Genomic DNA, 68735 nt, shown 5'->3' with positions numbered 1-68735 from the left:
ATAAATTTCCATGGTGAGGAAATATTATTTATGAATCATGTTCTACATTCAAGGCAAAATTAAATACATAAACTAGATACTAGTAAAATTCTTTCAAAATTTACCATGAACTACCAGTAACTAGTAGAGATCGTGGTAAAAAGATCAGAATAATAAAGCAAAAGGAAAAGGATTAAATAAAATAACAATTGCATATACTAGAAATAAACAAAGCACATGAAATAACAAGAAAAATTAAATAATTTGGGCCACAAATTTTATACAAGACTATACATGTCAAAAGGATGCTAGATTCCAAAAATCAAGCATAACAAAGCTATGGTTAAAAAGATATAAATAAATTACTTATTTTCTAACAATTAAACTAGAGCACACAATATAAAGTTTCATACAAAATTTAGTAGCCAAAGTTATAGATCTAGTTGAGAGGAACACAACAAAATTAGTTTGACATTTGTCTGATTTTTCTACAATTTTCTAGGATTTTTCCAAGTTCACAGCATAAAATAGAAAAAGCTCTAGCCTTTTTGCAGAAAGAACCTTGGAAAGAAAGAATTCACTGCAATCAGGTCCCTGGCCATGGCCGGCGGCAGAGAAGCTTGGTTCCGGCCAAATTCCGGCGAGATGGCTTGTCGGCGGGGAGGGGAAAAGTGACTAGGGGGCACGAGGGGGTCGAGGGCAACCTATAGGTGGTGGTTTGGGGGCTCGGGGTGGTCGGTGGTGGGCTTGCCGCAGAAGCAGGTAGCCTGCGGCGGCGCTTCGCCGTGGCAGCGGCGCTCTAGTGAGGCAAATAGAGGGTCGAGCTGGGAAGCTTCAGGGAGTTGAGAGGAAGGTGGCTATGCTCGTTATTTGTGTCGGGATGGGGTGGAGAGGGGGCTCCGCGTGCGGGCCAGCGAACGGCGGCGCACATGGTGGCCGGCGGCAGTGGATGCCGGAAAGGGGGCTCGGCCAGGCTATTTATAGGCCGTAGAGGAGCAAAGATTAGCAAGCAGAAGAGGATATAGACTTCTCCAGGCTGGAGGGCGAGTTCCAGCGGCGAGGCTAACTTCCCAGCGGTGGCCGGCGGCGTGGCGTGCGCGAAGAGGGCCAGGTAGAGGCGGTGGAGTGGAGGCGGGGTCTTGCTCGCGATGCGTGGAGCGGTGCAGGCAGCTGGCGCCTGCTGGTCGGCGGTGGCGAAACCACGGCGAAGGGGGTGACGGCGCCCCTGTCTTGGACAGAGGAGGAAGAAAGAGGGCAGGGTTGTTTTTGTAATTTTCCAAAATTCCAGGGGTTAAATTGAAAAGTAAAATTTTTCGTTGATCTAGGACTCATATGAAAAAGTGTTCAATATGAAAGTTGTGTAACTTTTCAAGATCTACAACTTTCATGTTGTGCAAATTTTTACTAGATCAAAAGATTTTGAAATCTTTTCAAATCTTTTAAAATGCAAAAGAACACAATTTAAGTTTTAAAATTGCAAGGGTAGACTTAAGCATTAATATATCTTTATGAGGGTAAAAGTGAAAAAAAAATATGCATTTTAACCCCTCATAATTTTTAAAATTTTGCCTTTTGCAAAACTATTTTGTAAAAAGGACTTTGCACTTTTTCAAAATAATAAAAATACCCTTGCTATAGAAATCATGGTTTAAATTTTTTTAATCAACATAAAAATTATATTTTTAACCCCTAAAACCTGGATTGTCACACCTTCCTTTTTTTAAATTTGCAAGTAAGTGGAACCAGCCTTTTGGTCATTAGTCTATGCATGATAGCCACTGAAAGTTCAAATGTTTGCAAAGGAAAAGTGGGAAAAGAGCAAAAGACCAATAAGATGAGTAAAGAAAATAAAGATTCTCAGGTTCACGTCACAGGGATAAAAAAAATTTAAAGAGTGCCTATCCAAATTAATGCGCACAAGATCGTGGTCTGGAGAAACATAGTAGTAGTGAATATGACAACTCATGGAGATTTTGTAGGGAAAAGCTCTTGTTAGAAAATAACTCTAGAGATTCAGTTGTGATGGAATTACATATACAGTACTGCTACCAGCCCTTCGGACAAAGAACATTTCCAGTGCTGGCTGCCACAAGCAAAACCCTTCCTGCTTGGAATATATTGTTATAAATTTTCCACGTAAAATGTTGGTAACAAATATATCAGTGGACGTATATTGTGAGAAATAATTAAGAAAGACAAAAATTTAAGTACAACTTAGATCTTAGTAGTAGTAAGATCACCACTAATTACTAGAGGACCAAGTTGCTGAAAAATAACAACAGATCGCTAAAGAACGGTGGTGAACTCTGAGACAAAAAGTTTCTTTTTTCTGTGACCGTGTGATGAACTATGCATGTTAGTCGCTCAACCAGAATATTCGCTCCCTGTCAGCATCAGAACAATCTGCCCACGAAGCATCTGCTGCTCGAAACCCTCCAATGATGAATTAAGCAGGTTAGACTTCTTTTGCTTTTGAAGTGAAGATTCTTTGAGCTATGATCACTCCTATTAATCAACCTAGCCAGCTAGTGAATCTATACATGCTTTGTATCATCATTATATATATACAATTGACAAAAAAGAAGAAAAGTTTTGTGGCCTTTGGCACGCATGGCTTGTTTGACTACGTGCTTAGACACTAACGGAGAGCCACAGCCATCTCAGCCATACACAGACTTGGACGGTGTATGTTGGTCTACGTATATATAGCCTTTTTGACTGCACGCATTGATAAACAATTCCATGGTCCTAGTAATATATGTAATATATTTATCCATCTTTGGAAAAAAAAAGGAATGACAGTTGGATGCACCATTTGCGGTTAGCGTGAACCGGTTTTGGGTCCACATCATCATCACATACAGGCTAGGTTACCTAGCGTTTATGTAAGAAATTTGACACATGGTTTCCATTGATAGAAATTGAATAGAACCATTTCTATTGCAAAGACAAAGAATCTTAATTGTGTAAACAAAAATAAGCAATTTGATGGAATTAGCCGAAATTTTGGCTAGCTTGAGGTAATAAAATCATCAAAGTTTAAAAGAATGCTACAATGGAAATTATAACTCACACTAAAGTCAGTTACTACTAACAAAAATGGAAGCCTTATTTATTTTAAAAACCCATCCACGGTAAGAGGTAAAAGCCTGCTGAGTATAAATGCATCCTATACATCTTCCTTGTTGTTATTCATATGTGCCTTACAGTATGATACCTTTGTGTCGTATTTTTTTCATGTGCAGACTTTGGCTATAGTTGAGGGTAGTATTTAGACTTTTTCCTTGTTAGATTATAGCACTAACAGTGGAAAAAATCGTTTCGACCCTAGTGCCGGTGCACTAGGCACCATCAATGTGGCTTTGCCCCTGTTCATGTCTATTATAGTTTTGTCAGATGTCAGTGTCAGAAATTTGTTGGTAACCAATCTTTTTTATCTTAAAAATGCACAATAAAATTATATTCACTTACATGATCAAAATGAGGCAAAGGAGAACAATAATCATTATACCATCATAAAGAGCTAGAGCCTTTAGGAAATATTGCTACCAGCACTGGGAGACCCTTGTTAAACCCAGGCCCTGGAAACACATGACCTAGTTTGAATGTTATGCTCAATTTTCCAATACCTTAGTTTCATGGAAATTTCAAAAAAAATACAAACAAGTACACATACCAAGAAAAAACTACAAAGGGAGAATCTATTTTGTACTATAGGTACTAATATCTAGTTAATACTAACATCATGAGATACACACATGGGAGTAGCTACAAGGAATTTTAGAAAGGATTTTTTTCATATATATAAAAGTCGTTTAGGACATCCACATTGTCTACTATATGAAACTTGCAATAATGGTATTTGGTACTAAATGAAGTGTTGGATATTTTTAGCACGTCCCAAAGAGATAGAACACACAAATAAATAAACAATAAACCATGTGCAACATAAAAAGAACTAGTGGCCAAATTAAAGGGCGGGGCGCGGGGGGGTTACGTGTAGGATCAATCAAGCTTTTGGTCCCCATTTATGTCATCCGTGAAGGACACGTATGCAAACAGCATACATTACCATGATGTATGTGTCTGCCAAAGGAGATCAAATTTCAGTGGTCCAGATCCCATGGCGATCAGCTTTAAGAGTGCCATTTGATTGAAGCCGTTCTTTGCAACCTCAGGGCCCATTTTAAACCAACCACTTTGGTTTGCCTCCAATAAGGGATAAAACAGTCTCCTCATGTTCATCTGAGGCTACTGTGAAATAACTTGGCAAAACATATACTATTTCGATTCTTCTTAGACAAATTTTAATTCTTCTTAAACATACTATTTTGAACATTTTGTACAAAATCATGTTTTTAGAAAAAAAAATGGTGAAGCAAAAAAGTTTAGGTAGACACATTTTTAGCTGACCTAGAATGGGATCGAAGGAGGATGATAATTTCATTTGCATGTCATCGTAAGTAATTAGCATAGCGTATTTTGAACAGGTATTAGTTAGGAGCACATGGAATCCTTAATATGTTAAGAATGCCTACAAAAGCTATTCCTAGTGTTCTAATGATTGAGTTGATTGGAAACCAAGCAATATATAAAAAGAAAAGCTGGTGGAAAGCTATATATCCCCACTAAGCGTATAGACGTGATAAAAGGAGAATTAAAAGAAGCGAAGACGACGTTCCAAAATTTGTACATGCTGACACATGCAGAGTTACTGTAGTTGAATCACAGTTATAAAGTCTAGTGCAAACATACATATATTACAACATGATGCTTTTATTCAAAATGAAACAAAACAAACAAGAGTAACTGAACATGTTATACACGTAGCAAAATCGTACATAAACTTTTAATTCATGGAAAAGTTTAACCCAGCCGTCATTAGAACCACCTTTTTCGTATTTATATAATATTTATTTCCAGATCAAGTAATATTCATAATTATTAAAAATAGGATATTACTCAGGAGTAAAGTCATAATCAAATTAAGCAAAGCTGTCTCCAGAGTCCAGTGGTTGGGAAAATCTCATATGATTTGCTCGTGTGCGGCGGCTCTTACGGTCTTACGACCACTCCAAAGAGAGTCCAAAGCAAGTTGGAGAGATCCCCCAGGCAGTACAAAACAATTTGGAGTGTACAACTCTGGCACTGACCCATGTATTATTGAATAAAGCATGCAAAAGGCTCCTGCTTTTTGGAACGGAAGAATTATCTCAATTAATATGTGAAAATTTATATATTATACATGGCCAGCAACATGTCCTATAAAGCTATCGAAAAAGAAGTTTTGCATAATTCCAATAAAGATTGTTTTGCTACATATGGTTTTGGGGAGCCTGTACACATACACGATAACACAACTGAACACCAAGGCATGCGTGCCACCTTGTGCCTATATAAAGCCCCCCACAGCCTGCCTATGATTGCAAGAGTTTCAGCCAACACAGAGAACTCTTCCTCAGAACTCTCCCTTCCCTCCTGCAGGGGCCAGGGTTAGAGAAGAAGAGAAGTAGTTCCAAAGGCCAAACAAACAACACAGCTCATCACCTCAATTCCAGCAACTGATCATTCAGTTGTATAGCTTGTGTTGGGAAGCTCTTTTAGCTATATTATTTGTAGTTCCTTTGTATCGCAATGGCAGGTCTATCTCTGCAGCACCCCTGGGCATTCGCCTTCGGCCTCCTAGGTATATATTACCCTTTTCCAAAACAAGGTCCGCAAGCCCACGAGTCGCGCACATATATTCATCTTCTCGATTCTGTTCTACGATTTTGCACTTTACAAATTGCTATAATTGTGTTTTCAGCAACATCTTATCGATCGTTCCTAGTTGCTAGTGCATGATTGTACATAGAAGCGACTTATTAGTGGGATCTTCACTTCGGTGATCATTGGATCAGTTGTAGTGGAGCTTGTGCTATAGCTTCCAAACATTTTCCAAAAATGAGACGTTTCTTGTGGTCATAATCACATAATTATTTGCACCGTACGTACCTGCAGATTAAGCATAATCACCTATGGCATGCTGCTTGTTCGATGCTTTTACTATCATATAGACATTTCTCATCGTGCACTACTCGTCGAGCAGTAGGACAAGTATAGTAGTACATGCTACTTAGCATTGGTGACGTCATAGTGCACCATAACACAAAGAGCTCGTCTAGACAAAAAAAAAAGCCTCAGCCTATCTTTGCTCACAAAAGAAGGCAAAATTAGACCAGAGATGTAACGTCTCAGCTTATCGCAACTTATCCCAGCTTTTGGGCTCTTTGCCAACTTTTGCAAACGGCTGATCTTGGCGCCCTTTTTTTTCCTTCTTTGCAGGCAACGTCATCTCCTTCACGACCTTCCTGGCTCCAATGTAAGTGACTCCCTAATAAATTCTCACTTCTTATGTTCACTAAACATTGCTGTATATTCATTTGAAACAGATATTTAAAATCAAATTAAATTTATCAATAATTTGTATAATCAGCCCGACATTCTACCGCATCTACAAGAGCAAGTCGACCGAGGGTTTCCAGTCGGTGCCCTACGTGGTGGCGCTGTTCAGCGCGATGCTGTGGATCTTCTACGCGCTGATCAAGTCCAACGAGTTCCTCCTCATCACCATCAACGCAGCCGGCATCGTTATTGAGAGCATCTACGTAGTCATGTACTTCGTCTACGCGGACAAGAAAGCCAAGTGGTTCACTGCGAAGATCATGCTCGGCCTCAACGTCGGCTTCTTCGGGGCCATCCTCCTCGTCACCCTGCTCCTCTTCAAGGGCGACAAGCGCATCGTCACGCTCGGCTGGATCTGCGTCGCCTTCTCCGTCAGCGTCTTCGTCGCACCGCTCAGCATCATCGTGAGTTATTAATTTGTGTGCCCTAGATATACTTTTGACACCATGTTGTGCCATAGTGATGACTCTACTAGCTAGCTCGTCGTGCTAATGGCCATTGCGCATGCGTTTGTGCTCGTGCAGAAGCGTGTGATTCAGACGAGGAGCGTGGAGTACATGCCCTTCTCCCTCTCGCTCTCGCTCACCCTCAGCGCCGTCGTCTGGTTCCTCTACGGCCTCCTCATCAAGGACAAATACGTCGCGGTAACAATAGTCTCGCTGTTTGGTCTTTTTTAGTTGTTGAATTTGGTGAAGTGATCACGAGATATGCATCAAATTATATTACTGATGATGCTGATCGAGGAAAAAATTGATGTGATCCCTCTGCAGCTCCCGAACGTCCTCGGGTTCAGCTTCGGCGTGGTCCAGATGATCCTGTACGTGGTCTACATGAACAAGACGCCGGTGGTCGCCGAGGGCATGGACGCCGCCGGCGGCAAGCTGCCGACGGCGGCGGCGGCCGCGGACGAGCACGTCCTCGTCAACATCGCCAAGCTCAGCCCCGCCATCCCGGAGAAGAGCTCCGAGGTGCACCCCGTGTTCGAGATGGGGGCTCCCAGGCGCTGCGCCACCGAGGCGGCCAAGGCGGCGGCGGCGGCGAACCGCGACGTGGTCGACGTCTTCGTCAGCCGCCACAGCCCCGCCGTCGGGGTGGCCTAGACGACGTGCGTACAACGACGACGCGCTTCGATTAATATTCGCGCGACTTGGAGCTATCTGATGGTCATGAGCAGGGACGGCGAGTGGTTTAAGTATACTAATTACCAGTAATTAACTGCTCATGATGGAAAACTAGGTAATGGAGAAGAGAGATGCACATGAGAGCCACGGAGATGGTGGGAAGATTTATATGTATACATGTATATGCATGGGGTGTGTGTAGTGTTCGTCCTGTGCTGTGCTGCTATTGTTGTGTTTATTTTCCGTCGACGATCTATTATTTCTTTGTACATGTAACGTGGATACTATTGACACCTAAAATTGGCACGACTAAGGTTTTCTGGGCAATCTGGATAGACCGGTCAGACCTCTCATATGAACCGGTCAGACCAGTCTAAACAAGTTTGTCAAATTGCAAATTGGACTGCACCATTGTGTAGATCTCGTCGAGAGGATCGAAATGCATATATAGAACGTCCAATTCAGAGTCCGGATGAGGGAGTTATGCCTCCCGGAAGACCTGCACCCGGTCCAGGGCGGTCAGACCGATCCAGAGACCAGTCAGACCGGTCCAGAACGCCCAGTCCGAGTTAGGAGTTGTATTTTGACACGGGATTTAATAGAATTCCGACTCCTAATGGGTACAGACCTCACCACCCTATATATATGAAGAGTCACGGCCGATTGAGGAAAATCCCAATCGATTCACACATTTATCCTTTACTTTTTCCTCCAAACCCTAATTTTTCCAATCTCATCTGCTGTTCTTTGCTCGTCTCGATGGCGTTCTGAGTGGCCTGTCGACCTCAGAGCAACTCTAGATCCACAAGCTCCGACGGGGTCCCTCCCGAGCCCGAGGTTTTAGGTTTTCGCGGATCTCCCTGGAGTACCGGCCTGACCGGTCGCTACAACTGGTCTGACCGGTCTGTGCGCAGGGAGCCCGTTGGTGAAGATCGTGTCGACGATCAACACGCGTTCTAGCGCATTCGAGTGTGTTGGCGCAAATTAGTGTCAACAGATACCTAATTAATAAACTGTATAATCGATATCTCACTGCTGTTAGCTACATACTAGTATCTCGTCCCATAAGAATGGCTCTAATTAATTAATGTGTGTTAGACTGCTATGGTGTCCTTTTTCAAAAAAAAAAAAGACTGCTATGGTGTCAGAATCTGCGTGATGACGTGTGCATGCACATACCACAACGAGAAGAGAAAATTGCATGGCTCGGGCATGTATGCGTCATCCATGGACAGGACAGGTGTTTCACATGTGTGGTCAAATCATGTCCACGCGTGTTCAGATGTAAATTGTTGTCATTACTGCATATATTGAGGCCTTTATGCAAAGTGATGTGGTGCCGTGTCGTGTGTGTAGGTTCACTTGCTTTTTCTTCTTTAGTTAATATCGGATGTTTGATTATAATGTTTGCTTTAATATTAAATGGAGTGTGTTAATAACGTTGTACAAATTCCTTTACCCGTTACATGCAAAGAAGAGTTTTTTTATAAAAAATAATCGCCAATTAAGTTGCTCAACGGTGGCAATTATTGTGTAAATCCCAAATTATTAGTCATGTTTCTAGTTTCATAGTGTTTGCTATGCATCTACATTTATATTATGTCTAGGTGCATGTCTAAAAACTTAGAAAAGCCAAAACGATTAATAATTTGTAGCGGAGTATTGGACGAAGTATGTAGCTATCAACATCTCACATGAGCCGTCTATCTAACTTGATCCAAGAGGATGTTTGGCAGGCAAGCTGTATGGCATATATATGTGCAGCTCTGAAATAGATGTGGATACATATTAATACTACTTATTGTCAGGATATTTCAACCTACCAAGCACTTTTTTTTGCAATAAGTTTCCCGTGAATACATAATGTTAGAAAAAACCCAAGTGCGCTGCGTTAAATACCTCCTGACGTACAAGGAAGAGTATTACAACCTAAGCACGTAGTTATTAGCACCAGACCGTAGATTAAACCGATGAGACTGTTGGTTTGCTGGTTCACTAATCCAACAATAAAGAACCAATTGAACCGATGGTTCGATAGTTTCAGACTAGATGAATTTGAACCGCCCACAAATACTTCAAACCGGTGCAATAATATCGTAATATATAATAGATAATACCACATGTACAAATAAACTGTTACATAACATAATTATATAAACACATTCCAACTAATCTAGCCACAAGTCCAAAAAGATACTCCAAAATTATCATTTTGTGTGTGTGTGTGGTTGTTAACTCAAATAATACGATGGCCAAAATATAATAAAATAACAATGTTTCATAATGCATCATAGCAAGATTGTTTTAGGGGACATACCAAAATAAATATACATGAAAAGATAGTATATCTAGCATTTATGAATTAAAAAATAATTTAAATATGTACCATTGTAAAACAACATCAAATGCTAAAATGAAGTGAAGAACCATTGTAAAGAGCTTGTCGCAACAATCAAAATGGACATATCATTTGTCTGATTTGGAGCCAACATTAAAAGAAAAACTGACTAGTTCAATTAAAACTGATTGGTTCACCGGTTCTATAAAAAAACTGGCCGGTTTGATTTACGGGTCCAATTGCATGGACGGTCCGTGAAGTGAACCAAAGCGCTATAATCTTTGGTTGGGTCTTTCACAGGTAGGATTGCCAGTCTGGTCCCATTCTAATACCCAGCACTGACCCAATTTCAGTAAAGGCTTGATGTGTATTGTGCCTTACTTTAGGTTTTGGGCCTCCAATAGTCCATTCCGGACTGGGCTACAATGGGCTACAACTACCCGCCAAGAAGCCACGACACGTTTTGGGCTACATTGTTTTATTTACTTCTGTTGTGACTTTATTTTTCCATCAACTTTTACGTATACTTGAGGTTATTAGGTAACAAGTCCGCAAACGATATTCAGCAGCAAATAGCATATCTAAAACGCAGATGCTTACAATACAATATTAAGACTCTCTCAATTGAAAATTGAAAAGCGATAAAATAAATAATTAACTAGCTCATAGCCTCCACATGCCCTCCTCCGCAGCAATACTTTATCCTTAATCCGATATACTCCACCTGGATAGTATCCATAAGTTTTCTCCAAAATACACACCGATCCGATATAAATACGGTTTTCGGTGCTAGTTATCTAGTTGCAGAAATGACCTTCACATGCTTGTACTTTCGTGTCTCTCTAAAATTGCTGCCATAATAAGATCTTAGTTTATTCTAATTGCAAGGATTCTCACCACCACTCCACGCTGGCGCACCTGCGGTCTGCCCCGTGGAAAATGCAAGCCCACAGCCGAAGCGGAAGCGGAGCCCACCGTCTGCCAGAAGCAAGTGCCTTCCCCTCGGCGGACTCCCCCTCTCCCCGCCGTATCCGGCGGCCCGGCGCCCGATCTGTCCTTGCGAGGCAGACGCGCGTGGCGGCGGTGGAGACCACGCTCGTGCCGCCAGGGAAAATGCCGGGAACAACGGGGCCCCTTCTTCCGCCGGCGCTGCTGCCCGGCACCCCTCCCCTGTCTCCCCTCTTGGACTCCTTCCCCGCCGGTACGCAGTCATGCACGATATGCCCGGCCGTCCCCACGAAGCCAACCTGTTCGACGCATTACCTCTGTCATCCCCGTCACGGATTGCTGCATTTTTTTTTTGCTGAACTCTGCATTGCCTGATTCGAGTTGGTGTTGCAACGGATCATAGATGCTCTAATTTACTCACCATCCGAGCTCCTCTGCTCGCGTCAACACCTATTCATATAAATATCTCCTTTTTTCCAATAAATGTTGATGGAAAGCAAATACTTGACATACAGGTATTTGAAAGGCTGCTGTGAAAGTTAAAAGTAGTTTCCTGCTCATGAAACTGCATATGTTGAAGAGTAAAAGTAGGTGATACCCAGCAAAAACGAAATCTTGTCCCTATAGGTGAGTGAATTTTCTATCATGTTCAGAATATTGCCGAATAAAAGGAAAATAGGAAGTTTCCTTGAATTACATAAGGAGAAAGAAAAAGCATATATAAAAAGGAAAACAGCAGAACTCAGTATTGAAGAATTGATAGAAATTCACTGTAAATAGTTCTTGATAATGGTCAATGCTATTTAACTCTATGAGTTACACATGTTGCAGCAAGGACATTATTTTAACCAGATTAAGCAATGCTTCTTTAGGTCATCCTTCAAACAGTTCTGCCAGCAAATCCTCCAAATCTTTTGCCGTCATCTGTATTGACCTGCTATCCTTTCGATGTTTATTCAGGTACTCAGAGTATGAGGGAACTATTTTCTTTGATATAGATGCTCTCAGCTTTTCCCGAAGATGCGGATCTGGGACCTTCCAATGCCTCTGAATATCATAAACTGATTGGAAGGCTGTGGTGAACTGTTGCACACACGAAGGCTTCCAGAAACTGAATTGCTTTGCACTCTTATCTGCCACGTGAGAGGATACAGGAGCCCAGGAGGTCTGAATGTATTCCTCCAGGTTATGCTCAATTTGCTTCTGGTACCGCACCACCCAGTCATATCCAGTAGGCTCTTTCAACCCTGAGTTCTCAGCTTGCTGTAGAATGAACTGCAAATTGTTCATCAAGAATATGTATTGCAACTCTTTGTGCACCAGGAGCTTGCTGTTCTGCTCCGGAACACGTTCCAGATGCATAGTCAGATTGGATATCAAGCAAGGAAACGACTTTATGCTCTGTATACCATCAAGTTCTTGACAACGGTTGCGATCAAGAATTAAATTAAGTGTCACTCTGTGCTGAAACAACAACCCTATGCCTTTTGCAACAGCTCTGGTAACAGGGTGAATGTCACTTCCTTCAGTTTCTGGCAGAGCGCCGCATGAGATCACATTTGTTAGAGTATCAAGCATTCTGTTCACTATATCCTGAACTCTCTCTTGTACTGCTTCAACCTTTCTGGAGATAGGTCCTCTACATTCCGGTGATACTAACTCCAATATTGTTGGGGCAGCATCTGCAATGGTCTTGTGTGTAGTGAGGGCATGACCGGTCCTCAGGAAGATGGATGATAAGCTTTCGATCAATCCAGGAGGCAACTCCTCCAACAGTCTGTCAAGAGCAGCTGACATGGAATCAACATCCAGTAACTTCCGAACTGGCTGCTCTACAACCTTGGCAAAGTAATCCTCCTTGAGCTCATCAAAGGCACCAAAACTCTGCTCATTTAGCTGTCGCCGCATCTCTACAAACTCTTGTGATCAACTGTGATGCTGAATTCCAGTATTGTAGTGATATATCCTCTCCATGCCAGGAGTCGCCTTCATCAACCCTCAAACGGCATTGAAAATTCCAGTCAAAGTCAAGAACGTGGAAATCCCTGCTTCATTTGAAAACGAAAACCCGTGGAGGCCATAAGTTTCAAAATGGAAAATTTGCAAATGTTCTATAACATTCTAGATAAATGAGCAATGTTTTCGAATACAACTCCAAGAGTCAATGGCATATTGTTAATGAGATAAATATAATGTCTGCAAAAGTTAATCAGCTTATCTGCTAGGTGATCACCTGATCAACTCTTGGGATAAATGAGTGAATGTCTCTCTTAGTCTCTCCTTGTATCCTGCTTGGATCATTCGGCTAGCTATGCTCGCGATAACATTGACAGATTTTGGGTTGATCAGATCAAACTTCTTCTCCTCCAAGCGAAATATGACACCTTGCAATGTTAAGAAGTCCTCTGCAGGCATTAAATCACTGTCTCTGCTTGAAACACCGGTGCTATTGGAGCTCGATGAAGCTGGCTCACTACTGGTTGAGGAGAGACAAGGTCCATCTAAGGGCAATGGACTGTTTAACTTAGTGACCGTGGTTGGAGGATGCGTTGAGCTATAGTTCCTCAAAATGGTTGGTGTTCCTTAACTTGAGGCCATAGAATGTTCTTGCAAGATTTGACATTTCAATGTCAAGAGCTGCTTGTGCCTGCTTGCGAACATTATGAGCTGCAGCAGAAATGCCAGAAACAGATGAACCTATCGAGAGGTCAATAAGGTCATCGACAGCAGAGAGGTATGTCTTGTTCTCAACAATGGAATGCGATTCCTGCATCATGGCGTCATCATGATAAAACTGAAGAACTTTTTTGGCTTTGTTCAGACAGGCTTCTGCCTTTTTGCTCTTGTGATCTCTCTGCAAACCTCTTTGACCACGGGGTCTTTTTGTTTCAATGTCTGGAAGAATGTGAACTGGAGATCTCTTTTTTAACTCTATTTCCCAAGGAGAAATTCGAGTTTCAATTGGTGAGTTTTTGTCCCATTTCACCTGAATTTTGCATTGAATATTCATCAGCTAAATAAGAACCAGTAGGGTCATCGTGTTTCAACTTTCAACTGTTATTGACCATTGCTTATAATGAAGAACTACCTTTAGGCATCTCCATTTTGAACCAGGCTATGCTAAATCAAAATCCTCAATTCCTGATATAATACCTGAAACCCTGTGATATTATAGTAGATAAAAGGTTGTCACAAATGAAGTTCTTCCAATAAAAAATCAGCAGTCCAAAAACTAACAGAAAAATACATAAACATGAACATACCTGTCCTCCGTGGCAGCTTCCCTTGAGGAAATCATTCTAAATCTCGTCCCCGTGTGGCAGCTTTTGATGGAATCAACATATTGATTAAATGACACAACAAATTGTTCTGTACCAGTCCTGATAAATTATTTGCCAGCTGATATTTTAGTAACACATCATGAAAATCACAAGGTTCACTGCTGATAGGAGAAAGTCACTATGAACTTACATTAGAAGAAATAAATAAAAGGTGCATATGACCCTTGTGTTTATACATGGATTAGTAATGATTGTCTTTTGAGACGAAATGCAGGAGAGTCGTACCATAAAGTGGCTGTTCTGTAGACACTGGATGCATGTTCAGTGAGTATTCATTGGTGTGCTAGAATAAGATGTCCAAAATTTCCAGTGGCAGGACCAGCCTTGTCGTTTGGGAGGCTTTAGGGAGAGATGTAAGGGGAGGTCCTTTATATATAGAAAATATTGAATATATATCCTTATATTTTATTTTCAGTATGAAAGGTAATGATCGAATGATGTTCAAAGAATTGTATTGTTGTCCAGTCTCCAGATCAAACCTTTGTCACAGAAAACACAAAATACTAACTGATGAAAAGTAGGATAACAAAACGAAGCTTACTAGAGGGAAACATACCTAGGCTTATATAAGACAGTAAACTTGGATCTTGTGGTCACAGCATGACTTATACTTTCAAGAATACTAACACCTTTTTCACTGCCTTTATCATTAAGCATTTCCGGTGCAGGTACATTCCTAAGTTGCCTCATTGATCGTCTAACCCCAACGCGTAGCTCACCATCTTGTCCTCTGCATGGTACACTACCACAAATCCAGTATGACTCTTACATGAACCTCAAATTGATCTGAGCTAAAATGGCTAGATAAGGAACATAAATGATGCAAATGTTGTTTTTATGGCAGTCTTAATCAGGGAAGCCAAACCTGACTGGACCAAGTTGTTTGTTGTTTGGCGAGAGAAAAGAAAATACTGGAATCATTCAAACTGACCTCAAAATGACAATAACATCTCCTGCAACAAGATTTTTGGAAGTTGCGAAGTCTGTAATTTGAAGGAGATGCCTCATTTGTCTCACTAATGGCAAAAAAGAAGAAACACAGCAACCAGAATTATGATTCAGTTAAGAAAATGGACACCCTAAAATGACATAGGAAGGAGCTTGAGCCCCCCAAATCACCCACCCACCCACACCCAATGAATACTTTATCATAAAAAACTGTGATGGAAACAGTACAGAGGGGATAGGGCAAAGGCAGCTTCATTTTGGCAAATCAATATTAATTGTACTGTTTATTTTGAGTATTATTTTTGTACAACACGATTTTCTGCATCTTCCTTTGCATGCACTAAGGGTAGGTGTTGTTGAAAAAAGGGAAAGTTCTCAAATTTATGTAGCACCTAATCTGTGTTGGAAGCACCACTCCTTTCCAGAAAGATCCTTTACCACAAGCTCTTGCGTTGGTGCCATCTGTGTCATATCCTGGATCAACAAAGAGCAGAAAATTAGTATAAAGTGTGCACATGCCAGCTACATGAAAAATATTAGTTCTAGTATGCATCATGTTTTGAGTAGTAAATTGAAGTGAAATTGTACAAATACACCAACCAATTGAGGAAGACACTTCTCAGCATGTTTCCTTGGTATAGATAACCAAGCATGGGCCACTGTGTCTGCAACTCCTAATTTCTTGCAAAAGTAAGACACAGGATGCCTTGGCATTGGTGGAAGTAAGCCTCTGTTATTAATCACCTCAAAATCATGCTAAGAAAGAGAAATGTCAAGAAAAAAGGCGATTCAGGGGGAAAATGTGAACGAAATCGAAGCGCCTTACATTAGGCTCAGGTTCAAGTAGCAGCAGGGCATAGACAAAATCCTTTTTGGACTGCACAAAGGTCAATAAATATAAGTGTTCTCATTCACAAAATGAAACTGGGAAACTTTGTTTTGCATAGAACATCAGAGGTAGGAGTGGTAAGCAGATCACCTTCAGCTCTAAGTTCAGTAAGCGGCATGTGATCTGAGAGGGGACGTCTTTCAAATGCTTGGAGACTCCACCGCTCTGATTAATCATTGCAACAAATACTTCAAATAGTATTTTGTGTTGATTGCATGAGCACAGATGATGGATCTCATCTATCCTTGTGCTATAAATGGAATTGAAGGCAAACTACCTGCTGCAAATGCCCTTGGGGAAAGTACACAACAAGTTCCCCAGCTTGAGGAACCATAACCCCCTGACCAGCGATGGCGTACCAAAGCTCCTCAGAAACATGTTTGTCCAAATCTAGAAGAACATACGGAACAATGAATCACCAAGAAACCCAGAAGCTGAATAATCAAAAGAATTCAAGGCTATCTCTCACCTTCACAATCATAAAAATTAGGAGCTATTTCTGCTGAACTCATGGTCGTCTCCTGCGACCGTAGCAAATCAATTCCTCTGTGTGGCTGTGTGCCAAATGAATTCACGTCCCAGTAAGCTATAAGTTCTCTTTGGCCTTCTCAGAGCAACTTCTTTTGTAAAGCAGGAGCCGACACTTTAGACCGAAACCATGTGTTCTTTGACTCTTATCATCATACCTGCACACCAATGCCACTAAAGTTGGCTCGTACCTAACAAATGACCCACTGCAAAACGACAATAGATAGGACAGGAAGAGGGGAATTGTTATGGCCAGATGACTCACAGCTTTCCAATAGCAAAGTCTCCCTACAACTTGCGTTAATTATCAAGTCATTATGTTTGAGTGCCTGTGGTGGGTGGACTCCATGAGGGAGGGCTATTTACAGCTGAAATTTTAGATATTCACATGAGAGGATTTTGCCTCACAGCACATAATTCTTCAGAATTGATCAACTGACAACCCATCTCATTGCTTGTTCAGGGCTTCAGTGTGTTGCCGATTCACATGGGAGGAAGTTTTCACAGCGTGGCAAGGGATCAAAGAACCTAAGGTGGCAATTGAATGTGCATATCGAACAAGGGATGCATACATCAAGAACAGACATCTTGTAGTGCCTAGGTGGACTATAAATAAACAAGTAAAAGAGGACTATAGGCAATAGATGATTAATTAGGCCAATCACCTCTACAGATTCGCTAAAGCATTCAGCAAGAAAACAAAAGACATTTGGACCCTATTTTTTTTCCTAAATGGAAAAGTAGCGATGCTGGGAGGGACACTGGTTTTCAAAGATAAATCCATTGCTCTGTTTTCATGTCGCGACACCCTAAATTTCGCGTTCATAATAGTTAAAATCAAATTACTGTTCTACCCTCGCTCTTTTACATTCTTAGGTTAAGAAAAGAATTAGTCTCTTTGTAATAAAATGAACCATTGGCCATAACTTTGTTTGAGTGTTTTTGCGTGCCTAAGCCCGTCCAGAATTATTTTCTAATTTGTGTGGGTCAAATTCTATTTTGTGTAGTTTTATCTCTTTTCTCGAGTAAACACATGATACTATGGTTCAGCTTCCATGCATTGATGCATATTAACTGAACATTGAATTTATGTAACTAGAGCATTGTTGGCAGCAATTTGCTGGTACTGTATAAGAACTTGTCTGCAATAACCTACAGTAACACTTTTTCTTTACCATTCTTCTGTTTCTTATAAACCATCCAATTAGGCCCATCTTATTCCAAATAATACTGACCATTGAAATAGCTCTTCTGCTGTTATAGTACTACTAATGCTGTGATTTTATTGGTTTATAAATGTAAGTGCTAGTAATTCCTTTATACTTGATTAATAATCCATTCTGGATTTCCTCTTGTTTGGTTTGTACACTAGCCTGTTAACTGAACGTCTCATTCTTCAAAAGCAAATCAGGCTCTAATGACTGTCTGGTATTCTGGTATGCAATTGCTAGCAGTACCAGCCTACCAGGTGAGCTGAAAACTGTGGGCGAGCTTTCCTGAATGCAAGGGCAGCCCACCGTTTCCCGGACATCTGACGCCATGGATCCTGCAGGGTACGGACGATCCAGCCTCTCCTGATCTTACAGCCACCACAGGAGGCGGCAAAATGTCACGGATGACCAAGCGGTTCACTTCACAGCCGCAGGAGCCCGCAGCGCAGTCCCCACGATCTTCTCGTCCAACTCCTCCGCCCGCCCAATCGCGTCTCCATCTGCAAGCTCCGCATGAACTGAAGCCGTCCTTGGACTTGCTTTCCATCCAACTCTTGCTGCTGCGAGTGTACTAGGTACGCTCCAAAACCGTGATGCTTCCAGAACCACCAGAATGGAGCCCGTGACCCCGAGATGCCCGCGAAAATCGAAGTCCTCGCCCTTTGTTAAACGCCGCGAGGTCACAGGAGGGCCCAGACGGCCTTCACATGCCCTTGTTTCATTCATGTGAGTTGGAGGGATGTGTCCTCACCGCATCCCTTTTCAGACCACAGCAATTCAGCATGCTCCACTCAGCTGCACACTTCATTCCTTGCTCATCTCCTGATTCTCCCAACCGCTAGATGATGAGTGCTTTGGTTTCTCATAAAATGCAGGTACAGCCGAGTTACTGATAATAATATTTTCTCGTGACGCCGGCGTTAGCGGAGTTCAGAGGACCCACCTGTCAGTGGGTGTCTTGATTTTTTTTTCTGTTTCATATTGGTGCTCTGAATTTTATTTTTTTTTAGATGTATCATGAGTCTTGACATTCGGCATATGCCACTCGACACCTCAGCTAATAAGGCTGAAGTGGACGTGCTACTGCACTTTGACAGAATGGATATAAAGCAGGGTTTGGGGCCTATCACCCTCTTCTCAGCCATCACAGAAGCTCACACATGAGCCAAGACTCTCCGCCATGAAGAAACCAAGAGCGTCTCTCGCGTTGGAGACCCTGGTGGTGTTGTTTGCCGCTCTTCTTCACGGCGCGCAATGCCAGAGCTCTGAGGGCAGCTCTGGCGGCGGCGGCAGCGCCAACCTCACGGTGATCGGCACCGTGTTCTGTGACGCCTGTTCCTCCAGCTCCTTCTCCAAACACAGCTACTTCTTGCCAGGTACCCTTCGTTTATGTCAATTGCATTGTAAATTATTGAGTTATTTAGCTCCTATGCCTGCTTAATCTTGGAAGATGATGCACCTCTGGCCTGTAAATTATTCTTATTTTTCTTGTTTGGATTACTATAAATGGTGTTATTTCAAATGAAGCACTGAACTGTTGTCAGAACTTTAATTCGTAACCTTTTTTGTAAGGACATTTCATTAATCTTTGAATTGCTTGTGCACATACTTTGCTCTAATTGCTGCCACCACCTAATTGTTTGTTTCTCTTTGCCTTCAGAAGGGTTGTCACTGCCAATTTGAACATTGGACTTGTTTCTAATTTACCATACTTTTCACTTACAGAGTTTTAAGTTTGTATCTTTCCAATAATTGTGCAAGAAGCATACACAAAACAACTTGCTAGCCCTGGCCTCACCTCAGCTGCATTATCATGCCACTTCCACTACCCAACAATATAATACAGTTAGGATGGAAGATTTGCTCAAATCGCTGATACTGCAATGCTTCTTTGACATAGTAGCCAATAAAATCACTCAATTTTCTAACATCAACATGTTGGTAACCTTCCTCTGAACGATTAAAAGTTCCGCGGCACAAGGAAATTTAGTCCAAAGTCCAAATGTTCAGTAACACAATTAGTAGAACACAGCAATCCCAAACTGTCCCTTAATTTGCATAAGCTGACTATTGCATAGATGAAGCACAAACCTTGAATACTCTGCAAACTCTGACCATGAAAGAATTCAAACTAAAATACCTTGCAAACTTCTCTGTATTAATGCGCTTCTGAGGTAAATCTTTATTCAAATTGATCAGTTCATCCGGTTACTCCGTGAATTGCTTGTGCACATACCTGTTTTAATTGCAGCAACACCTGATTGTCTGTTTTCTCTTGCCTCAGAAGAGTTTGAACATTGGGACCGTATTTTATTTTCAGATTTACCGTTTTTATCTTATGGAAATTTATACTGAGTAAGTTGTATCTTTCCAATAATTGTGGAAGAAGCATACGTGAAACAACTTGCAAACCCTGGCCTGGCCTCCTCTGCATTATCATGCCACTACCACTACCCAACAAGATAATGATGGAGGATTTGCTTAATTCATTGATACTGTTATGTTTTGACATAATAGCCATTAAAAGCACTCATAGCACAAGGTAATTCAGTCCAAACGTTTACTTGAACAATCAATTAGCACGCAGAACACATAAAAAGGGCGTACCCAGTGCCGTTGTCTTCCCGCACTGTGCGGGGTCAACAAATTAAATTGGCCCTTAATCTGCATAAGCTGACGACATAGCAGAGAAGATGAAGTGCAAGCCTTGAATAATTTGCAAATTCTTGGGTTGGCTTTAAAAGTGAATTTTTATTAGAATTGATCACTGCATCCGGATAAACTTCAATTTGTTTCTCCTTCTCACCTCCCTCAGGCGTGAAAGTCAGGCTGGACTGCATGCTCAAAGTGAACTCCGATTCCAAGGAGGAGATCAAGATCACCGCGGAGAAGGTGACCAACAGCTACGGCGCCTACCAGCTTGACATCCCGGCGATCGACGGCTTCGAGTGCGCCGCCCCCGGCGCCACCGCCGCCGAGTCCTTCTGCCGGGCCGCCGTGCTGGACAACCCCTCCGCGCTCTGCAACGTGCCGGCCGTGACCACCACCGCCGGCCACATCTCCTTCCCGTTCCCGAGCCAGGAGCCCAACGCCTGCTTCTACAGCCTCAACTCCCTCTACTACCGCCCCGGCAAGCCGGGCCCCGCTCAGTGCGACGGCGGCGGCGGCGTGTCGCCCGCCGCGCTGAACACGACCCTGTTCTACTGCCCGCCGTGGCCGTGGCCGCCCATCCCGTTCTGCACGCCGCGGCCGTGGTTCCCGCCGATACCGTTCTTCACGCCGCCGCCGCCGGCGTTCCCGTTCCCGCTGCCGCCGATCCCGTTCTTCACGCCGCCGTCGCCCCCGCCGCCGGCGTTCCCTTTCCCGCTACCACCGTGGCCATGGACGCCACCATCGCCCCCGCCATCGCCGTCGTTCCCGTTTCCTCATTTGCCGCCGATCTTTACCACACCATCTCCCCCGCCGCCGCCGCCGCCAGCATTCCCGTTCCCGTTTCCGCCGCTTCCACACCTGCCTCCGCTGCCGCACTTGCCACCATTGCCGTCGCTGTATCCACCGCCCCCTCCGCCGCCGCCGCCGCCACCTCCACCACCATCGTTTCCTTGGCCTTTCCCGCCACTACCTTTCTTCCCTCCAGGTTCTCCGGGGCCATCTCCACCGCCTGTGAAGTACTCTCGGAAAGATCCAAGCACTTGGTCTCCTTCCGGCAATCGGCCATAAAGTAAATAATTAGTTTTGCTCCTGCTGGGAAGGATAATGTGAAAAACACCGCTTGGTATATGAATTTTCTCCTTTTTCCTGTTTTTATTTATATCCACTTAGCTGTATGAACACGAATGTAAATTTGTGCTTGCGCCCCTATACATATATAAACGCAGAATTTCTAGGTTCTAAACACAGGACTTATGCAGAATTTCCTTCTCAGTTTTTTTCTTTTTTGGGTAATAGCTTTCTCAGTTGCTTTGGCAGTGTGCAATCAGGGTCCAAGCTCAAGTAGCAGTCAAGTCAGATTGTGAGGCCCTGAACTGGTGGCACGTCATTGAGAAAGAAAACAGTTTTGAACTTGCCATTTTGATCATTAATGTAAAGAAATGCATGTGGATTATTAGTTAATTTCTGGGTTATTTAATACATAAAATACCCTAAGATTAGAAAATAGAAAGCCATATGGTGGGTGCTGGCCGCTGAACCGCTTGCTGGGCTGTTTATATTGGGCCATGTTGGGCTGTGCGCTAGGGTAAGTGGGGGGCCTCCTATCTGCCTTCCGGTACATAGTTAGCATGTATATCTATAATCCAGTAGAAGCCCAGCAAGCAGCCCAAAACAGCCCATGACAGTTGACCCTTACTTTTTTTTAGTCCGATGTGCAGCTTCAACGAAAATACACAGGAGTGTTGGGCCACATGGGCATGTTAATATTTTTCCCCTCTCGGTCTCATTGTATACTACTTTAAGTTGATGGTGTTCACTTCAATTCTTAAAAAGAACATGAGTAGAAGTATGGTCAATATGTTCAACATTTTGAAATAATACTTTCCACATTTCTTCATATCTAATTCAACATTTCAAATCAACTAATTCAACATTTCATGGTAATGTTGAGAAAAGTATGTCAAAAATGTTGGAACAATATATTCACAATGTTGAAATGGTATATTCAGTTTGTGGTTTTTTTTAAAGTACAAATAATACAAAAATATATTGAAATTGGATCTTATTTTGTTGTATTAATTCTAAATAATATTTAGGTTCAAACGGAATCTAAAATAGATGCATGGTTTGAGAGATAAGGTCATTTGAATGTTCGGTTGCTAAAAGGTTTCAAAACTTGCAGTTCCAATCATAGTATGCCACGTATCTCCTTTCCTTCACATGAAAAGCTCGGTCGCTTGGATGGGATTGCGGCAGGTTGTGGTCGGGACGAGTTAGCCATCGTATTCATGTATAGACACGGATCTTAAAGCGGAAGCTGTATAGCTATTCAACCTCCGGAAGATATATAGGATTACCGGAGTAAGTGTGGGTAACTATGCTTGATACACCTTGATGTCTGTAGCTATAGCAACAATGGCCTCCAAGTCCTCCATAGCGGGTCCCCTTTGCTCCTCATGTTCCTCGCTATGGCTCTCGTGCTCCCGGCTACTTGTATTTAGGCCCTATTTAGTTCTAAAAAAATTTCTATAGTACTCGTCACATCGAATATTCGAACACATGCATGGAGCATTAAATGCAGTTAAAAAATAACTAATTATACAGTCTAACTGATTAGCTTTTAAGCCTAATTAATTCATGACTGAACATTATTTGTCAAGTAACAACGAAATATGTTACAGTACCAAAACCAACAACTTTTCACCAACTAAACAGAGCCTTAGTGACTGATGGAGTATCAAGCCTGGTCACCTAAGTGCTTAATATGCGGAGCCTAATCAAGAAATGTGCAAGATCAAGAATTATCCTAGTGGCCACGACTGATCGCTCACATGTAGGGGCGAAGCCAGCTCAAAACGGGACCGGGGTCTTTCCTATCCCACACTGGGGTCTTTGCCTATGAAAAACAGTAATAAACAGTGATTTACACTGATTTTTAACAAATTTATCGGGGTCCGCTAACCCCAATGACTGCATGTAGCTCCGCCGCTGCTCACATGCTTTATCCACGTCTTACATAATATATTTGAGAAATACACCTAAATTTTATTTTAAGTATATAAGACATTATTACAGTCTCGGTATATATCTATCCACTTTTAATCTTTATTTTCCATGATATGTGTGTGTGGATATAATCAGAAAATCTTGTACAGAGTACTCCCTATATTCTAAATTATAATTCGTTTGACTTTCTTACCTCAAATTTGACCACACATTTTATTCAAAAAATTTATGCAAACATAGTTAAATTTATATTAATTTTGAAGAACTTTATTGATAAAACAAGACACAACAAAAAAAAAGTGATATTTTATATAAATTTTAGAATAAAATGAGTGAGCAAACTTAGAGTTAAAATATCAAACGAATTATAATTTAAAACGGAGGTAACATTATACTGTCGCTGTTGATCAGGCAACTGTGCAAGCTGGGGTCGCCGTTGATCAGGCAACTGTGCACGAGCACAAAGTTGTTTCTACAGATCCAACAATTAGCATATTTTGGAGTTGGCGATCTGTGTCCCACGCACGTACGCGTGCGTGCAAAACGCCCGCATGGCTCGTCTCCCCTTTAGTTACTTCCATCCCCTCCTGTTTTGTGATTATTGTACGTACGTGTGGAAAGGAGAGCTCAGTCCTTGTCAATAAACGTCATCTCGTCCGACGATCCATTTCTCAATACCAGCGCCTTTAATTGGACAATGAACAGGGCCCCTAGCTAGCTTGCTGCTGTTCTTGCCTGTTTTCGATCAGAGCCTATCTCGACGTACTTCTATCGTAGTGTCGTGTACTACTGCATGCGTTAACTACGAAACCGGATATCAAAGACCATCCAACTGTTGAAACTCGACAAATTTAGCCCCTTAGATGGTTTTGAAGGTGATTTTCCATTTTGTGAGAATTTAAAATATTACAATTTGAACTAAAAAATTCATAATAAATAATTCATTTTAAGTTAAAAATTAAGAAATGGGTATTAATTTTTTAAAAAAATGTAACTTATGTATTGGCACAATAATTGTCAGTTACTCGGATCTAATTTTTTATATTCTTAATATTTGGTTGCTTGTAGTTATGCCTATTATTTTTTAAAAAAATAAGATTCAAATGGAACAATAATAGATGGCTTACCCTTTTAGAAAAATTTTGGTACTAATTTCATGGTTTTCTAATTTAAAATGAATTGCTTTTGATTTTTAGATATAACTAGATTTTTTAAATATTTTTTAGAAAAATACAAACCACCCAAAGGGCCAAATTTGCCCAGTTTAAAACAGATCGATAGTCTATATTATCCGGTTTTGTAGTTAAAGGTTGAAAATCGGATTTTTATGATAGTTCGAAGGTGTAAATCAAATTTTAAATTTGAGGCAAATATATATACAACTACGGAGTATGTACATAGGTATGTTTCTTGTAGAGCCCATAACATTATTATTAAGAAAGGGATGAAATGTACCTGCCAGGACATTTGGTTTAGATTTTCACGTCGACGATCATCACGAGACGTACGTGCGTCAATTGACAATTGTATGTGGCGTTGTCCCAGCTAGACTGCATGGTGTGAACAATTAAATTATGAATTTGGATCCCAAGGCCGGCTGAACACGAAAGAAAAGCTTGACGACACAGCACTACAGCAGTTAGCAGGAGACGAGAGATTAGATGGATTACGGGCCCTGCCGCTGTTCCTGCGGACAAATTCAGCTTTTCCCCAACTGGGCGGGTTGGGGCGCCGACGACAGATAGCGCTTGCTTGACACATGAAAGACGCGGAGATGACTAGATTCCCTCGCCGCTTTACGCCATCGGTTGGCAAGGCAAGGCATGCATGCGTTCAACAGTGGGAATCTCTTGTGGCTGTGGGAAAGAAAGGTCGATCGACACAGCTAGCAAATGATTATTGATTAGCTAGGCTGCCGCTTGCTGCTGCTGCCCGTGCGTGTCAAGGAATACCATCAGCTTAACGTCATCCGGATTATTACATATATCATGGAACCAGGTCACATACAAGAAGGTTGCTTTAATTCCTCCCTTAAATTTTTTTTAAAAAGAATCTTACAATTTAGGAGTATTAACACACGTACAACTCAACAAAATGAAAGTTTTTTTAAATTACACAGTACAACTCAGACACTCACCACGCATGCACACTCACCCCTATGAACACACATACGTAAACTCTATCTATATGAGTATTTTTGAAGACTGAGAAGTTAACGCAACAAGAGCTAGTAGTTGATTCTTGTCTCTCCAACAAAAAAAAAGTCGAGCTGTTTCATCCATCAAACATAATGGAACTGTTTGTCTGTTCCAACCAAACCCTTGCTACCAGCACTGTACTACAAGTCTGGGAGCACTTTTTGCTTCTTGGAAGCCAATTTTTCTGACACAAACTAGTAGTGGTGCCGTCAGGTTTTGTATTTTGCCGTAGCTGAGAAACGGATTCGAAAGTACTCACACGCGTACTGGACCTGGAAAACCAGATACAGAGATCCTCGTGCGACACGCATCTCTCTCTCTCCGTTGGGCTCAGATCCTCCCTGCGCAAGATCTAGAGCAAAGATCCTCCTGACTTCAGTGTCGTCAGTGCTGTGTGCTCCATCGCCAGGGCGTCTCGCAACGCGAAGGGCTCATCAGGCTTGATGGTGTGATGTGACGGACCGAAGTGATTGAGTGCAATTCTGCTCTCTCGTCTCGCGGCCTCGAATGAACACGAAGCCCGAGTATACGGCGGTATTTGGATCCTATGCACTAAACTTGCGCTCTCTTTTGACATCAATTGTATGGACTAAATAAAAACTAATTATAGAACTAATTGGAAAAGTCACAGCTAATTGTTGAGACGAACACATTAAATCTAGTTAGCTCAATTGGCACATACTCCCTCCTTCCCTGTTTATAAGGCATACACGTATATCAAGATTCAAACCTTGTCATCTTTGACCAATAATTTGACTATTAAATTTTTATTTTTATAATGCAAATTTCATATGATTGGATTCATAATCAAATATATTTTACAATGATTATAAGTTTATAATCAAAAGTGATATAATATATGATAAATAAATGGTCAAAGTATTATTTAGAAGACCGTGTCATGTTCCACCATGCCTTATAAACGGGGAAGGAGGGAGTATTTGTTGTAGCACATCGTCAAATCATGGTTTAGATTTAATATATTGGTCTCGACAATTAATCTTCATTTATGGAATTAATTCTATTATTAGTATTTAATACTTATAATTGTGTTCGAATATTTGATGCAACGTGACTAAAACTTCCCGGAATCCGTTGGCCGTTTGGGCTCTTGCATTTGCATGGTTTTTCACACACTGCAGAGGAAAAGCTGCCTCTTTTTCTGTACTTGGACCAGAGATCGCAAACGCAACAGTAGAACCTGCCCCGCACCTTTTTCGTGCTGTTCGTACGCGCACGTCAACCGTGGTGTCTCCCTGCCCAATTTGCCTCACATATCTTTGATAGAGCATTAAATATAATTGAAAAAAAAACAATTAATTATATAATCTAACTGATTATCACGAGATGAATCTTTTAAGTCTAATTAGTCAATAATTGGACATTATTTGTTAAATAACAACAAAATATACTACAGTACCAAAATCCAAATATTTTCACCAACTAAACTGTCGTGGTGTGGCAAACCACAGCCGGGTGGCGGAATGCACCCGCCTAAGCCCAGAGGGTGAGTACTCGGGGGTTAGCTAGTACTAGTTCGATCTCGCTAGAAGAACACGATGAACACAGCAGGTTTCGAGTGGTTCGGGCTGCCGGAGCGTAATACCCTACGTCCACTGTGTGTTGTATTGCCTTAGTCTCAAGAGTCTTGGCGTCTCTAGTGCTGAGTCCAGCGTGAGTCTGTGTGTGCTTGGAGTGTACAGCGAGCGCCTCCCTTTTATATATCAAGGGAGGCGCGTACATGGCCGTTGGGTCCCCGACAGGTGGGCCCAAACGATGTACTATAAAATAACATATTGTTCATACATTATGGCGTTGCAGGCGAAGAAGATTTTATTCCTAGATTTCCTTGCCTACTCCTGGGAATCCTCCGTCCAGCATACCCATGCGACGAAACGGCGCCAGGCGTAGCTTGCAGCGTCGTCTGCAGCGTAGCTGAACGGGCCGTGTAGCTTGCGGCGTAGGCGGCATGATGGAAAAGTGTCGTGCCGTCGTATCCATTTAATGCGGCAGACGGGCTCTGCGCGGATGCGGCGCAGGCGGCTGCACTGTTTACCTCAGTAATTCGCGGTCTATAGTGAAACCTGACAAAGGCTGCCCCGCGTGCCGCCGCGGCGGCGGAGCACGCCTCAACCACCCGCATTGAATGCGGTGGGTGGGCGAGTCTTCCAGCGGAAGACCGCTCACGCCCGCGCCTGCGGGACACGTGGCGGCTCCGGACCCCCCGGCGGTATGTTAGTTCTACGCGCGTGGGGAGGTCCGGATGGACGCGGGAGGTCCCAGACCCCTATGGGGGGTCCGAGACCTCGATTGTTGGCTCGGAGCTTCCCCTCCTCAGGGACACGTGGCGTCACCGAGCCCGTCCCAAAGCGGGGAGCGGGTCCGGGGCCGTTGACCCGGTGAGAAAAAAGCCTGACCCGTGGGGCCCGGCTTCTCCACCCCTTATGGCGTAGTTACGGATAACTATGCGAGTCCTGCCTTACTGCAGTAGGAGTGGGTATCCCTACTACAGGATACCGACATAAACACACCCTCATAATCCTCTGTTTCAGCTTTGAGTCAAAAGTTTTAAACTTCAACCGGTAAAAAACATAAAATGTTGATAACATAAAAGTGATATTAGTTTATTCATAATAAAACTAGCTATCTCAACATGCAATTTTTTTATTTAAAAATAATTATTTTCAAAATATTATTGGTTAGACATGAAAATATTTGACTTTGACCGAGTTAAAAGGCCAGTATATTTTAAAACGGAGGTAGTATATAATAATTGACATAAGGAATTTAGAGTGTAACCAGCGATATGTGAGGAACTTTTCTAGAAAGGAAGTTTGCTCGATTCGATGTCGAGTCGTTGCATGTAAACTTCGCTTCTATTTTGATGTCACTTTTTATATTTCAAACCTTTCAAAAAAAAAATTTCCTCAAATGAATCAACGTGGAAAACAGTTTCTGAAAACAAAAAAAAAATTCTGGTCGGCACTATGGTGCAAAAGCCGGGCGGCACTGTACTGCTGGCTAGCACAAGCGCTGTCTCTGCAATTCAGACACAAGGGACCATACGTGTCACATTATTATTTTTCCAACCATACCTGATCGCATTCTTCAAAACAGAAATAGGGTAAATTAATAAAAGTTTGGTTTCAGAACCTAATGCCAACCTGCAGAGCCAGAAAAAATATTATTAAAAGAAAACTAATGCGTGACCAGGTAATCTTCCCAAATAACTAACGACGGTGTCAAGGAGATTGTAACCTTCTTAAAACCACCAACAGCCCACGCGTTGCTATTCGCCTGCGGTATAAAGCTGTGACGGTGCAAGGAATTGTGCATTATAGTTGTGCATTCTCCATATTGTAAAGGAAGTCATTTTGAGTTTACCTTAATTTAAACATTTTACACTTGGACTATAATTTTTTTTAGATTGAGTTTGAACATATGAAAGTAATATAAGTAGATTCATCTTGAAATGTAGTTTAGTAAAAGTATATATTGACTGCATTTTATAAAAAAAATATAGTAAAAAATTTGTGGTCAAAGTTATTTACCGAATGCTGTCAATATTTTCAAAAGGGTACTATATTTTCTGTCAAATCCCCAGAATAAATTATTCTAATATAACCCTTTGCAAAAATGGAGATTCATATACTCCCTCAGTTCCAAATTATAAGTCATTCCAAGAATCTTAGAGAGTCAAATTATCTCAAAGTTTGACCAAAATTATAGAGAGAAATATAAAGATTTATGACATCAAATAGGTGCACTATGAAAATATAGCTAACAAAAAATCTAGTGATACTTAATTAGTATCATAAATGTAATTATCTTGTCATATAAATTTGGCCAAAGTTGAAAAACTTTGACTCTCCAAGATTCTTGGAATGACTTATAATTTGGAACGGAATGAGTACTATATATACTACACAGTGAAAGAGCATATATGCCCCTATGAGTATGAATTTCGGAAGAAATCAATTTTATTTGAATAAAATGCTCGTGACATATTCTTAAATATAACTTAACCCATTAATAGATTGTAGACATTTCAAAGCCATATGTTTGATGGCTTCACCTATTGTTTTCTCTCTGTTTTTTGGCAAGCAGGGATCAAGTTGGAGTGAATTAATTGGCCGGTCTTATAGGTGAAAGATAAATCTAATATTAGCTTCAAATAAGTTTCTGTCCTATGGCGGGCCGGGTCAGATCTTAAAACTGATCAAATTTTCCGGGGAAGAAAGCTTTATTACCTGTCAATACTTCCTCCGCAAAAAATAATAAGTCATTTTGTCTGTATAATTTTTGCTATACACCTATATGCACGTCGGAGACAGATTCAGTGCGTGATCGGCGGCCACCTATCCGACGTCGAAAGCTGATCCCACGGAAGCTTGCTTGCTTTTTCAGCAGGGATTGACTGATTTTCAGCAGCGAGACGGGGCGGGACCGCAGGACTCACTCTGCCGCGTGAACCAGCGCATTGCTCAGCTGCCGATCCTTCATCCCCTTCTTGGAGATTGGAATTGAGCTGCTTTATGTTTTTCTCCACTTTACAAAAATCACAACTCAATTTCAGCACAAAAGTACTATTGCCGCATGCTGCATTCCAATATCGCATACTATAAGCAGAGTACGCAGTATCATTCATACTGTCTCCAAGGGGCTGCAATCCAAGAGGGAATGTGGATTGTGGAAGGGAAGAAACGAGACATTTTTACAAGGGCAAAGCTCCTCGGTGACATGCTTGTACCATTCTGTGCCCGAGCACTTGGCCACCCCCTCCTCTTCGTTCACCACCTCAAGCCACTTCCTCACTCTTGCCCCTCGCACTGAGCTGCTACCTGCCATTCCCTTCCCTCGACTTGCTATTTTGTTTGGCTGGCTATGGCTGGTGGATGATGCTGATTTGTTATGAGAAAAATATTATTGGCTGGCAAGCTGGTGCTGATTTGATATGAGAGAAAAATACTGCTGCTAGTTGCCAGCAGAACAACAGCAACAGTGCTATTTGCTATCTTTGTGCATATAGGATTTATGCATACAATGGGGGGCGGTCGTGATCCTCGCATGACTGAACTCTTATCCATTTTGTTATATGGTGAACTCTGATCGTTACTATGTTACTATGTTTTCTTTCCCTGCTGAGAATGGTGATCCCTTGAGTACACAGGCAGAAAAAAAAAAGGAGTGCTAGAACACAGGCGGGGGTGTTCGTTCTTTTAGCAGGTGCACATGAGCACGCAACAGTTAAACAAGTGCAGGACCCGTGGTCACCCGACCGAGTGAGTAGCTCCATTGCGCACGAGCGCACGCAGACCTGAGACCTGCAACGCACGCACGTCCCCTGCGGTCACTGTCACAGCCCAAGAAAAAAAGAAAATAAATAAAATTTTCCCGCCGGGCCCACCCGTCAGTCTCCTTCTTTCCTCCTCCTCTCTGTTCTGCGCCGCGACACGCACGCGTCGCCACGCGCCGGCCATCCCCGGCTTCCGTGCCGCGCGCATCCTCCGCTCGCCCCATCCTCCACGACGTCGCCGCGGCCTTATCCTTCCCCGCTGCCGTGTTCTCCTTCTCCTCCCCATCTTCCTCCTCCTGGAACTCGAGCAGAGCTCGCCCCCATCGCCGCGCCGACGAACTCCGGCCGCCGTTCCTCGATTTCGCGCGCCCACGGCCCCCTCACCTCGCCCTCCACCTCCTCCAGCCTCCTCGAGCTCGCTCCCGCGTTTTCCCGGCCGGAATCGAGCCCGCGCCGCCCGGCCGCCATTAATGCCGCCGCGAGGAGCTCCGTCGGCCGCCGTCGATTCGCCATCTCCGGTGAGCTACTTCTCGATTCCTTGCGCGAGGAGCATCTCCTCCCTTCCCTCGCTCGATTTCCCTCCTCACCAGGCCTCCTCCCCCTCCCTGCAGGGCCGTTGGCGCAGCCCTCCGCCTGCCGCCGCCGTTCGTCGTCGCGCCGCCCCGTCATCGCTCCTCTCCGCCCGTGCCGTTGTCGGTGAGCTTTGCCGTCGCCTGGAACACGCCTTGCGCACGTCTCCGGCCCCTCTCCAGCCCTGCTTCGCCGCGCCGCAGTCCGCCGCGTCGCGCGCGTCGTGGGTCTGTTCGTGGACATGAAGAAGATGAGCAGTGGTAGAAGCTAATAACAATTCTTGTTGTACTTGTGTGTGTTTGAGTTTGCAAAAAGCATAGAAAAATATATATAGATCCAAAAATAGTGAAACTTGTTTTGTTAGTTTCCTTTTGCTTAGATCTCTCCTGAAAAATATAGTTTTGCATGTTACTGTCCTGTAGATTTACTTGTGGTTGAATATTGCAAAAGTGAGTTAAATGCTTAGTTATTTGTGTGATGCTCTAAAAATGCTAAACCAAATTTTGTTAGGCTCCATGTGAAATGTCTTTTCCAGTGGTACAACTTGCTTGCATGAATCTCGCATGTTGGTTAGGGTTTTGTTTCGATTTCGTGCTTGAAATGTTGTTTATAGCATAAATATTTTCTGAAAATGATAAAATGGCAAAACTACTTTTGTTAGCCTTGTTTACATGTTTAGTTCCTGTGCAAATTTTATGGAAATTGTTTGGACTCGTTTGCATGTTCTTTTTTTATTTATCTTGTTTAGAGTAACTAAAAATTGATATATTTATGATTAATTCTAGGAAAATACTTTTGATGTAAGTCCAATTTTCATGAGTTCCCTGTAATGTCCTATGCATGTTCAATTTAATTTGTGATTTATGCTTGCTGTATAAGTTTATTTGCTAATTCTTGATCTAGCTTTTCTGTTCGCGTGTACGATAGTGATTGTTTATCGTCGCGTGTGTTACGTTTGTGTATCATCGCATATGTGCCATTCATTATGCATGTCTTATCACCCTTGCATAATCTAGGGTATCACACTAATGCATGCATCTCATTTCATGCATAGCATTTCTTGCACAATCATGGCATCATGCTAATTCTGGCATCTCATTCATGCATTATAGTGACTGAACCGTCGGAGAACGAACCCGTTGAGCCTGCCGAGTCCGTCGAGCCTGAACCCGGAGTCCAGTTCATGGTCGACCCCGAAGTTAACCAAGGCAAGCAGCTAAGCATAATCCCTTGCACCTATTTAATTTGATTAGTTTAGTTATCTCACTTGGGTATTGTTGGATTATATATATACTATGTACGTATTACATTCTTGTACCTATTTTCATGCATTCTCCTTCCTTGATTCGTTTATTCATATCATTGGCACCAGTTAGACAGTTAATAACTTAATCTGACTAGATGCTTAGCCCTGCTTAGAATACTCATATTGCTCGCTAGACAGGAATGGTTTGGAGGATCACACTTACCGATAATCCTTGATCGCACTGGTTCGGTTTGGGTGGTGATGAAGTGGGAGTACCGAGATTCGAGCGGAATGTTAGGGCCTAGAGAATGAAGTCACATGGGCATAGTCCGCTTGGATCGATTAAGGACCGAGTGGACGACGTCGGTTTTGAGCACCTTTCCGTGCTACCACATATCCAATATAATGGTACGGATAAGCCAATTACCTTCTTTGACTTGATCATTGATGTGCAGTCCTAGCTACGTGGCTACGGGCTATGCAGAGAGGCTTAGTGTGTCCCCAGGTGGACCTATGTGTAGGAAAGTTTAGAGATGTCCCTGGTGGAACTAAGTCTCTACGCGTAAGCTAGGTGTGAAGATTTCAATGATCGAGCCATGTTGGGAACGGTTGACGCGAGTCCTCCCTTATCCAACTTTGGCCGGTTGGGTGAGTCGCATGGTTCTCGCGTCGTGTGGGTAAAGTAGTACACCCTTGCAAGGTTTTAATCAATTCGAATTGCCGCGCTCTCGGTTATGAGCAAGCTCATTATCCCATGAACTCCTCGTAGAATTTCGTTTATGATGAGAATGGTCCATGTTACAGCTATGATCAGTTATGTATTATATTACTCTTTTAATCAACTAAAAATATTTGGGGTTAGACAAGATTAATTAATTCTGATAGGTGATAGGGTAGAGAACAAATGCTTATGCAATAAATACTTAACCTTAAAGTTTTTACTTGAGCCTTTGCATGATCCTTGTTTATTTAATTGCGTAAGTCTTGCGAGTACCTTTTGTACTCAGGTTGCTTTCTAAACCTAGTTGCAGGTGAGCCGAAAGTGGTGTTCGGCCACTTCTACCCCGCCGATCCAAATGCGGGGAGGAGTAGGTTGTTGTGGCTGTGATGATGTCCTTGAGCAAGGCATCATTATCTTAGGTATGTTTTATCGTAATCGAACTCCGTGAGAGCATGTAAATATAATAATTTTTAAGTTTCTTTATTTAGAAGATGGCTTCCGTGAGCCCAAGGCTTGTAGTGGAAGTTAGCTGAACCCTCCTATATCAAACTTGTAATTTTAAATGTGTAAAACTGCTCTTTGTGTATCATCGACAATGTACGCGCTTGTATAACGGTACGTGTGCTTAATCCTGGACATGTGGCAAACACGTACCGGGACTACCGGGTTTGCTCTCGTTCTAGGTGATTTGAGTTGATTAAGTGCCTCTAAGGTGTGGATTAGCGCGTGGCGTGTCGAGAGACGGACACGTGCTAGCCCTCAACTTAAAGAATTAATCAATAATTTCACCTAAACCGAGTGCAGATTGGGCGGTTTTCACAGTCACTCTCCTAGGTCACGGTCGCCCTGGGCGTGGAATTGAAGCCCCCAGCCGCGGCCGGGCCACCACCGGAGCTACCATTCCGGCCGCATCAGGCAAGGCAAGCGTTGCCGCACGCAACGCAGGAGATGGCGAAGCGAACGAGAGCGATTGGGACGGAACACGGTTGGTGAGACGGCCAGGCCAGGGCCCCGGTGCCGGTCCGGCCTTTGCTAGGCGTGGGGTAGGGCAGCTCAGCATAGCATGATCCCTTGGGCGGGCAGCCGCGGCGTTGCAGTGCAGCAGAGGGAATTAACTCGGGGCCCGGGGCCGTCCCGAGGCCGCAGCAGCAGCAGCGCTGGGTGCTGCTGTCTGTCGAAGCTGCCTGCGCCCGTCAAGTCAACCCCTGGCTGTCCCTCTCGCTCTCTCTTCCTCTCTCTCCGTCGCCGCTGCTGCTGCCCGTCCGTCCGTCCCCGTCGATCGGCCAGCGTGCACACGCCGAACGAGATCGGGAGAGAGGTCAGCTCCCTGGAATGTCGAGCCAGCGCTGACGACCTCCGTGCGCGCTGCCGCTGATCGGCCGCTGCAGCGTGGCCTGGCCGGGGCTCGTGTTGCTGCCAGCCGGGCCCGCCCGGCCTGGGCACTCGAGAGACGCGCGGCGGCCTATGGCGCTAGCCAGGCCACCAGTCGATCGGATCTCCAGACCTGTGCTGCGCACTGTGCAAGGGTACGGCGGGGGGTGTGGCGCGCGCAGAGACCTCCGCGGCCCGGGCGCATCGGTTCGCGGGATCGTGCATGGTGGTCGCCCGCGCCGTGCCGACGTGACCGGGGGATACTGTTCACCACTCATTCGTGAGTCGTGACCGATGGGCCGGCCGCGACCGGCAGCACATTCTGGTCGTTGAATCCGGGCGTCCGTTCCCTCCGTCAGGCCGCCACAGTGCCGCTGCCGCTGCCCAAGTCACCTTTCCAAAACTACTACTACTCCTACTAGAACGTTGCAACGGAACGGAACGGGAGTCCGCACACATAGATAGGTACGAGTAGTATTCCTACCAGGCTACCACACTAGCACATAGTATGATCCTGGCAGCAACTTTTTTGCCACTCGAACGTTTCCTACTCCCGCGGCGTGTACCCGCCATGCATCTGTTCACTCGAACCTGCACCAACTGGTGTGCCAGATTGTACAGCACCATCACGTTGTTATTCATTCAATTTGTTCAAACATTCAATTCCCTCGCTCTTCTCGTATTCGAATACGGACAGGGCCGTATCTAGGCCCGTGCGGGCCGTGCGACCGCACAGGGCCCCTAAATTTTAGGGGCCCCAAAATATAACGAGTATACTAGGTATAGTTATATAGTAGATTTTGTTTTAGTTATATTTTGATCCAATATGAAGTAAATTGTAGCCCAAATATATCATAGAAGAGGAAATATGCCGCTTGACCATTGTCTTTCAATCAAATCTGCAGATCGCAGTGCAATCTTTTTCGCTTTCACTATAACCGCTCGCCAGGCACGGCACAAGTCACGTCTGCACTTCCACCTTCCGGATTTCACTGGGCACTCGCAGGCGCAACAATGGTACTAGGGTCCAGTTCATAGTTTCGCACAGGGCCTTCGAATTTGCCGGTACGGCCCTGAATACGGAAAATACAGAATTCCTTCCCTGCAGAAGTGGCAGCTCCCACAACACGTGTAGGCAGCAGGCCCCTACACTAGGGCCTTGTTTAGATTAAAAAACTTTTGAATGTAAAATACTATAGTATTTTTATTTATATTTGGTAATTATTGTCCCATCATGAATTAACTAGACTCAAAAGATTCGTCTCACAAATTATAGATAAACTATATAATTAGGTATTTTGTTTAGTTATATTTAATACTTTGTGCATGTATTGAAAAATTCGATGCGATAGAAAATTGTAAAATTTCAAAATTTTGAAGGGAACTAACGCCCTGTTTGGATGAGTAGCGCTAGGGACTGTAGCTGACTTTGACCATCAATTAGAGAAATAAAATCAATTTATAAAATTAACTCCACAACCCCTGCGGTACTTCGCGAGACGAATCTAATGAGGCCATTGGCTGCATGATTCGAGGATGGCTACTGTAGCGTTACTGTAGCCAATCATAGATTAATTAGGCTCATTAGATTCGTAGCGAAAAGTTACGCCCTTCTATGAAATTTTTTTCTAAATAAACTATATTTGATACTCCATGTATATAAGATTCCTAGCGCTAGGAGAAACCAAACAGAGGCTAACAAAACCTAGTAAACCCCCTGCAAAGCTATTCCTACGTCCCGCCACAGTCCCCTACAACCCCCCTCCTTCCCCCCAGCCTGCACAGCCATCACACTCCAATTAATGCCAGGCGCAAAGCGATGCCAATCCACCCCCCTCCCCCCCAACCCCCACCCCCATCAATCGCTGCGGCAGCATGTCTGCTGCCACTCGCACGGTCACTCACCCCATCCCCCTCCGTCCCTCCCACCAGGCCACCAGTCACAGGCAGAACCAGAGGGGCACAGCCTTGCCCAGAAAAAGCAAGTCACACAGAGGCGACACAGGCCAGGACACACGCACACAGCTCTGCACGACCGCACGGAGAGACGGTGAAGGTGAAACACAAGCACACCAATGGTGGAGCATCATCCATCCACCACCCTCCCCTCCCTAGGCGAGACGGCACGGCAACAACCAGCAGGGGCTCACGCACGGAGCCCAGCCGAAAGGAGAAAGCTTGCATTGCCAAGCTGCCAACAATCACGGAAAGCACCCGCCTTCTTTGTCGCAACCGCTGCTGCTCCTCCAGCTGAAAGAAGCTTTGCCATTACAGCCACCAGAGGTCTGTCTGCTCACTTGAACCAAAAAAAACAAAAGTCACATTCCAAACAAGTGTTCGCATTTCCTCCGGGGCGGGGGGTCCCTTTGCAGTTTGCACCGCTGCATGCGAGCGTGTCATGTACAGTACACGTGATCTTGGATCTCTGGGAAGAAAACAAAAAACAAAAAATAACGCAGCGTCCCTCTCAGCTCGCTCGCAGGCGCGATCCAACAAGCTAACAAAATCACCCTCAACTACCAGCTACTTACACTTTCTTGACTGACTGCCTACCCATGCGAAGCAAGAACCAAGAATTCTGCTGCTAACCGTATTGTGCTGCTGCTAGACTAGTGTGTCCTGGTGGTATTGAGTTTCTACCGTATCGTGGGACGGGGCGGATGATCGGAGCTTGATGCGGCGGCTACGGAGAGGAGGTGGGGTCGACGCAGGTGGCGACGCGGACGGAGAGGTCGTACTTGAACGAGTTGGCGTACTCGAAGGAGATGGTCTCGCCGCCGAGCAGCGGGCGGCCGTCGTTGAGGAGGCAGTCGTCGTGGCCCAGGCGGCGGAACTTGCGCGGGTCCACCAGGCTCACCGAGCTGAACCACCCGCACCGCACGTGGATGCCCGCGATCGCGCACTCGCCGCCGTCCAGGTCGCCGCCCAGGCACCGGTTCACCACGTCCACCTTGTACGCCGGCACCCCGCTCGGCAGCGGCGACGCCTCGCCCTGGTAGATCTCGATGTCCTCCGCGCCCGCGCACCCCTCGTCCATCCGGCTCGGGCGCACTGCTCCCTCTCCGCCGCCGGTGACGTTGCCCGCCGCGCCGCCGCCCACGCCTGCATCATTATTGCCGGAGCAACAAGCAAACAACAAACTGTGGTGAGACGCGGCAGAGTGTGCCAGCCGTGCAGGACGCAGCAATGCTAAAAGAGAGAGAGGCTCGCATTGGGCCCGCGTCACTGTCGACGCTCGCGACAGAATGAATCAATGGAAGCTTGGAGATGTGGTCTATTCGGCAGCTCCGGCTGCCTCCAGACGAATAATATTTTTCTCTCACATCATTTCATCACCAATTTCTAATCACCAATCAATTAATAATATTTTTCGCTCAGAACACTCCAACCACCTGCCAACAGAGTGATGTGGGTTGGGTACTTGGTACTTTTCCTGAAGTCCTCCCCTTCCCCTCGACGAGCATCAGAGATCGTTTCGTTTCGAACGAACCCCACGACAAAACAGTGCCAGAGGCCTGGGGCCGCACGACCGCCGCGGCGGCGGGGCCCGCGGGCGCAGGGGCCGGTCGGGGAAAGCGCGGGGCGGTGGGGCCCCAGGGGGCGCCTCGCCCGGCCCTGGCCGTCGGACCACTGGATCGGACGGCGGGTGGGGATTGGGAATGGGCGAGTAGGTGGGAGGCGGAGGAAGGACGGGACGGGGCTTGCGGTTTACCTGGCGGGCGGAGGATCTTCCGGGCCAGGGGCAGGGGCGCGGGCAGGGCGGCGGCGACGGCGCGGGGTGCCGGGGGCGGCGGACCCGCGGGTACGGCGGTCGGCGGCGGCGAGAATCCTGCAGCGACACACGGGAGGTGGTTGGACGGAAGCATTAGTACAGTACAGGGCCGGCACCCACGGGATAATAAAGCCAAACCGAAAAGGCGAAATAATTCCAACCGAAATCAAAGCAAAGGGCTGAACAATTGACACGAAAAATATCTCGCGGTTTCGAAATTCCAACGAACAGTGACAAGCACAATTGAGACAAAAAGAAAAATTAAACCATGCATCCGGCGGGGACAGGAGTTCATCAGAGTTGGGGATTAAAAGTTTCCGAAAGAGCACAGTTCCATGGAAGGATAGATTCTTCCTAGATTTCATCGAGTAGAGCTCATCATTGTGGTGGTTAACGACGGAATTGAGATAAAAGGGTTGGTTCGGTGGAGCAGATAAATTTATCAAAAACCTGACAGCGATCAGAAAAATTGGTGAAAAAACCCCCCAACGAGAAGCAGCAGCGGATTTCCGGATTACGAGCATTTCGAACGAGTAGTACTCCTAGATTCGAATCAACGGAATCGGAGAGAACACAGGCCACATTGGCGCGGCGGAAAAGTAGCACACGGGGAACGAAGGACGGAGCCGGCACGGCACCTGCGTCATCGGAGGCGGTGGCGAGGGCGGCGGAGCCGAGCAGCACGATCAACCACGCCGAGGCGGCGAGCGCCCTCGTCGCGCGCGAGGCGGTCGTCGACGACGGCGGCGGCGGAGATGCCCTCATCGCGCCGGGTGCCTGCAGAGAACACGGACGCGGGGAGCCGAATTGGTCGTCAGATGAATCACGAGGCACCTCGAGGTCTCCGGCTAGACGAGAAACCCACAACGGCGAGGAGGGTAGTACTACTAGAAGGCAACGAAAGCTGCAGAAACCAAGCGAGGGAGCGCGTGCTGCCTGCGAGAGGACAACTAGCAATCGCTTCCGCTAATGGGGGCCTCGCCCCGGCCCCGCCGGCGCGCCTCCTGGCGCGGACGCGCGCGCGCTTGGTTCGCCTCCGCCTCCCGGGGCGCGGACGCACTTGGCGGGAGCCTCACCGGCGAGCGGGCGCCGGGAGGCCACCGCGACGCGCGTCCCCGGGGAGCGGCGGCGCGCGCACGCCACCGTGGACCACCGCACCGCCGTGGCCCGCGGCGGGGCGACCAGGGCCCTCCACGGTCGAGTGGCCACGGCACCCACGCCGGCACGTTGGGGTTCGGGGCGCCGGCCAGCACGCGCGGTCCCGGCGGGAGCAGGTGTGTGGAGCGAGAGGAGCACGAGGTGGCGAACGGAGGCGCCTACCAGGAGGAGCAGCTGGAGCCGTCGGAGGAGGCCGCCGGCGACGACGACCTCGCAGTGGCGCGGCGGGGCCGGCACGCGGGTCGGAGCAGCAGTAGGGTTTCCCTTCCGGCCGCCCAAGCCCAGCCCCCCACTCGCCGCCGCACGTGCGGCTGTCGCTGGCGCGGATGGGGACGGGACGGGCGAGAGGCGCGGCGAGGAATGTTTGCGAGGCGTGCGGCGGTGTGGGAGCCTGGGTGGCGCTGTGCTGCGGGCGGGCGGGCGCCCGTACGTGCCCTGGCTTATATAGGAGAAGGGACGGAGGGAGGAGCGGGAGGGCCGAGGGGGGAGGGGCGGCCGGCTCGCTGCCGCTGAGATCAGGGCCGCGCTCTTCCTGGGCCTGCACGCGGCGAGGGCCCCAAATCACCCTGGCATTCGGTTAAGTTCGGTTTCTAAAAAAAATAGGAACTGTTCGGTTTTTTCAGGACAAAGAACCGAGGAACTTCGGGTTCGGTTCCGGTTATAACCGATGGAACCGAAGTCCCCGCGTGCACCAGGAGCGGTGGCATGAGCCCGCACCCCGGCAGCGAGAGAATCGAGCGCGCCGTCTGGATCTCCTCGAGACGCGCCGGCAGCGCCGCCTGGATCTCCTCGAGGATGGGGCGGCGGCTTGCGACTTCACCACTGCCACTGTCCACACCGCGTTGCCGCCACCGGGTCCTCCTCCTGACCCATCAACACCGGTCAGCCGCCGCCGCTCGAATCGGCAGGATCCAGTGCAAGCGGGCGGCCGAGCCCTCCGCTTGTGGCCGTCGGAGAGGGCGGGGCGGCGACCGGGGAGGTGCTGCGGCGGCGTCCGAGGAGGGCGGGGAGGCGACTGGGAGGGGTCGCGGCGGCGGCCGGAGAGAAGCCGCGGCTCACCCTGGATAGGACAGCCGGGACAGGACGGGCGCCCGGGACCGCGAGCGCGGGGTGCCGGTGCCGGCGTGCCGCCGTGCGCCCGTGCCGGGGAGGGTCGCTGCCGCCGCGTCGGGACCTCACCGCCCCGCCGTCGCCGTCGCCGAGTCTGGGTCTCTGGGAGGGGTGGGCGTCGAGTGGTGAGACTGAGAGAGACTGGGGGCGGTGGCTGGGGTGGGGTGGGGTGGTGGACGACTGGACACTAGGGTAGGGTAGGGTTTTGGTCTTTTGGACTTTTGGTTGGGTGGGCCTTGGGCCAGATTAACTTCATAGGCTAAATGTTAGGTTCTTCGGTTAATCGACATAAAAACCAAAACCGAACCGGGCACTTCGGTTCCTGAGAACCAGGAACCGAAATTCTCGGTTTCGGTTCGGTTCGGCTCCGGTTCTTAGTTTTTTCGGTTCGATCCTCGGTTCTCGGTTTTTGCCCAGGGTGAGCCCCAAATCTCACGGCCTCTAAAGTAAAAACAAGGCAGGCAGTTCTCCAAAAGTGTCATTTTTTAGCAGTGCATGCAGTGCAAAGTCCCAGAGAGTTAGAGCATCTCCAGCCCAGGCCCTCATTTGGGCCCCTACTCTAAATTTTAGGAGTTTGGCCCAAAATCACAACTCCAGCGGGCCTTCTACTTGGGCTCGTATTTTGCATGGGCCTCCAAATTCTACTCGCAAGCCCCCAAAAATACAGGCCTCCTATTGAGCCTCTATTCGTGTGGGTCCCACCAATCTCATCACCCGCATCGGTCTCGCCCCTGAGCCGCCCGCGAGCATCCCGCGCCCTGCGCTGCCCGCCACCTCCGCCCCTGCGCCGCCCGCCGCTGCCTTCCCGCCCCTGCGCCGCCCGCCACTGCCATCACCTCCTCTTCCTCCCTTCCCTCCTCTTCCTCTTCTCCCGCTCCCGGATCCGGCTTCTCCAGCAGATCCCACGCCATCTCCAGCGCCATGGATCCATACGCGCCGCCGTCCCGAGCCATCTCCGGCGGCGGGCGGCCTCCCCGTCCGCCGACGGCTCCCCCGGAGAAGACGCGACGTCGTCCGTTCGTCGCACCGCATCCCCGTCGTACCACAAATCCTCCCGCTGCCGGCCTTCCTCGTCGGTAAGATCTGCCATCTCCCGCCGGCGGCCTACCTTGTCAGCTCCCCAACGATGTGCTCGTTCCTCCACGCGGCCATCAAATGTCCACTTTCACAGAGCCTCAAGGTGCTTCACCACCATTCTCCACCACCGCCATCTTTGACGCCCGCAGCACGGCATCATCGCCAGTACTCATGTACGAGGGCGCGGACGATGACTTCAGCTCCACCCCAATAGTTGACTGGACGCCTGATTTCTCTGCAAATGTAAGGGGAAATATTCAAGAATCAGCTCAGTGCAAGATCAGCCATCAGGTAACCCATAACTCATCGACTTTATAGGATCTTAAAGAACCAATATCCAGTAGTACTTGGCTTGCTGAGTCACAATTGATGATAATGCCATATAATTAGTAAGTCCCAGTAGCACATAACTGAGAGACTTATGTAAATTATCATTGCTCCTAGGTCTACTGAATTTATTTTCTGCAATTGAAGACTGTAGGCTGAAAACATAGGAATCATGACCTTGTAATGTCTGTTACCTTCATTTGGGTAAAATCTGAGTCACAGTTCAGTACTTCAGTGCAAGACACTTAACTTGAATCTAGAATCCACAACACTAGCTGTATTTGCTATGCCACAACAAAATTTGATGAGGTTGCTGTATGTCACGTTTGGCTAAAATGTTCTCCTTCAATACATGACACTCGTAAGCAGCAGTGCTTTCCTGGCACGACCAATGTAACACCTTGATCATTTCATTATGTACCTTGCTGTTCTGCGAACCACACGAATATCTCCATGATGTCATAAACAAGTGCATGGTTCTGACATTTTCTCTTATGCAGGACCTAAGGGCTTCTACCTCCTAGTATTTCACAAACATGATGACACTGGACGATGATGCTGCAGTGGAATTACTGATGGCGTCGGATCCCACTCCAAGTAGTGGCGGGAAAGGAGTATCAAGGCAAGGCAGCGGCTACATTCAATGTGAAGATATCCAGCTTTGCACATCTTGGATGAATATCAGCGATGACCCCATCATCGGTAATGAGCAGCCATCAAAAACTTATTGGAATAGGATTGCTGATGATTTCCACCAGAACAGAGACTTTGATTCCAATAGGTCTGCCAATTCTCTCGAAAATCGAATGGGGATCATACTGAAGGACTACATGCTGTTCCAAGCATGCTATGAATAGATCGAGCGCCGTAATCCAAGCGGCGTCCCGTACCAAGAACATGTACTTGATCTCTGTTGTTGCTCCTATATCTTGTCATTGCTTTATATATATTCCTTCTATTGCTGTAATCCCAGCTGCTATATTACTGTTATTGCAGATGATTCAAGCTCAAGCAAGGTATGCTAGAGCTTCAAGTGGAAAAAATTTCCAACTCGTCTATTGTTGGCTCAAGGTGAGACATTGCGAGAAGTTCGCATCACTGTTACTCCACAAGATGCTGAGTAGAAAACAAGACGCTGCACCAGAGGGAGAAGAATAGCAAGAGGCTAGCCAAGGCTTCCAAGAAAGCCCGACCTCCGGGTAGAAAGCAATCCAAAGACAAGCTGAAAAAAAATGAAGGAGATGACGAGTACAAGAATATGATGCAAAATTTGATGGTAATGAAGGCCGAGGAACATAAGATGAAGAAAGAACAATGGGACAAAGATATGGCGCTCGAGCAGTGTAGGCTACAGATGGAGGAGCGGCGGCTGCAGTGGGAGCAGCGGCTGCAGTGGGAGCAGGAACAGAAGATCATGTTTTGTGACATGACTACCATGGACGCTCATCAAAGGGTGTATGTCTTGGCGAAGAGAGCTCAAATAGCAAAGGAGACAAGTGCTGCTGTAGTTGATAGCACCGGTGCTAGTGTGGGCGACAGCGGGGTGTAGGCTAATTTATGAGCCATTTGCATTCCAATGAAATTCATTACAATTGCAGATTGTGTCTCCTGCTCTAGCACAGTGGATATGTGCTATTTGTGTATTAAAATAGCTTCTGGATTATCTATTTGTGAACTACTGAATTGCTAGTCACTGAATATTTCTATTGTTGTCACTTAATATTGTTGTCACTGAATATTTCTGTTGAAGCTATGTTGAACTGCTGAACTGCTAGTGATCTTCCTTTGGTGTTGTACTACTGCTTTCTGCCAATGAGAGTCACTGAATATTTCAGCAGGCTGCATCAGCTGAATATTGTGCATTTGTGCATTCAGATTGTTAACTGAACTGAGCATCAGAATGTTTCCTTGTGTAGCATGCTGATGCTGGTTTCAATTCATTTCAGAGATGCTGACCTTGTGCTGACAGAATGGAACTCTACCATTGGTCATTATTCTGTCATTGGTCATATTGTATCACTGAAAATTATGCATTGTCTGATATGCAGCAGCCTGAATCATGGCACCTGGCGAGCAGGTACCTTCAGCCTGAATCCGAGCAGAAGTTTTAAATATAAACTTGACCAAAAATCTTCTATTTTTTCAATGCATAGGTGCCTGAACAAAAGCATTCTGTGCTTGCATGACTTGTACAAGATTCAGAGACTTTTTTTTGTCTGTTGGAACACTAACAGTTTGCACAGGCTTCATGTGCCTTTTTAATCTCATTTTAGAATACTGAATAGTTATAGATTACATGAATCCTGGCCTGGTCCATCGATTACATGTTTGCTCTGCGCCAAAAAATTCAAAAAAGCAGGAAAAAGCATTCAGGAAGCTGGGAACTTGTGGTTCAACAACAAAAGACAATCCTCAGATATTCACGAATGAAAATACCACATGACTGCACATCTCAGCCTGACAGCATGGATGCATAATGTACAATCTTTAATGACAAAATGGCACCAGATAGGCAGCAAAAATAACGCAGCAAATAGACAAAATCAAATGGATTTTATTGAAGTATGAATAACAAAACTAGCTAGAACTATGAATAGCCCATAAATGCTCTACAAGGTCATCACGAAGTCTCTCATGTGTCGACCTATCCTCAATCTCGTCGTGTATCTTCAGGAACTCCTCCAGCACAAGAGGATCACGACGGTCGTAGTCCGCAGGTCTCAACACTGGGATACCATGGGGCTCTTGGTGGTAGTTAAAATCCTCTTCCTCATCTCTCTCATCCTCAACAATCATGTTGTGCAAGATTACACAAGCTTGCATTATGTACCACAGATCTTCCTTACTCCAAAACCTCGCAGGACCCCGCACCATTGCAAAGCGTTTTTGGAGTACCCCAAAAGCTCTTTCAACATCTTTCCTCGCTGCCTCTTGTACCGCTGTGAAATGGATTTTCTTGTTGCCCTGTGGAGATTGAAAAGCTTTGACAAATGTCGCCCATGCTGGATATATCCCATCGGCAAGATAGTAACCCATTGTGTACTTGTTTCCATTGACCATGTATTCCACTTGAGGCTTTGTCCCAGAAGTCAGACTCTGAAAGAGTGGAAAACGGCGCAACACGTTGATATCGTTTAGAGAACCAGGAAGGCCGAAGAAGGAATGCCAGATCCATAGATCTTGAGATGCAATAGCCTCAAGGATCATAGTTGGCCCATCTTTATGCCCTGCGTATGCTCCTCTCCAAGCCGTTGGGCACATTTCCCATTTCCAGTGCATGCAATCAATTGAACCAAGCATTCCTGGGAACCCTCTTGCATTATTAATTGCCAGCAACCTGGATATGTCCTGGGCATTGGGGGCCCTCAAGTATTCTTCACCAAAGACTTCGACAACAGCTTTCACAAAATGTTTCAAACACTCGATGATGGTGCTCTCTCCAAACCTCACAGAGTCATCCAGAAAGTCAGCTGGAATACCGTAGGTGTAAGGATCGATGGACCAAGAGGGGGGTGAATTGGGCCTTTTTCAAATTTCTAAAACAAATTAAAACAACCTTAACCTATGCAATACTAGTAAGGCTCAATTCACCAACCGGCTAACTAAGCAAACTACACAAACTATCTGTTATCGCCGTAAATTAACAAGATTAATTTATGGGCCGAAAACAAGATGGGCTTAAAGCAGAAGATTGAAGAAGGCTTGTAAATCGACTCCTGCGTGAGCATCTGGGCCACATGGGCCATGTATCTTAGATTCAGTTCAAGATCAGAGATAGAGTCCGATCGGGATAAGATTAGTTTAGATTGTTTCCCAAGTCTCCAGACTATAAATATGTACCCTATGTTATTCATGAAAGGAGAGAACGTCATCACGTCTCACAAACAACAACTCTCGGCGCATCGCCATCCCTAATCCTAGGGTTTCGTCCAAGTAAGCGCTATGCTGCCCTGATCGCTTCCTGCGATCAGGGCAGTGTTGTTCTTGCTTTTACTTTGGTATTACTCGTACTGAAGCGTTTTTGATGGCGAGTAGTACTAGTTATCTTGATGTTCGTAGCATGACTTTTAGTAGATTTGTCGTGCTTTGTTGCTTATTGTCTACGAATATCATGTTGTCTTTACGCAATCATGTTATCATCTTATTCTAGCTCTTGTTGCATAGAGTTAGCTGCGTAAAGGCAACACCCTGCTTCTTTTATATCTGGTAGATCTAATCTGTTATGGTTTGCTCTTATTCTTAAGAGTTGGCGTAATATCTGTTAGGTTAGGCCTTGCAAACGGGTTGGACGATCCGGTGGCGTCTTAGGTGCTTTGCTCTAGTCTTAACAGGGAATTGATCCGGGAATCGGCTCTTGCTAGTTCTTAGGCCTCTGTTTTGGTTATGGTTTAGTTATCTGTTACATTCATTAGGCCCAATCACGTGTAGGATGTTCCGATCTAACAGTGAAGCTCTTACCGTCGTGGATTAGATTAATTAGATTTAATTCAAGAAGCTTTACAGTTATTTGCTTTATTTATCGATATTCGGATGCAACAGATCCCATCTGACACTGGGACTCGATCGGCTCTTTAAAGCCGATGCAAGAGTCGTCCCGGGGAGCCGACCACGGCTCGGACTTATGTTTCCACGTGTTTGTGTATGCAGGCAAATCATTGCAAGCATATCCGCACCTTCCTGATCGGGTATAGGTCAGGTGGCACGCCCTGCGTCTTCACAAGCCGCGGCGTGTGCTGGAATTGCGGGCCGTCGACGAGGGAGCAGTGCCTGCCAGCGCCCCGGCAACCTCCCGGCTCTTCGTGTTGCCTATCGCTGCTCGCCGGTGGGTTTCGACCGACAACACTATCAAAGATACAACAAGATAAGAAACTAAGCAAGGTAGAGCTAAGTTATGATCTCTAAGGTCAAGCACATGAATAATTGCATGAAAGTAAGTGCTTGAAAGTAAAGAGAGGGCAAGAGACAACCGGATTTTTTCCCGTGGTGTCGATGTGTTGGCTCACACCCCTAATCCACGTTGTGACACTCACTAAGAGTCTTTGTCACCTCCCATGTCACCGAGACGTGGGCGCTCACTAAGAGTCTTCGTTTACCATCCCGGCATGGTGGAGCTCAAGCCACGTACAAACTTCTTCGGGCTCCCACAATCCTTGGCAAGCTCCGGAAGAAACACCTTCAATCACCAAGATCGCCTAGGTGCTGCCAATCACCAAGAGTAACAAGCTAGGACCTTCACTTGAGCAAGAACCGATCACCAAGAACGGATGCACACTAGCTTCTCTCTACTCAAGTCCTTAGTCTTGCTTCTTGAATGATTGAATGAACAAATGTGTGGAATATGAAGCTCAAGGTGGCTCTCAACTATATTATGAGTGTATGAATGTTGCATGGTGTCAAGAGAAAGCAAAATGACCCATTGGAGGGGTATATATAGGCAGCTCACACGAATAGAGCCGTTGGAGAAAAGCTGCCAGAAAAGTACTCAATGCCGGTTAATCCGACGGCCCTCTAATAGTCAACGTCGGTTTAACCGGTGAATGTAAACTGCCCATTGGAAAACTAGCCGTTACAACTTGGGCAGATTAAATGACGTATCATCGGTTTAACCGGTAAGTGCAGTTGTCCACTGATCAACTGAAAAACCAACTCTCTGGACAACTGCACCGACGTTAACTCAAATTCTTCGTCGGTTTAACCGGTGAGTTTAACTTCTGAAATCCTTGGAAAAACCAACTCACTGGACAAATGCACCGACGTTAATTTCAAATATCGTCGGTTTAACCAGTGTATATAACCTTGAAACACCCTGGAAAATCAACCTTCTGGACAACTGCACCGACGTTAATTTTCATATCGTCGGTTTAACCGATGTATATACTTATCCAGACTCTGATAACTGCGTTTAGCCGACGTATAGAAAAATGAAGTCGTCGGTTAAACCGGTGTATAGACTTTTTCTGATTTTGTCTTTTTCTGATTTGAGTCTTGAATGAAATCCAAGTATTCTTGAGATATAAGTTGAAAACCACTTATTTGAACTTCTTTAGAACCTGAGTGACCAAAGTGTGCATCCATTTTTGATTGACCATGTCCATGCTCAAGTTACTTTGCCTTAACCCCTCTTAATAGTGCGACCTCTACAAAACTGTAAAACCTATACTAACCTAAGTGTCCTTATCAACCTTACGACACTTAGGACTAGAAAGATCCTTAGTCTTGATATATATTTGAGTTGAATACCGAGATCGCCTTTTTGAATAATGAAATTGAGGGTCCTCTTTAACATATGACCAAATGAGCAATAATGTTTCATTAAAATGCACAAACTCATTAGTCACAATAATGGTTGTCATTAATCACCGAAACATACCTAGAGGGCCTAGATGCTTACAGTAGGCCAGCATCCGAAAGGCAGCAACGACCTTCTGTAATGCAGAGGCGCCAAGACTTCCAACGACATCAGGCTTCTGACGGAAGTAGTCGTCATGCGCCTCAATTGCAGCGACTATCCGTAGAAAGAGAGTCTTGTACATCCGAAACCTCCTTCTGAAATGTTTCTCATTATATACACACTAGTCAGCGAAGTAGTCCAGGTAGATGCGCTGGTGACCTCCCAGAATGTCCCTTGGCACGTTGTGGCGACCCGGCAACGATCCACGGAACTTTTTCTTCCGCTTGTTTCTCTTCGAGCCCTCAAGAAGACCAGCACTGATCAATAGATCGTCAACATCAGATTCATCCTCGTCATCCCACCGCCAAAGAGCTCGACTACCAAACCTTGGCATCTGCCATAGCAACAAAAAAACATATAAGGATATACCAGAAATTTTGATTTCCACATAACAAACACTTCTTGCTTCCGTCCCAAACAGAATATCTTGCTAAATTTGGTAAGATGTTATTCAGGTATGGTACTCTGATATACATTAGTACAGGTTACAACCAAACCAAAAGCACAGGCCAACCAAATTGATCAAGGATGTGTAGCCAAAACTTGTCAGTTTAATTCTTCTACACTTGAATTCTATGAGCCATCCTAAATTGACAAGTAGCAGGGTGTATTACTACATTACCGACTATAGTGGAAAACCTAACATACTCAGTGCCAAGCTTTGAGTAATCAAGTGCTAGTGCCGAGATTGGACAATATGGATTTGGCTGAAAATGCAAGTCGGTAATGCAGAAGGCCATCGAGGCCATTCAGAAAATTCAGAGACAAAACATAGGCAGCGCCCTATACTGTATAACCATATACTGCATGACAGAACTGCTCTTTTGCCTAGTATTGGTTCAGAAACTGATCATGAGATTTGTACCTCGTGCCCCGTTCATCAGCTCTCCCTGGTCGGCACTAAAAACAGCATTGGGTGCGCCCACGGGGAACAGCTAAAAAGGAAGCCAGGCCAGGTTGCTTGGGCACGAACCTTTTCCTTGACGGCGTCCTCCCTGGCGAGCAGCTGCTGGCGCCGGCGCGCGGCGGCCGGGTCGGCGTCGGCGGCGTCCCCGATCTGCTGCTGCTTTGCGACGGGCAAGGCGTCGGGGGCGCCGGGCTCGGCGGCCGGGGACGGCAAGAATGGGCGACGGCCGCCCAGCGACCACGACGATCAAGAATGGGCAACGGCAGCACCAACGACGGGGGTAGGGCGCAGCAGCAAGGTGGGCGGGCAAGGCGGTCGGGGGCGGGCCGCTTCTGCGGAGGGCGGGCGACGGCGACGAGCGGGCGCGACAGCGGCGGTCGAGCGTGGCCGCGTGTGGGAGATGGGAGGGCGAACTGATAGATGGGTCCCATGTGAATAGGGCTTGAGTTGCAGGCCCGGCTGGAGTTGGGCCTCAATTTGAACCCCTATTTGTTGCGGCCTGACTTGCAAAATGAAATTTGAGAGCTCAATTTTGTAGGTCCGGCTGGAGATGCTCTTACACGAGTAATTTGCGATGTATAATTAGTTAATTACAGTAGTATCTTCACTGTCTGAGGAGGAACGATTATCTTACGCACGGAGGGAATTGGAGAATTGAGCCATTGATTAAACATGTATTTTTTTTTAAAAAAATATGACACTGTTGATATTCTCTCTCTAACTTTTCATCGTTTCAATAAATATTTCCTCTCGGTCGGTGTCGCTTCAAGTCCGCATCGCTTCTTTCACGCACTCTTGTTTCCAGATCAGTGACCGACTCGTGTTCGTCCATATCTTGGCCTCTCACGAAGTTGCCCCCCTGTGGTTCTCCTCCACCGCCATAGGCATAGGGTTGCTTGCATGACAGTAGTGCCTTTGTTTAGGCTAATGCTACTATCAGGGCATGGTTAGTATTCCGTAATTAGGCTAATCCCAGTTGTATGTTTCATATTAATGTTTCCAAGGTAGCTGCATATAAGCAGGAAAGAAATGAAATGGTGTTTGAAACTGAACCCTCCAACTCATACTCTTATGGTGCAGTTTATGCTCGAAATAGCATTTAATTTAATTTTATAACTCATCGAGGTTTGATCAGGGTTCTTTTTACCGACCGGACACCCCAAACCGCCGGCCACCGGTTCCGGCTTACCGGAGGTTAGGTGAACCTTGGGTTTGATATCCTTATATATGCACACGATTTCATGGATGAAACTAGCTAGTTTGCTGTTATGTCACGACAACTTCTATCTGTTGTGTTAATTAACGAGAACAGAATCGTATAAAATTTTTTCCATTGAAAGTAGCCTAATAATTGAACTAGAGACCAAGATTTCGTGTGTGATGCTGGCCATTGCTGGAGTGAGTTTGGCGATGCCGGCCGTCGATGTTTCGCTGTGATGGAAAGCGAATCGCGCGGTGCGGGGAGGTGGTTTGGGCAGGACGGGCTTGTGGGTCCGGGAGGGGACGAGTGAGTGGGCCCGACAGGCGAGGTGGCCGGGGTCAGTGGTGCGAGGCAGAAGCGATCCCGTCTGGTCCGGTTCTGGTCAAGGCTGCGACGGCAGTTGCCAGTTGCGCCAGCCCCAAAGCCAAGGCTGCTGCGGCGGCCTGCGGTGGCACCGTGGTCCGTGGATGAACTAACCAACAGTAGTCGTCGGCAGGCAGGCTGGAGCTTCCTTTTGGCCTTTTTGGTTTGCGATGGGCTTGGGAGGAGCCTCCCGCCCGGCTCGATGCTTGTTTGCAAATTCAAACTGAGCTTCGGTGAGTGGTGACAGTTGGCCTGATTTTAAGTGCTGTGAATCGCAAACCGAGATTTTAGTCCCATTGGCAAAAGAAATTGGGGGGCCATTAAGAAGGAAGGAAAAACGAAGAAGAAGAAGCTGATGGAGTCCGGGATGATCCGAGAGGTGGCGCCCGCCTCGCCACGCCTGCCAGCTCAACGCGTACTAGGCGAGAAGGATGCGGGCCCGGGCTGGAGGAGAGGGAGAGGAGGGAATTGAAGAATCATGGGCTACTCATGCCGCACGCGCGGCGTGGGTGGGTGGGCGGTACGGGTGGTAATGTGTCATGTTCTGGAGGTCTCTTCACAGTTTAAAAATGTCTTTAAATTTTTTAATTCAAAATTATATAAAATTAGAGCACGATCTCTTTAGGATCTGACAATTAGATTTTCTAGTTCAAAATGTTGGACCCTTTATCACCCCTAGTGGGCAGCCTCTGCTACCGCCTGCTGCTCCCTGACCCAGTTTTTGTTGGGTTCACACTGAGGGGGTGTTTAGTTGATGAAAATTTTTGGTACAAATGTCACATCAAATGTTTGACCAGATGTCGGGAGAGATTTTTGAGTACTAATTAAAAAACTAATTTCAGAACTCGCTTGGAAACCGCGAGACGAATCTTTTGAGATCTTTGACCGCATCATTAGCACATGTGGGCTACTGTAGCACTTATGGCTAATCATGCACTAATTAGGCTCAAAAGATTTGTCTTGTCGTGTACATCTAAATTGTGCAATTTGTTTTATTTTTTAAATACATTTAATACTCCGTACATGTATCTAAAGGTCAGGCAAAAAAATTTTGGGTGAAAATTATTGGTAACTAAACGGGCTCTGATTGCTCCCCCCTCTCCTCTTTTTTTCCCGGACGCGATGCTAGCTGATATTCTGGTTTCACAATCGCGTCCTCTTTGTTCCTGTCGCTGCCTATTATTTCGTCTATCCTTGATTCCTAGCTCCTCCGTTTCTAACTCCAGTTCTTGACATCGTTTCGCCTTTCTCCATTTGACTTGTACCATGGTGTGATTGCAAGGTCGAATCGCACGGGGGCGAGAGCGAGCGGCATGGCACCCCTGCCACTCTGCCCCCTGCTTGGCGCGACGTGAATGCAACCCCGCATCTGTATGCTAATTAACTGCGCATTATTATTCCTAATACTAATATATTACTAGTTAACTGCGGTCGTGATCGTATACTGTACATACATTCCCAACTTCATTGCGATACATGTACACGCAGGCACGCATCATTGCGTACGCGCGCTCGGCGAATGTCTTGGGCTCCTCTCCCGAGCCGGCAAGCAGCAGCATCACGGCGTGGTGGTGTCACCGGCACCGCTGCAGAAAAGCAGAGACGAGGCCATGCTGTTTTTTTTTTCCCTTTTTTTTCCGGCATTTGTGATGCTGCTATTTTCACTTCCTCTTCTGCCATTCCGTTCGATGGGGCCCTCCTGGCGGAGCGTCCGGCGCGCCCGTGTGCATGCTTCAACTGGAAGGCCTCACGCCGGCCCACCACCGCCCAGCACCCTTGTATCGGCAACTTTGCTGCTTCGGCTGGGATCTTTTTTTTTTTAAGATGGGATCCTTTTTCTTGACCATGAGAAGAACGCACGTGGGAATTGGAGAATTAAGCCATCGATTAAATATATATTATTTCCGTTTTAGAAAATATATGACACAGTTGATTTTTTTCGTTCGACTTTTTATCATTTCAATAAATATTTACGACCTCAAGTTAAATCTAAAGAACATTTAATGATAGGTATAGATGTAGTAGAGTGATACTTGTTTCACTTAAATGATTGAGGCCATGTTTAGTTCCAACGCAAAAAAATTTTGCGATGGAATTTTGCTAATTTGAAGTATTAAATGAAGTCTATTTATAATTTTTTTTGCACAGATGGGTTGTAAATCGCGAGACGAATCTAATGATGCTAATTAATCCATGGTTAATTCATAATTAGCGGATGGTTACTGTAGCATCACTGTTGCAAAATCATGAATTAAGTAGGCTCATTAGATTCGTCTCGCGATTTACAGCCCATCCATGCAAAAAGTTTTATAAATAGACTTCATTTAGTATTCTATGCATGTGTCAAAATATTTGATGTGATTTTTTTTGTGTTTACGGGGTTTATGAGTAAAGATGGCCCGAGTAGGGCATGTACAACGGGCCGTCGCGACCCGTTGACATGCAGTGAATTTTTGCGTTTAGCCCCCTCCGCGACCCGCAGTAACTCCCGAGCCGTCGCTTGGTTCGTCTACGGGCAACGGCCCGTGCTCCGAGGCACGGCGACGGGGAAGGCGACCGCTGTACGGCGCGCTACGGCGAGAAGACGAGGGCATGGATCCGCTGCGCGCGGAGGAGGTTTCGATACGCCAAAGGTTCGCGCCGTCCGCAACTTTCCCCATCGCCTCCGGGCTCCGGCCTCCCCCTTCTCTTTGGCGTCTCGAGCTTATTACCATCTAGAGGCCAAACTTGAGGCTCGACCCCCATCTCCTTCGTCTCTTGCAGGGCCGAGACCGCGAGCGGCAGTGGCCCAAGGGTCTCTAGCATGGTAAGGTGCTTGTCAGTGATGGCTGCAAAGATCTGAAATTCCCATCACGGTGAGGCTCGGATGGGCCAATAGATAGACCATGGAGGTAGCTGCGGAGGTTGCGGTGCCGGGGGCGCGAGGAATCGGCCAGAGGTGAGCTGTGGGCATGGAACTTTGGCTGGCTGCAGGGAGCTTCGTGGCTTCAACCGTGATCAGAAATGACGGGAGATGGAGATGCACGGGGAAGATGAAGCAAGCAATGGATGTTTAGTACTTATGTGTTCATGATTTGGTGAAATTTATAGTAAAATAAATACAGGTCTAAATAATCTCAAATTTGTTTTTTCATTATTTTATATGCCTTTTATGATTTAATGTATAGGTGGCTTAAAATTTGCTAAAAAAACATGCAAATTAATGTCTATATATGTTTTATGATTTAATATGTTATATATATAAGATTTATGTGAATTATTTGAATGTATTGTGCATTCTGTCATCTATGCAACAAAATGGCTACAAAGATCAATTATACACTAGATTACTATGAATTTGTGTGTCAAAAGATAAATTAATCACCCTGCAGACGGCCAAACAGACAACCTGACAGCCAAATAGACAATCCATTGTATAAGTTGTCTATTCAGCTGTCTTTTTAGACAAAAAGACAGTAGCTGTCTGCACTGTTGTATTTGCCCTAAAATCACTGATCAAAGTTTGGAAAAAGAAAATTCCGATGATGCTGTATGTATATACCACTGAGAATGGAGGCGGTATAAACGTGGTTAACACGTACCTCCGAACTCAAGGTTCCACTCGGTAGGCGTCGCTTCATTTCCACATCGCTCTCACTCTTTGTTTCCAGATCAACGATCGAATCGTGTTCGTCCATCTCGGCCTCTCACGGAGTAGCCCCCTTGCCGTTCTCTTGAATCACCGTAGGGTCGCTGCTTGCGTGACAATGTCTTGGCTTAAGCTACTACTCCATACGAAAACACCATTCCACATGCACATGCGGTCACCGGGCTTTGCCCGTCGATCTGGTGAGTAGGCTCCCGTAGCTTTTGGTTGCAGGTGCAGCTCACTGTGTTTGTTTTTTTATGTGGACAGGGGTAGTTCAGGGATTTGAGCCTAGGCCCCGTTCACTTCCAAAAAAATTTGCTACAGTAACTATCACATCGAATTTTCGGACACATGCATAGAGAATTAAATGTAGTTAAAAAAATAACTAATTACACAGTCTAACTGATTAGCACGAGATGAATCTAATGATGTTAATTAATCCATAATTAGATACCATTTGTCAAATAACAATGAAACGTGCTACAGTAACTTTTCCCCCAAAAATCGTGAACTGAACGGAGCCCTACTGCCTTATCTGCTGGTCCCTGTGTCCTCATCCATCCACCTACTCCACCTGAGCTCGCCGCCGCCATTTTTCTTCCTTTCGAGCTTGGCGTCGCCATTTCTGTGTCGTGCTGGCTGGACCCAGCGTGCGACGGCGGCCTTCCCGCACGGCCCCAACAGCAGCGCTCGGCAGCGACGGCAGCACCACCAGGTCAAGACATGGAGCGCCCCCCGCACCCGCGCCCGCGCTGCTGAAGCTCGTCGGAGTTTTCTTCTTCCCCAACTCCGGCGGGTTTAAAAAAAAAAGGGCCGGGGCTCGGGGAGGTAAGCCGGCCAGGTGGTGGGGATGCGGGAGGGCGGCTTTAGGGTTCTGGCGGCGGGGTAGGCGGTCAGGCCAAGTTGGGGCGGGGGCGCCATGGCCGGAGCTGCGCACGACGGCGACTTGTGGCCTCCTTTCTTCTTCCCCAACTTCGGCGAGTTTAGAAAAGAAGGACCGGAGCACGGGGAGGTAGGCCGGCCAGGCGGTGGGGATGCAGGAGGGCGGCTTTAGGGTTCTGGCGGCGGGGGAGGCGGTCGGGCCATGCTGGGGCGGGGGAGCCCATGGCCGGAGCTGTGCACGGCGGCGAACTGTGGCCTCTGCTGGCAGGGGCGGATTCAACGTGGGTGCAGTGGGTGCTCAAGCCCCCCTACCCCTTCTGGGATAGTGGAGCCCCCATGGAGCACCCCCTTCAATTTGTAGCGCCATTAGCATAGGAAGGGGGGCTGAGCTTCGGAGGTTGAAGAAGGGACCTTGGTTGGGCTGTTCTTTTTTTGGGCCAGGTGGCCAGCAATGGCTTCTTTGTCTTCCTTTTCTTGTATTCCAGGTGCGTGGCCAAAGCCCACAAGGCCACAATGCCAACTCAGGGTCACAAATCCACAATTCCCCGTCACAGCCAACCAAATCCCTAAATCGTGAATCGCAATCCCATCCTCTCAGCTTGCGCAGGCGGCCGGCGGCATGGAGGTGCGGACGGGGCGGCACGAGGGCGGCCGGCGGACCTGCTGCGCGGCCTGCGCGGCGCGAGGGTGGCCGGGCGGCCGGCGGACCTGCACGACGCGAGCGCCGAGCGCGGGAGTGCCAGACTGCCAGGGCCGCGCGCAGCTTTGGAGCACGGGGAGCCGCCAAGCCGGGCCGCCAGGGAGCAGCCGAGGCGCCGAGCAGCCGAGCAGGCAAGCAAGCTACAGGCCTGCAGCAGTCAGCACGCAAGCGGCAACCAACCGGCAAGCCAGCAGGCAGACAGAGCCAGACAGCCAGTGAGTCTGCAACGGAGCAACCGGCGACTAGAAGCAACAGCTGGATAAGGTATGTGATATGTGAATGTGTAATGATTAGCGAGCTAAATAAAATATGTAAGAATGGAATTTTTGAATATATCTACACTGATTAGATCACTGTTTTTTTATGTCTAGAATTACAAAATGTCAAAAAGGACATTATTCAACTATTTTTCAAGTGGTAGCAGTAATACTCCAGAAAATGATGATAACGCTAGACAACAGAAAATGACAAGGGTAGAGTTTCGGTGCTCAGATATTATTTGCGATCCAGGAAAGCGAAAGCCAATAGATGAATATCCATTTGCAATTAGAGATCAAGTGAAGAGGGCATATGTTTTGAGGGGTCCAACTCAATTAGCTAATTATACATTTCCGCGCAAATGGCAAAGTGGTGAATGGAGATCCTTCCAGGCACACTGGTTTGAGAGTTATGATTGGTTAGAGTATAGTGAATTAAAGGATGCTGCATTTTGCTTGTACTGCTATCTTTTCTTTGAACCCGGTAAGCCTGAAAAATTTGGGAGCAATATTTTTGCAAAGGTCGGTTATGAGAAATGGAAGAAGGCTCTGGAAAGGTTTAATAAGCATGCTGATTCCATCTCTCACAAGAATGCTAGAGAGAAATGTGATGACTTCATGAATCAAAAGAAAAGTGTGATTCGAAAAATTTATAAGTATGATAAAGAGGAACAAGAACGATATGAGATTCGTTTATCATCTTCTTTGGATGTTGCAAGATTTCTAATAATGCAAGGTGAGGCTTTCCGTGGACATTATGAGTCTTCGTCTTCTCTTAACAAGGGTACATACTTCGAGCTTCTTGATTGGTACAAAGGCAAAGTTGAGGTAGTGAAGGAAGCATATGATAAAGGCCATAAAAATTGCCTGATGGTATCTCATCATATACAGAAGGACCTAACAAAAGCATGTGCAGAAGAAGTTATGACAATGATTATGGATGAGATCCATGGTAGAAAATTCTCTGTGCTTATTGATGAGTCTCGAGATGTATCTATAAAGGAGCAAATGGCTATGATTTTGAGGTTAGTAGTTACTTTGCTCTTTTTTATTTAATTATAATTTCATGTACTATGTACTAACATATAGCGAATTTATGTGTAGATTTGTGAGTGATGAAGGAAAGGTTCTAGAGAGGTTTGTTGGACTTCAACATATTGAGAGATGCACAGTTGCTGCTTTGAAAGAAGCTATAGTTGGTATGCTTTCTAGCCACAAGTTAAGCATCTCTATGCTTCGTGGGCAGGGTTATGATGGAGCTTCCAACATGAGAGGGGAATTTAATGGTGTGCAAAAATTGATTCGGGATGAAAATCCTTATGCTTTCTATGTTCATTGTTTTGCCCATCAATTGCAATTAGTGGTTGTCACAGTTTCAACTTCTACTCCAGCCATTGCAGATTTCTTTAACTATGTTCCTTTAATAGTCAACACTGTGGGTGCATCTTGTATGAGAAAGGACACCTTACTTGCAAAACATCATGATACCCTATTGCAAAAGGTTGAGAACGGCGAGATTCTCACTGGAAGAGGATTAAACCAAGAGTGTAGCCTAGCTAGGCCTGGAGATACTAGATGGGGTTCTCATCTTAAAACTTTGCTTCGGATTTTGGTGATGTGGGAGGCTATCATAGATGTCCTTGAGATAGTAAAGAAAGATTCCATTAAACCAACAAGTAATGGCGGGGCTTTTGGTCTAATTGGTAAAATGGAGAGCTTTGATTTTGTGTTTATCATGCATTTGATGATAGAATTGTTGAGCATGACAGATATTTTGTCACGTCACTTGCAAAGGAAGGATCAAGACATTGTTGAAGCAATGCATTTGATCTTGGGTGTGAAAGATAGTTTGCAGGATATGAGAGACAATGGGTGGGAGCCATTATTCAAGAAGGTAAAAACATTCTGTGAGAAGAATGAGATTGAAGTGCCAGATATGGATAAGGAAATAAATGCTAGAGGAACATCTGCACGTAGAAGGCAAAAGGTAACAAACATGCATTTCTACCATGTTGAGGTTTTTCTTGCTGCCGTTGATGCCATTTTGTCAGAGATGAATCACCGATTTGGTGAAGTTAGTTCAGAGCTATTAGGATGCATGGCTTCCCTTAGCCCAAAGAACTCCTTCTCTAATTTTGATGTGGATAAGCTTGTAAGACTTGCTGAAATTTATGCTGAAGATTTCGATATTGGTCACATTGCTTTGTTGCCAAGTCAACTTAGAGGCTTCATTGGACGTGTTAGAAGAAGCCAAGAATTTCTTGGATGTACAGAACTTCCACAATGTGCTGAAATTATGGTCAGGAAAGGAATGCACCGATCTTATCCATTGGTTTATCGTCTTATTGAGCTCACATTGATACTTCCGGTGGCAACAGCTTCAGTTGAGAGGGTCTTTTCAGCCATGTCTATTATAAAGACAGATTTGCGCAACAAAATGGGTGATGAATGGCTAAATGACTTGATGATATGCTACACAGAGAAGGAGATATTTAGGAGCATTAGTAATGAGAAAATTATGAAACGGTTTGAAGAGATGAAAGAACGTCGTATGTTAATTCCTCAAAAGATAGTGGTATGCTTTATTACCATCAGTTTTTTTTATCCTTGAAGTTAATATTTGCACTGTCACTAATTTATTTTTTATTATTCATAGATCACTCCTGCAGAAGAATGATGTATGTTGTAATGGGACGGTCACATGTCATTATCATCTACTTCGCTTGGTACGGACAAATTCAAACCGTAACTTTTATTCTTCTTTGATGTAATTTGAGTTACTCATCTATGTTTCAATATAAAATTGCTTTAAAATGCATCGTTGGTGTAATGGTTTGTGTCGGATATATGAACTTTTGTAGTTTTGTTAGTCTAGTCTAGCGTGCTTAGATATTCAGCCCCCCCTAAATATTTTTCCTGGATCCGCCACTGTCTGCTAGCGTGGTAGGAAGGAGATAGTGGAGAGAGAGAGATTTAATTCCAGCCTTTCCTTTTTTACCCCAGCTACATGGACCCAACGTTAGTACACAATCTCATCAATCTTGACGCGAGGAGATGTTTCTACGGCCAGGATAGCCCTGGTGACCACAGGTACATGTGGAATATCCGCGTTCCTACTCCTCACTTCTACGTCTACGTGGTATACTAATTAACGAGAATGAAATTCCTATAAACTCCTCTTGAAAGTTGCTTACCGTTTATTACAGGCGCATCGTTTTTTTTTATAATCAGGCGCATCATTTAATTTATACCCAACCCTGAGTTTTGCGGCGACGGCCGTTGATGTCTGGCTGATGGAAAGCGAAAACAGGTTGGGGAGGCGGTTTTGGCAGGCCGGGCTGGTGGGTCCGGGAAGGGGCGAGTGAGCGGGCCCGACAGGCGAGGTGGCCGGGGTCCGTGGTGCGAGGCCGAAGCGATCCGGTCTGGTCCGGTTGGTCAAGGCTGCCCCCGCAAGGAAGGCTGTTGCTGCCGTGGCACGAACCAACCCTTTTGGCCTCCGTTCTTTCTGATCCTGCGATGGACTGGAGTTTCAAAAGGAAAGATCGTTCGGACTTCGGAGCTTCCAACCCGGTTCGAAGGTTGTTTCAAAATCGAAACCGAGCTTCTCGGGTGACAGATCGCAGACGACCTGATTTTTGCCCGGTACGCGTAAGCAAAATAATAATAATAATAAAATAATAATAATATATAAAAAAGAATTCCGGTGTGTACAAGGAAGGAAAAAGGAAGCTGATGGAGCAAGTCGGCGACGATTCGAAAGGTGGCGCTCGCCCCTTCGCAGCTGAACACGTCGGCGAGAAAAGGATGCCCGCGCTCGGGGTCTGGGACGGTGGCTGAGGGGTGGGGCCCGGTTCGCCGGTGCTGAACCGAACCGACCAGCTGCTCTGCTCCTGCTCGGCCGCCGGAGAGGAGGGAGGGGGATATGATGGGCTACTCATGGCGCGCGCGCGGCGGGCGTGTGGGTGCGGGAGCAGATCAGCAGATGCAGATCGGTGCCGTGCGTGGCCTCTGCGGCGCTCCCTCCCTGGTCTCTCTAGTCTCTACCACTTGGGGTAATTGGCGCGCCGCAGCGCAAGACACGGCACGTGCGACTCTGATGGTGGTGTGCGGTGCATGCAGGTGGAGAGGAAGGAACGGCCATCAGCCAGCCCATCATGGTGCCGGGGCATCCACCACGCCCACGTCCTCTCCCCCGCGCGTACGTGAGCGAGGCGAGGCCGGCCGCGGGTGGGGCCCCACCAGGTGAGACGCGTGCCGCTGCCAGGCGGGCCCCGGGCCGGGTGGCGTGGTTTTCGCAGCTGGGAAGGGTTGGCGGCGGCAATGGGCTCCAGCGAGAGCACGTGCACGAGGCGGCCATGCTGGCTTTTGTTCCTTTTTCTTTTTCCGGCACTCGTGGTGCTGCTGCTGCTGCTGCGGATTAGGATTGCAATGGTGAAACGTCGCTGGAACGCTGCAGTTTTTGCCGCGACAGGATGGGCCATTCCGTTCGTGTGCATGCTTCAACTGGAAGACTGTAGTGGACTCGTGATCACGCTGGACCTCACGCCGGCCCACCGCCCAGCACCCTTGCATTGCATCGGTAACTTTGCTGCTTCGGCTGGGGTCGTCGGATATTTTTTTTTTGAAAAACTGGTCGCCGGATAAGGTTACCATATGGTCTTTTACCAATTTTTTCGATATATATTTTCAAAGAAATTCCCTTATTCCAAATGCTGCCTTCAGTTCAAAACGGGGGCCAAGATCACAATTCACAAAGTTGAACAGCCAAGAGAAACCATAATAATAAAAGAGATTTGAATTTACCATCATAATTAACTCCATAAACATTTTGTGTAGTGCTACAAAAATATGTGCATCATCATGGATTGATTAGCGGCATTTTCTTGGGTGTACAATAATGTGCGCATCTTTGTATATGGAACAACTAGGAAACTTCTGTTTATGTAAAAATATATGCGCATCTTCACAGTGGCCACTTGCCTACACTCACGTTGGCTAGTTGAACTTGTATATTTAGATCATGGAAAGTTCGCCTTGATCATTCGCATGGCTATAGCCAGGCTAGTTGAACGTGTAATGATCTTCATAAAGGAATTACGGCTAAAACAACCAAACAAGCTAGTACTGATTCACTTTTGTGCTTTTTCGTGCTGAAAGAAAAGAAAATGGCAGATCATGGACATTTCAGCAAACGGCCGCCAACTCTGCCTCCACCGGTCCCTACCCCACGATGTCTGCCTCTGCCCTGCCAAAGCTGCACCCACGGCTATGATCGTCCTCCGACCTAGGCCGCTCCCTAATTCCTGCAGTTTGCTGGGTTCACCGATTTCTCCCTCTGTCCCCTTTTTTTTTTTCCTCCTGGGTGCGATGCTAGGTGATTCTGATTTCACAATCACCTACTTTTTGTTGCTGCCTATTTTAAGTGCATGACCTTGATTAGGGTGGCGCCGCACGTGGGAATGAAGGGAAGGAGATAGGTTTAGGGTTTTAGTTCATTATCGCTTCCTCCCATCCACCTACACTGCGAGTCATATAGTCTTAATTAGTTAACGGGCCGAATCGGCTACACGACCAGCGGCTCGCAGACCGGCTTACGGCCCAATATGAAGATGATAGAAGAACGGGGCAAGCCCAGATAAGCTGTCCGTGACATAGATATTGTTTCGCCTTTCTCCATTTAACTTGTATCATGGTGTGATTGCAACATATACCAGTTGGCGGCTGTGCTGATTTTGTGTATCCAAGCAAGCGGATTCCTAACACTCCAGCACGATCAAGGCATAACCTGAAGATGTGACGCTGTTCATTCCATGAACTCGACGGGGGCGGTTCACTCCATGAACAACCGAACAAATCTAACATGGCCCGCCTAAAGAGGGTACGAAGTGGGGATCACTCTTCAAAACCAACCAAATGTCAGCATCTGTAGGGTCTATTGTTCACTCAAACAAAAATTCATCCTGAGAAGGGAAAACAGACTCGAATTGGTAAGCTGAACCTCAAACAAAAATTCATCCTGAGTAGTTTTCCAAAACGCTGTAACAGCTAAATGAACACTGTTTTGAAATGGGATGCTTTTATGACATTATTACTATGATATGAGACCCTGTGACACCAACCTGGCACAATGGCGCCTCAAGTCTAATGAACATTACAAACGAGATGTTGCGCTTTGCTACAATTATCTCCGATTAGCGAGCGCTACGTCCGAAAGGAAAAAAAGCAGCACACTGCTGTCATAAAACATCGGCATCAAATGTGCACTATGTAATCACCTGAATTAACCCGGGGTGGGGGGGGGGGGGGGGGTGCACTCCCGCATCAACCAACACCTGTGCAGATGCTCCCCGCAACTTGGCATTTTTTCCTCTAGCGCGTCGCGTCCTCGAAGAACCCAGTAGGGATCGATGCTGGACATTGCATCTCTGTGACAATGTACTGATGAAATGAAAGGGAGAGGGTCACCATTAGAACTTGCAAACGGCATTGTTGTCTTGTTGACATAACAGATTGGCGAAGCATGGCCACTTACCTTGTACTTTTCTCTGACTGCATGAAGGTTATTCAAAGGAGCAGTACTCAAAAGGTGGTGCAGCGCCTTTACACTCTCGCACAATTCTGATGGCTTGTACCGTGTGTTGCGAGCAAGTGTGGGATTCTGCTTCCAAATTGCAATGAGAATTATCCGTTAGCCTATTTAGGTATTTGATTTGGCAACTGCAACAAATATGTATGTGAATAACATCATGATGAAGTCACTTACCCAAGGATGCTTGGTTGGATAGAGTATATATTTTGCCAAGAAGATAGCTGAGGCTGCTATTTGTGAAGGAGGGTAACAAAGTAGATTGTACTCCAGCAATGATAGCTCAGTGATGTAATTTGCCAGAACCTCAATATATGCTGGATCCTGTAGAAAGAGAAGTGGGCAAGTGCAATGGAATAACATTTATAACTTATGGAATTGCAACACTCATCACTTGATTTTAAAAGAGCAATACCTCATCACATGCTTGTGCAGCACGAAGAAATCTCCTATTGAAGCAAGACAGAGTTAGTGAAGTTCAAGTTTTACTAGTGCCATAATTTGTTTAAGATCGAAGATCAGAACCTCAAAAAACACTTTGCTGTAGGCGCACCCATTTGAAATTTCAGGCAATTCAGGACAGAAGCTTCCATTTCTAAAACCTGTTCATGTATAAGTTAGAGAGTGGCAGTGACGTGAACTGACAGATAAAAACAAGTAAACGTTGGAAAGTCGTATCACAGACCTCATCTCTGAAATATGTATTGTCAGTTATGTAGCAAAATTCTTCTGCTTGGGGTGCACATATCTCTTCACGTTTTCTGAATTTGAAGTTGTCAACATGCCAAAATCAGTATGCTAATACTGTAAAACTACCGAGAACAACTGAAAATAAGTAAAAAGGACTGGCTGGGTCTTACGCTGCTATAAGCATGCATGCAACACCAAGTAGTTGCAGCCTCTGACGGCTGATTTTGTTGCCAGAAAGATATCGGTCAATGTAGTTAACTGTCAGATATAAAGTATCAGGAACAAGACGATATTCTTCAGCAACCTGGAAACGTGAGAATACAATGTTAGGTCAAACAAGATTAATATTTACGGTTTTAAGTAAATTTACTTTATTAAGCAGAAAAGCTTACTTCCACAAGCCAATCTACCAAAATAGCCCTCATGCTTGGGTTTATATCCTTTTGAATTGTTTTCATAAAATCAGTTGACGGCCTTTCCTTACTCTGCTAGAAAGCAATGCAGCACTGTTAACAAGACAGAAGGATTCTAGGACTCTTGAACGTATATACAGATCATGTCTAGACCAAACCGAAGATTTTCTCCACATATCAGATTTATACATTCATTTGATCAAATGCAGTTCAGTCCATACACCAACAAACAACTTCTGAAAGCAATGCATTATATCTCCCAAACTGGGAAATTGCACTGATTTGCTCAAACATGATTACAGGAAAAATTACTTCAATGAGAAGCACACTTATATGAGCTACAATACAACTAAGAAACCACTTAGAATTTAGAAACATTTAAGTTCTCCTTGCTATGATGAATGCAATAACAGTTACTTAAGGATAACCATTTTTTTGCATAAGCTCATAGCTGCAGACAAGAATGTGTCACCTCAGCCTCACGCAAGAGCATGTAGATGTCAGAAGCAAGAGCAGGATACAACCGCGGCTCGTCATTGTTATTGTCAACAGAACAAACATAGTCTATTTCCATTGGATGAGGGGAATTTTTCTTCCACTTGGTTTCTGGCAAAAAAGAGACGTACACTTAAATGAGCGACAACTAAGGATTGTGGTGTTAAGCACAAATCACAAAAAGGCATTCGGCAAAGAGAACAAACCATGACCATCTCTATCCTCCAAGATACATAGGTTCTCATTTGCTTGTCCCTCCAATGACGTGAGCATTGAGTCCCCATTATTACTGTACTCATAATCTGGGCTTTTCATTGAGTCACAGGTCGACACCGTCCCATCAATGCAAACTGAGTCCTCTAAGTATTGGGGAGACACAATGCTGCTGCAGAGTGCAGGGGCAGGAGCGACATTCAGCTCACGCACAACAGTGGCCACTTCTGCAGGAGGAACATTGTGCTTTTGTGTTGTGCTGTCATGGCAAGATACAGCTTGACCTGTCTTGGCAGTAGCCGATTTCACAGCGCAACCCCGACCTGAGCCCACATAGCAAGCACTTGCCAATGATACGTTCTTCACTGGTGCAGCTGAGGTAGCTGAATTCAGCTTCTGCAAACAAATAAGGGATTAAGTTTATGAAAAACTATAAATTTGGATCCTCACTAATTGCGCACAAAATGGAGAAAAAAGATATAGTAACACTACTAGTGCATAACATTGTAATGCCAAGTGAAGGTTCCAGAGCAAACAGAGACAAAGGATTGACACACTGGGAGCATTGATAAATGTTTGTTCGAAAATGCCGATACATTTCGTGGTCCGGCACATCCTAGCATTTTGAGCATCCCTGGCTCAATGTATTCCGAGATTTGAATCAAGAAAACGTACCAATTCCATCACACATAGTCTTAAATTTAGCAAGAGGACGAACGTCGCAAGTACATGGGCAAAATTAATCGGTTGCAACCTCAGCTTCTGCCTTCTGGCCAAGTGGATGATGAGAAACTAGCAGAATTATATAAACGATACAACTAGCAATGTGGAATGCTGCACATGAGCCAAACTATAATAGCACAGAAACGAACATTCATGACCACATTTCAGGATGGATCATCAGCAATTCCCCGAACCAACACAGAAGCAACGAGCACGCATTCGATCCATCCTGAGAACAGCCGAGAGGCGCAACGACGTACCGAGGCGGCGGCGCCCGCCGGTGCGGCCGAGGCCTTCCTGGAGCCACCGGCCCTCCCTCGCGTTCCGGCTCCCCCCGCGGCGACGTTGGTGACGTCGCCGAGCGCGGCCCGCTTGTTGGCCTGCGCCGCGGCCTTCGCCCCCACGCCGGCTCTCTCCGCCGCTGCCACGGCGGGGCGCTTGGCCGTCGCGGCCGACGACGAGCGGCGGGGGGCGGCGCCGCTCGACATCGGCGAGGGGATTGGTTGGGATTTGGGAGGTAGAAGCGCACGGATGGAAGGAAAGGTTCTGCCGTTTTTAAAATTTTTCAAACCGGGGAAGCGGAGGGAGGATGATCTCGGGCTGTGTGAACGTTAAACGGCCGGTGGGGCCCGCCTGTATGTGGCTCATCGTTTTGCATGGTTCCAATTAGGGTCAGTTGGATCCATGCCACTCCAATTTCTTGAAATTGGATCTCATGTTGAAAATCATGCCATTGAGTGGCATGATTTTCAACATGACACCCAATTTCACGGAGTTGTGGTGGCATGAATCGAATTTTCCCTTCCAATTACCCACCCAGCAAGGCCCCGTTTGGGAGGGCTTCTGGAGCTGCTTCACGAGCGGCTCCAGGTGAAGTCCTCCCAAACGTTTGTTTTGTAACCGGCTTCACGTGTGAAGCCGGTTCTGAAGCCAGCGGCGGCTTACACAGGCAAGGTGAAGTCATGAAATCGTGGCTTCACGCGGCTTACACATCAATCTAACAAGTGAAGCTGTTTTGCCAAACATTTTCTAAAACGGCTCCAACTCCACCAGAGAAGCCGCTCCATCTGAGGAGCCAGAGCCGGAGCTGTTTTTGGAAGAGCCGGAGCCCTGCCAAACGGGGCCCTAGTTCTGATGTGCTTCCGGATTTTTACATGTTGTACCTGAATTGCCCCTTTTACACTGTCAAATTCCTCTATAAACGGTTTCGTGCCAAATCTGGGAATGTTTTTTCACAGCCTAGCTAACAAGAAGATTTCTCATTTGGTTCATCATTCTCATGTTAGTTGCAGCCACTTCATGTGCTTAACACGTTGCTATTTTGACGCACCCACTTTACACCGACACGATCATTGTCTTTCTGTTCTAAATTCGCTTTAAATTTTTCTAAATCAAACATCTCTAACTTAATCAAACTTTCAAAAGAATGAAGAAAAATCCCTAAATACCAAATAAATACATGACCAACATATATTTCATAGCAAATTGTATGAAACTAATTTGATGTTATAGATAATGATACTTTTTTCTATAAACTCAGACAAAATTAGACAAATTTGATATAGGATAAAGTTAGAGTTGCAAGTTTGAAATGGTGGGAGTAGCATCTTAGAGTTTTCACAACACTCTCAAAAGCAAATAACACACTTTGTTTTTCACCTCCTCGGTTGAAGCCTTCACCGATATATTGTCATTCTTTTCCTTTCATCCTTTACCTCCCATATATGTACAACCATTTGCTACTAGATTTGCATATGGAAAAGACAGGTTAGTATTAAGTTTTTCACATTTGCACACCTCTTATTCATAACTTCAATATGGTTATCTAATGTATATTTGGAATTAAGACCTTAGTTTATCTTGCAGGTTTCCTTTACCACGCATTCTATTTTCATACATTTTCATTCCTCTCCCACTTTGGCCAACCAAAGCAATGCGATGTTTGTAGGGTCTAGCAAACTCTTTTCATGCTTTATGAGATCTGAAATTGCTTTGCCTGCAATAATAATCACCTTCACATGATGAGTCACAATTCAGACCTCTCACCAATGTTCGATAATCACTTTCCTTGAGGGGTGAAACTAGTTGTACACATATATTATTCATGTTCTTTATTTACATCCACTTTCTTAATTGTTGCAAAAGATGTATGTTTCAAATTCATTTTATTGTTGATGTATGAATTTTTTTGGGCCGAACATATTACTTTTTTCATGGCCTTTTTTTGGCATGACCTGAGGTTTTCATTAAGTTTTTGTTGTACCATGATCGTTAATTTTATTTTTTCTATATTTTGTTGTATATCCTAATTGTTTCATTTTATAGATACTTTTGGATGGTTAGCTTATGGATGTCCAATAGTCAGATGCTCCTAAAGCCAAAATCTGGACGTATGCTCGCTTCAGCTCTTTTAAGCTGCTGCGGCGTCTGCATCAAGTCAGAGTACTAGGAAGGAAGGCGCGCTACGCCGCGCCAGGAGAATAGAGTAGATGGCGGGAACACTCTGGACGTATACAATTTGTCGATCTTTTCTGTCGCCAGTTCCTGCTTCATTCTAATCATGCAGTTTGTTAGATGCACCAGAAATTATGCCTCAACCTCTTTTTGGTTGTGAGACTAACAATGTAAAGCAAAGCATCTACGTATTTGTTCTAATGATGTACTGAAGTAGTGTACTAACACATAGGAAAAGACCCAACATGGTGATGTACTGTACTCGCTACACACCGAAAAAGAGAAGACAGAAAGGAGAAGAAAAATAACGTAAAAATTTGTGGCGACAGCAGTCCACTTGGCAGACTTCGAATGGAATTATGGAAGTAATACAAAAATATTTGATGGACACCTCTGTTTATATAACTGCTACTTTTAAATGTAAGGAGCACACACAAAAAAAACTCGTATATCAAATACCATCTAAAATAGCTGCTATGAGTCAAATACAACACATCAATCTCTTTATGAATACATTTGCA

General features: G+C 45.6%; 7 protein-coding genes and 2 long non-coding RNA genes across 15 annotated transcripts; 5 read left to right on the top strand and 4 right to left on the bottom strand.

The window, feature by feature from the left end:
- The first annotated feature begins 5392 nt into the window (after nucleotides 1–5392).
- Nucleotides 5393–7857, top strand: LOC120699446 (bidirectional sugar transporter SWEET13-like). Its single transcript, XM_039983445.1, has 5 exons — nucleotides 5393–5665; nucleotides 6304–6340; nucleotides 6455–6827; nucleotides 6948–7067; nucleotides 7194–7857. Exons 1-5 carry the CDS (start codon nucleotides 5614–5616, stop codon nucleotides 7521–7523), a joined length of 912 nt encoding a protein of 303 aa, XP_039839379.1. The 5' UTR covers nucleotides 5393–5613; the 3' UTR covers nucleotides 7524–7857.
- A 3577-nt stretch (nucleotides 7858–11434) lies between these two features.
- Nucleotides 11435–16949, bottom strand: LOC120699445 (auxin response factor 2A-like). Of its 5 annotated transcripts, none has more exons than XM_039983443.1 (12): nucleotides 16478–16731; nucleotides 16286–16398; nucleotides 16099–16173; nucleotides 15946–15996; nucleotides 15720–15875; nucleotides 15512–15593; nucleotides 15103–15187; nucleotides 14728–14913; nucleotides 14094–14210; nucleotides 13919–13991; nucleotides 13064–13816; nucleotides 11435–12875 (listed from the first exon to the last, which is right to left on the bottom strand). In XM_039983443.1, exons 1-10 carry the CDS (start codon nucleotides 16518–16520, stop codon nucleotides 13946–13948), a joined length of 954 nt encoding a protein of 317 aa, XP_039839377.1. In that variant the 5' UTR covers nucleotides 16521–16731; the 3' UTR covers nucleotides 11435–12875; nucleotides 13064–13816; nucleotides 13919–13945. The 5 variants fall into 5 exon arrangements, with proteins under 5 accessions (XP_039839377.1, XP_039839378.1, XP_039839373.1 ...); XM_039983444.1 differs by having other exon boundaries at nucleotides 14728–14901; nucleotides 16478–16730; XM_039983439.1 differs by lacking the exons at nucleotides 11435–12875; nucleotides 13064–13816 and adding an exon at nucleotides 16802–16949 and having other exon boundaries at nucleotides 13954–13991; nucleotides 14094–14650; nucleotides 16478–16694.
- Nucleotides 11704–12738, bottom strand: LOC120701000 (exocyst complex component EXO70A1-like). The gene has a single exon (XM_039985176.1). It carries the CDS (start codon nucleotides 12736–12738, stop codon nucleotides 11704–11706), a length of 1035 nt encoding a protein of 344 aa, XP_039841110.1.
- Nucleotides 13658–21642, top strand: LOC120699444 (leucine-rich repeat extensin-like protein 3). Its single transcript, XM_039983438.1, has 4 exons — nucleotides 13658–13794; nucleotides 17000–18696; nucleotides 18845–19123; nucleotides 20563–21642. The coding sequence occupies exons 3-4, from the start codon at nucleotides 18928–18930 to the stop codon at nucleotides 21465–21467; spliced, it is 1101 nt and encodes a 366-aa protein (XP_039839372.1). The 5' UTR covers nucleotides 13658–13794; nucleotides 17000–18696; nucleotides 18845–18927; the 3' UTR covers nucleotides 21468–21642.
- A 9499-nt stretch (nucleotides 21643–31141) lies between these two features.
- On the top strand, nucleotides 31142–32934 carry LOC120699442. Its single transcript, XR_005685434.1, has 3 exons — nucleotides 31142–31417; nucleotides 31511–31729; nucleotides 32582–32934. It is a non-coding gene; the product is annotated as an uncharacterized LOC120699442 (long non-coding RNA).
- Nucleotides 32935–37104: 4170 nt separating this feature from the next.
- On the bottom strand, nucleotides 37105–40133 carry LOC120699441 (TPD1 protein homolog 1A-like). Its single transcript, XM_039983437.1, has 4 exons — nucleotides 39900–40133; nucleotides 39218–39356; nucleotides 38520–38636; nucleotides 37105–37909 (listed from the first exon to the last, which is right to left on the bottom strand). Exons 2-4 carry the CDS (start codon nucleotides 39342–39344, stop codon nucleotides 37491–37493), a joined length of 663 nt encoding a protein of 220 aa, XP_039839371.1. The 5' UTR covers nucleotides 39345–39356; nucleotides 39900–40133; the 3' UTR covers nucleotides 37105–37490.
- A 13480-nt stretch (nucleotides 40134–53613) lies between these two features.
- On the top strand, nucleotides 53614–54406 carry LOC120701508. The gene is made up of 2 exons (XR_005686131.1): nucleotides 53614–53806; nucleotides 53937–54406. It is a non-coding gene; the product is annotated as an uncharacterized LOC120701508 (long non-coding RNA).
- Nucleotides 54407–56503: 2097 nt separating this feature from the next.
- On the top strand, nucleotides 56504–59565 carry LOC120699440 (zinc finger MYM-type protein 1-like). 2 transcript variants are annotated; one of them, XM_039983436.1, is made up of 4 exons: nucleotides 56504–56647; nucleotides 56755–57665; nucleotides 57745–59215; nucleotides 59297–59565. In XM_039983436.1, exons 2-4 carry the CDS (start codon nucleotides 56764–56766, stop codon nucleotides 59315–59317), a joined length of 2394 nt encoding a protein of 797 aa, XP_039839370.1. In that variant the 5' UTR covers nucleotides 56504–56647; nucleotides 56755–56763; the 3' UTR covers nucleotides 59318–59565. The 2 variants fall into 2 exon arrangements, with proteins under 2 accessions (XP_039839370.1, XP_039839369.1); XM_039983435.1 differs by having other exon boundaries at nucleotides 57745–59565.
- A 2592-nt stretch (nucleotides 59566–62157) lies between these two features.
- Nucleotides 62158–66316, bottom strand: LOC120699439 (cyclin-A1-3-like). 2 transcript variants are annotated; one of them, XR_005685433.1, is made up of 12 exons: nucleotides 66021–66316; nucleotides 65031–65433; nucleotides 64802–64935; nucleotides 64309–64401; nucleotides 64087–64220; nucleotides 63912–63987; nucleotides 63752–63828; nucleotides 63642–63675; nucleotides 63404–63550; nucleotides 63173–63298; nucleotides 62916–63078; nucleotides 62158–62600 (listed from the first exon to the last, which is right to left on the bottom strand). XR_005685433.1 is itself a non-coding variant. In XM_039983434.1 (11 exons), the coding sequence occupies exons 1-11, from the start codon at nucleotides 66246–66248 to the stop codon at nucleotides 63010–63012; spliced, it is 1521 nt and encodes a 506-aa protein (XP_039839368.1). In that variant the 5' UTR covers nucleotides 66249–66316; the 3' UTR covers nucleotides 62636–63009. The 2 variants fall into 2 exon arrangements, 1 of the variants encoding a protein (XP_039839368.1); XM_039983434.1 differs by lacking the exon at nucleotides 62158–62600 and having other exon boundaries at nucleotides 62636–63078.
- Between the last annotated feature and the right edge of the window lie 2419 nt (nucleotides 66317–68735).

This window comes from Panicum virgatum, chromosome 3K, assembly GCF_016808335.1.
Source record: "Panicum virgatum strain AP13 chromosome 3K, P.virgatum_v5, whole genome shotgun sequence".
NCBI classification, from domain to species: Eukaryota; Viridiplantae; Streptophyta; class Magnoliopsida; order Poales; family Poaceae; genus Panicum; species Panicum virgatum.
This window is presented reverse-complemented; position numbering and strand designations above follow the sequence as displayed.

Bases quoted from the DNA above. Each gene is read 5' to 3' on its own strand.
- LOC120699444 (XM_039983438.1), top strand. From the start codon at position 18,928: ATGAAGAAACCAAGAGCGTCTCTCGCGTTGGAGACCCTGGTGGTGTTG. The intron at 19,124-20,562 runs GTACCCTTCGTT...CACCTCCCTCAG, and splicing joins ACACAGCTACTTCTTGCCAG to GCGTGAAAGTCAGGCTGGAC.
- LOC120701000 (XM_039985176.1), bottom strand. From the start codon at position 12,738: ATGCGGCGACAGCTAAATGAGCAGAGTTTTGGTGCCTTTGATGAGCTC.
- LOC120699440 (XM_039983435.1), top strand. From the start codon at position 56,764: ATGTCAAAAAGGACATTATTCAACTATTTTTCAAGTGGTAGCAGTAAT. The intron at 57,666-57,744 runs GTTAGTAGTTAC...ATTTATGTGTAG, and splicing joins CAAATGGCTATGATTTTGAG to ATTTGTGAGTGATGAAGGAA.
- LOC120699445 (XM_039983439.1), bottom strand. From the start codon at position 16,520: ATGAGTTCAGCAGAAATAGCTCCTAATTTTTATGATTGTGAAG. The intron at 16,174-16,285 runs GTAGTTTGCCTT...ATGATTAATCAG, and splicing joins CCCAAGGGCATTTGCAGCAG to AGCGGTGGAGTCTCCAAGCA. The intron at 14,914-15,102 runs GTCAGTTTGAAT...GATTTGTGGTAG, and splicing joins GATGTTATTGTCATTTTGAG to TGTACCATGCAGAGGACAAG.
- LOC120699441 (XM_039983437.1), bottom strand. From the start codon at position 39,344: ATGAGGGCATCTCCGCCGCCGCCGTCGTCGACGACCGCCTCGCGCGCG. The intron at 38,637-39,217 runs GTGCCGTGCCGG...GTGTCGCTGCAG, and splicing joins CACCGCCTCCGATGACGCAG to GATTCTCGCCGCCGCCGACC. The intron at 37,910-38,519 runs GTAAACCGCAAG...ATAATGATGCAG, and splicing joins GAAGATCCTCCGCCCGCCAG to GCGTGGGCGGCGGCGCGGCG.
- LOC120699439 (XM_039983434.1), bottom strand. From the start codon at position 66,248: ATGTCGAGCGGCGCCGCCCCCCGCCGCTCGTCGTCGGCCGCGACGGCC. The intron at 64,936-65,030 runs GTTTGTTCTCTT...CTTTTTTGCCAG, and splicing joins GGAGGATAGAGATGGTCATG to AAACCAAGTGGAAGAAAAAT. The intron at 63,551-63,641 runs GTATTGCTCTTT...CTCTTTCTACAG, and splicing joins CTGCACAAGCATGTGATGAG to GATCCAGCATATATTGAGGT.
- LOC120699446 (XM_039983445.1), top strand. From the start codon at position 5,614: ATGGCAGGTCTATCTCTGCAGCACCCCTGGGCATTCGCCTTCGGCCTC. The intron at 5,666-6,303 runs GTATATATTACC...CCTTCTTTGCAG, and splicing joins ATTCGCCTTCGGCCTCCTAG to GCAACGTCATCTCCTTCACG. The intron at 6,341-6,454 runs GTAAGTGACTCC...TTGTATAATCAG, and splicing joins ACGACCTTCCTGGCTCCAAT to CCCGACATTCTACCGCATCT.